This window comes from Bidens hawaiensis, unplaced genomic scaffold (genome assembly GCF_021521415.1).
Source record: "Bidens hawaiensis isolate Kalapana, Puna unplaced genomic scaffold, B.hawaiensis_p1.1 tig00004105_1, whole genome shotgun sequence".
NCBI lineage: Eukaryota > Viridiplantae > Streptophyta > Magnoliopsida > Asterales > Asteraceae > Bidens > Bidens hawaiensis.
The window spans coordinates 1497054-1567227 of record NW_027491242.1 but is presented as its reverse complement, the minus strand read 5'-3'; the positions used below and the strand labels follow the sequence as shown (position 1 = coordinate 1567227).

Here is a 70174-nt window from a genome sequence, read left to right as displayed (position 1 = left end):
CATTAACCGACCAAACCCGTCACATGATTGGCAAAAGTGTGATGTTGGCTTTAGGAAGAAATGGGATTATTGTGAACATTGCCCGTGGAGCGATCATTAATGAGAAAGATCTTGTCGAGTGTTTGTTAAACCGGGAAATTGCTGGTGCTGGTTTGGATGTTTTTGAACACGAGCCGGATGTTCCTGAAGAGCTGTTTGAGTTGGATAATGTTGTCATGACACCTCATCATGCAGTGATGACAGAGGAATCTACGAGGGATCTTTTTGAACTCGCGGTTGGGAATTTGGATGCTTTCTTCTCAAACAAACCATTGATGTTTGAGGTTTGAATGTATGTGATCTTTATGAACTTGTGTTTGCAACTTTATTTATTGAAGATATTGAACCAACTAGTTGTTAACCGGGCAGAAAAACCCCACATGCAAACTCGACACAAGTATTCGAACTTAAAAAGTTTTAATTCATAATAGCCCATACGGTCTAATTCTAATACAGCCGAAATGACAACGTTAAACTAGTAAACTACCCCATCATGGATCCGAAGATGATATACAAGTCTACAGAATTGCCTCATCCAGATAATCTCCAATCTGCATATTCGGCCTCCAGTTAGAAATACATTCATACGGCTTTATGCAATACATGTACTACAATACAAGACTGGTCTTTTCACGAGAGAAAATAAATGGTCAAACGCAAAATTTACCTCAAAGGTAAGGGCGCCAAGGGCCTTACTGCCATCGTCGGGTCGTCTTGCATTCGGGTAAGATAAGGTTTTCCCGATCTGCAACACACAGTATAACCAGCTGAATGTAATTAACATAATGCTCGTTTTTAAGTCTAGTTAAAAAACAAGTTATCGCCTTTTCAAAAAGTAACAACAAATAAATAATGCTCGTTTTTAAGCTAATTAAAATTCGAAAGAAAGGCGACTAGACTGTAGGTCTGTAGCAAAAAGCGCAGTATCATGGTTCAAAAGGTAAATAAAAATATTAAAAAGTGTCGCTGCCATTACCAAAATCTGTTTCAAGTATATTAATAATGTTTGGTCTCATTAATTTTAAGCATGCAACTTCTAATATTTTGCACGTATAAAATATGATTCAAAATATACAGAAAGAGATACGAAAGAAGTTTACCTCTTTGACGGTAAAATGACCATTTTTAGTCGGATATACAAAAGCAAACGACAGCATAGCATCTCTTCTTCTAGCTTCTGGTGCTACCTCCTTTACCTAAGAAGCAAATGAGAAAAACAGAACATCAAATTAACACATAACACACTTCTGAGTTCCGACCGCAGAACATAAATAAAAACAAATATCTTCACACCATATAACTCATATAGAAAGATGACAATCACCTAAGTGGCATAATCTGAACGGAAAAATTAAAAAATATCCAAAATATAAATAAAATATTGTCCAAATATTAATAGTTTGTCATACCAGATCAGTTAGCTCACGAAGCGTAGCATCCATCCATGTATATATTTGGACTTCGTCTTTAGGCTCCTTGCCTCTGACTGCAAAGTCAGCCGGGCCGTGATGACCACCAACTTGCTTCAAATATAAAGCAGTGGTAACCATTATACTTTCTTTTTCATTTTGCGCAAATGATTATCTTGAACGAGTGCGTCAAACAACATTCTTACCTTGGTAAAAACTCGAAGTAGCAATGGACAATTCTGCATGTAAAAAAAAAAGAACATCAATATTAACTAAAGTTATTGCAACAAAATGTCATAAATTCATAATATTAAGTTAATAAGTAATAACTAACAGTAAAGAATGCCAATTACAATATTTTCTTAACTAATAGTAAACTGCACACGAGCTCGACCCAAGCTTAGGCTCGTTAAGGTTTTCTCCAAATATATAAATATAATTAGATATCTATTTAAACTAAGTAATAAATAATAAACAAGCCGAGCTTTATATGGAGTATCCCAAGCTTCATATCCAATATATAAAGGTAATGAGCAAAATTAAAATTCTCTTTTAGTGGTTTGAGTCAGTTTTGGGCTAAAACCGAACCAAACACCGAACCTTCGGATTCTAAATTTTTGAAAACGGTTTAGTTTCGGTTTTGCCAATTAAGCTTGAAATTATTGTGAAGATAAACAAAATTTGGCCCAAAATAATAAATTTGGGACTACATAAATATGCTAGTTAACAAGTAACAACTAACTAATAATTAGGGCTGTTCACAAGCCGAGCCGAACCGAGCAAAGGCTTGCTCGTTGCATGGCTCCTTTACAACCGAACCAAACCGAACGGATGAAATTCGAACCGAACGAAGACCAAAACGAGCCAAAATCGAATTGAGCATTTTTCAATCGAACATCGAGCGATTTCGAGCATTATTTATTTCTTTTTCACTTTAAAATTTTCATTAAGAAACAAATTTAAGGGTTGTAAATAATATATTTAATAAATAAATTTATAGTTTTTAGACAAACATGTAATATATTGTAAATTTTATTAAAAATAAGTTTGAAGTGAGATATAATGATTATGTAAACAAACTTCTAGTATTCTAAAAACTTGAAGCGAGCAAATAAAACTATAAAATTGACATAATAGAAAAAATTTAAAAAGGTTAAAAAAATTGTAAGCTTATATTCATTGTTTTGTCTATATATTTATATATTTGTCCATATATAAAATAAATTAAAAATATTCGAGCCGAACTGAACCGAGCTGAGCGCCTCGTTTACAATCGAGCGAGCATTTTCCGAGTAATTTCCGGAGGAGTGGCGAGCAAGTTCGAGCAACGAGCAGTTTGGATGTCCCTACTAATAATTAATATACATTTGTGCTAAAAGATTTAAGTTACAATTTATTAAATTCTTATAAATTACTTCACATATAAAATAAAAGAATGAAAATGTAAAATATTCGGTTCGGTTCGGTTTTTTCGGTTAATAATATTACATGCAAAACCCTAGAAATCATAACAAAATGGAGAGACGGATAAAAAGGACAACCTTTTCGCGATCGACCGGTTGAAATCTGGGACCGGGTTTACTGTGAACCGGATGACCTCTTGCTGACGTAGGAAGAGGTCTTCTTTGACCTACTCGAGCTGCCATTGTTACACCTGCAAGCAACTCTACAGTCAACAATTGAGTTTTCTGGACTAAAGGTTCATTTGGGCTTTTTATATATAGGCCAAAAGCCCAATCTTGGGTTTTTTCTAGTTATTAAAAGGCCGAAGGCCCAACGCCAACTTAGTCGAGTCATTCGCGGGCTGCATGGATGTGGGTCGATAAAAAAACTTAAAACGAGTCGATGCTGAGTTTGAAAAAAAAACTTGCTTTGAAAATAGAGCTTAAAACTAGCTAAGCTTGAGCTCTGCTTGGATCTGCTCGTTTACGCCCTTCTTTATCTATGTAGAGCCGTAAATGAATAAAATGTTTGATGGGTATTCATTTATGTTTATTCGTTCAATAAATAGACAAATTAAAACACGAAGTTTTATTCAACAAACTCAATAAATGAACACGGGCAAAAAAAATTGTTTAATAAAGGAGAACTCCGGTCCAATTGAAGGAGTCCCACCCTTAACGATGTGTTTTGTGCATGCTTTGCCTTTTCTACTTTTTACTCTTTTTGTACTGTCTGATTTCCCGTTCTGGCATGATTAATTGGTTAATATAACTAGTTGGTTTAATTGAATTGGTTCATTAACACAATAAGATTAGAAACTTGTCTATTATACGAGTTGAATAATTGTAATATTATTATATACTTAATAATGAAAACTTAAAGAGTTATAAAACGATATTTTGAGTTAATATATGATTGAGCTTACGTATAAATACACTAATATTAATAGGGTGCAGTTATTGTACGCTAATGCCTTAACGTAAGGTAGGTACGCGAGACACTAAAAGGCAAAAACCTAAAACGCTCAGCAAATGCTTAAAAACGGTCTTCGTGAAAAAAGTGAAAAATTGATCGATTAACCATCAAAAACTGTTTTTCGGTGAAACAATGATTGATTGGATATGTATTGATGATTCCGAGATGTTTGGATGTGATTTCATGGATCGATTCGTGAAAAAATGGATTCGCGTACGTAATGTACGTTAAGGCATTATTGTATTGGATCTTTTCCCAATATTAATAAGCTAATATTAATTGACATGATTCTGTTGACACGTGAAACATCAATTGAAGCGGGATGAATTCACGTCTTTTTTTAGAGATGTAATTTTTTTTAGTACGATTACTTTTTTATATTTAGGACTCTCCAAATTTGGAGAGCACCGATGATCCACTCTGGCCATATTATGTTTATATATTATCTTAATCGGGCTCACGTTGGCTTCCGAGTTTGGCTTGGGTCCCTATGAAACCGTACCGCCGACTGACATTTAACAGTCGTGTCACCAGACCCACCACAAGAGCATAACTCTATGACGAAACACACGGTGGGACGAAGTCCTGGATGAGTTCAGAGTTCAAAACTGACAACCTTTGCACAAGGCATAACTCAAATCCTTCATCGGGATGAATTCACGTCTTTTTTAGAAATTTAATTACCACTCGAATTATTTTAGAAATTCACGCTCAAAATAGTGTTAGCACACGTATAACTTATGATGAAAGCAACCCATATACGATCGATATCTGATAGAAAAATAAATTAGTAAATGTATAACTTATGATACAAAAGATAATTTAAGTAAAATGACGTCATTTGGTTGGAAAATTACAAGCATTGTGACGAAAATACGGTCGGTATCTATAGGTTCGCCGCAACACTGGAACTAAACCCAAAAAATAGTGTCGAAAAATTGGCATATTTATAAAACAAACAAACATGGGCGTTGCGGCGAGTCGACATTGCATTAGGTTGGTAAAGATTAGGTTCGTTATCATACCGGAAGTAAACATAAAAAATAATTTCGTTATTGGCTAGGTTTGTTAAAGTATCAAAACTAAATAAACAATAACACGGGTGTTACGGCGATGAGACGTTGCATTTTTAGTTGACGTCACTTAAATTCGTCACAATACCGAAATTAAATCTAAAACTCAATTTCCTCAAATTAAAAACCTTTAAAAAAAATCTAAGTTAAAAGGCCTTTCAAAAATATAATGTCACAACCCTCCATATTTAAAACAATAAATAGTTACAAAAAACCATGTATACATACAACAACTAAGATTTGAACCTTAGCAACCTCAAACCAAAGAAAGTTAGCAACACACACCTTAGCCAACACACCATCACTAACTAACTTGTTTCAATGATAAAACTAAAATCATAAATACTAAAATATTTGATTTTTTAAAAAGAGTTGTGACACCAACATTTAATATTTATAATAATAATAATAATAATAATAATAATAATAATAATAATAATTATAATGTGACCAGAAACATTTATTTTAGGTTTCAATTGGTCATATGAGTATATGTACAATAATTAACAAACTTTTTAATAGCAAATTAAACAACTTATGGTTTTCGGTTTCAGCTAACGAAGTCTGATTTATTTCTAGACTTCCCGCATTGAAAATTTTGTTGCAAAGCAACAATTGTATGCGTTAAACACACATTTTAATATACGTTACACTAGCATAGTCTTAATAGATAGACATAAAATATATGTACGTATATGTGGATAAACCGTGCAGTTACTTTGGCATTTTTTTCTTCATCCTCGTCTCTGGTGGCCCGATGAATAGTTCGGTTTCCACATCAGAATTCTCTTCGTATTCAAGAACATGAACATCGGCTCTCGTCACTTCTGTTGCTTTGTGTTTTTGGACTTGGTACTGAAAAGAAAAAGACAATAGAAGGTATCTTTAACATTTCAATTAATTACATTTTGACTGTTTAATTGTTATAAAAATTTATGCTTGTAAAAATCAAGAAGAAACAAGTAAGAAACTAACCTTCTCAGTAAGTATTGCATTTTCATCTGCCATCAATTTCTCCTAAATATTTTCATGAAAATATAAAAAAACCATTTAATTAGTTTTTGAAGAAAAAAATCAGTGGAGTAATGCTGCCAAAACTAGGGCAATTAAATGGGTCATTTTCACGGGTTGATACCTACATGAACTCGAAGTATGGCACAAACCCGAAAATCGTATTACACATATAAATCCGAACATAACAAACTTATCCACAAGTGACACAAATTAAACCAGTGTTATTTATTTTCTTTACCGGTTAAATTTTAAAATTCTAAATTTAAATATTAGTTAATTTAATATAAAGCATTTATGTTTAAACTATTCCAATTTATTTTGAAACTTATTGATTCAGGTATAAATTAAATACCCAAAAATAGTAAAGTTATTACATAAAAAACATTTTACAGTTTTTAAAACAAGATATAAATGGCTTAACTAGGTCAAGTTGCGAACCCATAGGATTGACATGTACATGAGTTGTTTAGCTAGCATGTTTGTAGGTTCGATATGAAAACGGCCTAAACTCGTTTAGACTTCATGTTAGTTTTGTGTTGCCTCAGAAAATGCACACCCCTAGCTTTGACTACCCGAATATTTTTATGTGGGTCTATAAATGAACCAAACAAACATTAACAGGACATGTTCATGTTCTTTCATTTTTTACTTTAACTGAACGCAAACATATAATCAAACACGTTTTTTTGTCAATGTTCGCTCATTAAAAAAATGATCATGTTCGTGTACGTTCTTTTAAAATTTAAACGAACAGTTTACGAACATAATTGAACATGTTTCTTCACGAATACAACCTCTAGTGGATGACCACGATAATTTATTTTTTTCATTAGAAAGTAATTATATATAAAATATTTAAATGAACCCCCTTTATGTTTATATATTTAGCTATTTATTAAAATTTATATGAACATATATGAATGAACAAAACATGTGTTCATGTTTGTTTGATTAAATGAACAAATAAATTTTCTTTCATGTTCGTTCATTTATTAATTAAACGAACATAAATAAACTTCTCATCAAACAGTTTATAAACATTCGGTTAGTTTACAGACCATACCTATTTCCATGTAAATATAAGCATTTAGGTCAGTCTTGGTTTCTATATTCAGTACCTTTGCTTTTAGCTGCTCAATCTGCTCATTGTAAACTTGTATCTAAAACATACAATTTGTGGCAAAAACCATGTTAGAGATTCCAAAGTAAACCCTAAAATCCATTTCCAAAAGAATTATGTAAATTATTTCTTTGACAAGTAAAGATTATTTAAACCTTTCGTGCGCGAACAAGGTGCACACCCCTTTCCAGCTGCTGTTCCATCCGAACTAGTTCTTCGATGGTGGTTGCTCCTAATCCTTCTCCCAAAAGTTTTCTGCATAATATTACAAACAATCACAAGATCATCAGTCATAATTAATATTTTTTTTTCTTTTTAATCAATATTTGATATCATCAAAAGCATAAATATGTTATATTGTTATATATTAATGAATTAAGTTGCATCTAAATCTTTGATGTAGATATGTAATGATCCAAAAATAAATTAAAATTGTACCTTTTTGCAACTTCAAGAAGTTCAACCTTCTTTGCCATGATAGCTGTTTCTTGCTTCAAATGCTGTAAAATATTGAGTTGAATACAAAAGAAGGTATGCATGGAACGCGAGATCGATTAATTTAAGAGCGAAAAATTATTGATTTCTATATATTATTGAGAAGTTTATGAACCTGAACATCTTCTACACTAGAAGTATCTGTTTGAACATCTTTTACTTGACTTCTGTAACGTTCAATAGTCTCCTGCATGCTGATTAAATCCAAACCCTAAGTAAATATATAAGTCTTGCCCAAAGGGCCAAAACAAAAATGTATGGATATATACAAAATGTATACATAAAGGCATAATTAGTTGTTTTATTTTAGAATAACAACTCATACATTAGTATGAGTTGTATTAATCTACTCTTAATTATACTCTACCGTTCGTAGCGAACAAGGGAGACCGAGACAACACACCGACACACCAAGATATCATTGTGCTATTGTGCTAGGTGCATCTTTTAGTACATATATATGTATATATAACTTTAAACCTAATTTTTGGTCAAATTAATATAGACATGTGAAGTCTATGTACGTTGCACGTGTTTGAATGTTTGCAAACAAAGCATCTTTAATAAACTTAATTACTCAAGACTTTTTTCTTAAAACAAAAATCTAGTAATTATAAACTATACATACAAGTATACAACAGCTATATAGTACAAATATAATTAAATAATAAATGCTGTAAAATAAGATATAAAAAGTAATTATATGGATGCTTTTTATGGTAAACTCGTTGTGACATTCTTCGGTGTTATAATATTGTATGAAATAAACCATTTAAATGTTTACTGATCAAAACAGGCCAGACAACAAGACAACCAAATTTAAAAAATAAAGTGTTTTATATATTATTAATACCAATTTTATATTAGGTTATCTTTTCTTTTTTGTTATTATATTTGTGATTTAAACTACAAGAGTGAGCTGACTTCACTTTCTAGTTACATATCACATGCATATATATGTATGTTCTTGATCTTCAGTTTGTTTTAAAAAGGATAAATATTTTATTAGATAACAATTAATGGAGAGTGAGATCGAACACACAATCAAAAGATGATACCAAAACCAATAAAGATCGAACAAACCAAGAAAAAACATATATATCCTCAATTTGGTGTCCTCTTGTTAAAGTGTTTTTGTTCAAGAATCAAGATCCAAGAAGTATTAGTGATGAATTAAATCAAGAAAATAGTGAGTTAAAAAAATGGAACCTTGAGCTTGCAAACTCATAAAGTTTGCCTCTTGAAGAGAAGATGATCAAAGCAACTTCAGCATCACACAACACAGAAAGCTCAAAACCTTTTTTCAGCAAACCATTTCTTCTTTTGGAGAAGGTCACTTGTCTGCTTGTAGCATTCTCAATCCTCCTCATTTGAGTCTTCCCTCTCACCATCTTGATTACCTTCCAAAAGTTGAAATTGGTGGTAAGATTTTATAAAAAAGATTCAATCTTTTTATGATCAAGATCCATTAAACAAACATCAAACAAGTTTTTTAGGTATAACATAAAAGAAAGAGATTAAAAAGGTACAATTTTTAACTTATTTAGCTATATATATCAACTCTGAAGAAGCGTGGATCGACTTACTTGTGTACGATCAACGTCACTCGGGTACGAGTGTGCTATATCACCGATGGTTTTCCGAGATACGAGTTCTTCCACCTAGAAAACGAACAGCACCGTGAGCTTACCCCTCAGAAAGGGACAGAAGGGTCCTCTTTGGGGTAACCCTTCGGTGTGAGAATCAGATATTGTAGGATGGGATAATCAGGATGTGAAAATGAGTAAAGGACTTAGAGTATATTTTCCTGCCTCTCTCCAACTGTGGAGGTGGTGTGGTATTTATAGTATTAGGGTTTCCAATGACTGGGCTCAGACCCTATTAGGGCCTTTTTGGCCTCCTCCTATTGCTTCGTGCCACGTGTACTTAGGACACCTGGTGCTTTTTCATTGATTATTCTCTGACCAAGGTATTTCACCTGACCCATGTGCCATCACGTGGTGGCACATGGGCTTTGCTGAGTTGTCCACCCTTCATTGGCAGCTGTCAACATCAGCACATTCTTTATTCCTTAAAAGATACCTTCTGGAAGGTTGCCTGATGAGTACAATCATGGTTGTCCTTATCCTGATTTGGATTAGACTATTGTCTCATTTGTTGTGTCGCTTACGCGCGACCTTTATGCGCCTATCCCGGGGATGCGCAAGGTCTTCTCTTTATTCTCACAGATGTTTCATGCGTTTGCGCATATGTGATATGCGCCACGCGCAGATGTTTCATGCGCTTGCGCGTAGGTTTTGGCTTTGTGTCTTCATGACATCCTGATTTCAAGCCTCTTGTGTATATCTTGTGGGTTAACCCGCCCCGCTCGATGTTAAGGCGGGTGCATACCTCTTCAAACTCCTACAAGAAGATTATATTCAAGAAAGAAAAGTAGCCTTACAAAAGAGGAAAATTATCCAGAAAAAGGTTGTTCTTTCTTCTTGGATGAGAGAGAGTGAAGATGTATGAAGATACACAAAGATGGAGTTGTAACTTGTAAGGTTACCCCTTTTTAGTAACCTTAGTTTTTAAGTTTGAGTCATGCTTGTTTATTGACTTGTAAGTTATGCATTAGGGCTTGTGAGTTCTTGGTGGTGTATGGATTTTAGGTTTGGAAAATGGTATCCTCAAAACTAGCCCATTGGTAACCCTAGAGAGATAGGAGTAGGCCTAAATTTGCCATAAGTTGAGGTAAGGTTGAGATTGATTGATTGTTGCTTGTTATGAGTGTAGTGCCACAAAAAAGAAAAGAAGGTGGAAACTAAACTCACCCTTTTTAACCACATTCCCCTTTTATAGTAACAAAGATATTTTACTCAATAGTTCAAGTACTTGTTTTTAGTTAAATCATAAGGTTCATATGTGATATGTTCATATATCTTTTTTTTTATTTTGGTTTTTTAAAACCATCATAAATGTGGTTTCTGTTACTTGTCAAATTGTAAAAGAGTTATCATTTTCATTAATAAATATTGAAAAATATATATTTTATGTGAAATGACTAGTTTAGCCACGTAGTTAAAGCAACATTAAATACGTCAGCGCCTCCCTCATTGTGTTGTTCTTCTATGTTGATCCTTACTTTGTTGAACTCGTAGTCTATATGACCATGTGTGACTGACATGGACCACCAACGAGAGTTATGGACCACCATAGATTGTTACCTTAACCCGTCAACCTAGTTTTCATGAGCAAAAGTATCTTAAGAGACCTACATATACGAATTTGAAGAGAACTAAACATACACGCACACATAGATCCAATCAAGTCATGATCATAAGCGTGCCCGGTCGAGTGGTTAAATTGTAGAATCCAAGCAAGACCGGTAGTTTTATTCATGTCAAACACATTAACCCTAACATGCCTAGCATGCACACACTTAAAATCATGCACTCTAAACATGACATGTTTAACCTATTTAGCCAAATACGATAAAAGAGTTAAAGGGTTGTGGTAGAGATCAATTTGTAACCGTGTTAATCAGGTTGACGATTATAAAAAATGGATTATATGAGTTAGCGAGCTGACGTTTCTTATTAAATATGTTGGCCGGTCAACATGTTATTCATGTTTAGTTAATGAATTGATATATTTATTTGCAATTATTTTATTGAAAGTATTATATATATTTATAACTAAATTGTAGTATTTATTTAATTTAATTATTAAATTAAGAAACGATTGTGGAAAACTCATGTATCACTGACGTGAATGAGAGAGCGCTAAGAGAAAATTAAGGACGGGAATACCCTCCAAATAAGAAAGACATAGCATGAAGGGAAAAAGATATTGAATAGTGTAAACTTTTGGTAATTTATGACATTGTATAACAATTAATATTAGTGAAAAGCGACCATGACACGAGTTGCATATGCACATGATTTAGTAAAGTTAACAAAAGTATACAAGTTAATACGACTATGACAAAGGTTACATAATATTAAAATGAAGAATGAATAAGAGTAAGTATAACATTGGTTGAATGTAGGCAAATAATGTAAGATCTGCTAAGGTGACAATAAAGGAGAGTGAATAAATGATATGTATAACATATAGTCTAATAATTTTTGAAAAGAATTTGAGATAACTTTATATTAAAATATGTGTGAAATGATTAAAATATCATTTAAATCAAAGAGAATAAAAAGTTGTCATGAAGTGATGATCATGTTAAAAACTTCGGTTGCAATTAGGCTGAGGGGTGTGGGGCTTTAACGGGGGCGTGAGAGCCCCTCCGCTCGCACCCCCAGGCGCGAGCACCACACCACCGGGGCGCGAGAGGGGCGCGAGCACGAAAAACAAAGCAGGCGCAAGGTGGTTCGCGGGACCAGTATGGCGTAAAGGTGCATGGGATTGTGTGAAAGAGCCGTTGGAGCTTAAAAATGAGCCGTTGGGCTCTTATTTAATAAAAAAAAAAATTTTTTTCTTCCTATATGTAACCCATTTCACATAAAACAATTACCACAACTTTAAAAAAAAACCCAAAATCAACCCATCTTCCAAACTTTTTTTTAAAAACATGGCTGGAAATTGGTACCCAAACCTAGATTCAGATTATATTGACGACGATTTATGGTCGTCACCGGACCAACCGATGTTTTATTCGGAGCCGCAACAATCATCCGGCTTTCAACCATCCAACATACAACCGTCTCCTAACTTTGTTGTTCCGGAGACACAAGAATCACACGGTGAAGCTATGGGACAAAGAAGACGCGTCCACCGGAAAAAACAAGTTGCAACGGACGGGTCGGGACCGGCTTCGACTCCGAGGACGAAACGGAAAACCACTCCGTGGTCATCGGATGAGAATGAAGCCTTGTGTCGGGCTTGGATAGTCATTTCTGAGGATCGGCGTTGCGGTAATTGTTTTAACGTTTTTAAAAATGATTTTTAATAAAAAAGTTAAATGACTTACAAATTTATTTATTCATTTTGCAGCCGACTACCAAAAGAGCAAGATTTTTTGGACAAAGGTTAGGGAGACGTTCTATACGCTCGTTGGGAGTACAGAGCGGAACGCCGATATGATTTCGGGTCGGTGGTCCGAAATCAGAAAATTTGTCGGCTTGTTTACTAATCTTTTCAACAGGAACAGCGGTCGTATGAGACCAAGTGGCAGTGATGATTTGGCGGTTTACAATTTCACTGTCGAAGAGTGGAAGCATGAGTGTTTGCGGAGGTATGGGACGGTGAAGACGTGGGACGATGTAAAGTTGTGGGAGAGGTTGAAAAGGTGTTCCAAGTGGGTTGAGCTGGTGGCGCCGGACCTTGATGCGGAAGTAGGGCCGAAACGGACTAAAACTAGTTCGTCTGGAGCGTATAGCACTTCAGCCGGGTCGGATTGCCGCGTTGGATTCGACCTAAACATTGCGGGGGAGGAAACGTCTTCACCGCCGAGGAGGCGGCCATTGGGACGGGACGCCAAGGGGAAAAAACCGGCTGAGGAGGAAGCCGTAAACATCGCCAATCTTGTTGAATCCCTCAATAAATTCAACAAAACCATGGAGGTGGTCTCTAATGACAAAAAGGAAAAAAGTCGAATGAGAGATTTGGACTTCCTTACTAGAGACTTCAGTAACCTAAATCCGGTCGATCAAATGCTAATGGAAAAGCAAAAGGAACGTATCCGAAAGAGGTTGATCGAAGAAGACCAAGACGAAGAATAAGAATAATAATTTTTTTTAGTACTTTTATTTTTATTTTATTTTTAGATATTAATGTATATTTTTTTTAATGTGTGTTTTTTTTAATAATTTATGAGTTTTTTTAATAATACGTTTTTTGAATATATTTATAAAAAAATAAAAAAAAAATCCGCTGGAGCCCCTGCTGGAGCCCCTCCACACCAGGGCCAGGGGCTCCAACGGGGGCTCCAACACCCCCCTTATCCAGTTTCTCTCTCTGCCACACGTCACAATATTATTGGCTGGAGCCCCCACTCACGCCCCCATTAGAGCCCCCCACCCCCCTCAGCCTAAACAAAGACATGTTTCTTCATGTTTACCTACTAAATTTAGGAAACATGGACAATAATAGCATAAGGAGTTTACTATGTGAGGCAAGTATTGAATATAGAGAATAACTGTGGTCCGTACGAGTGGGAAGGAGCTAAACAGTGTGTTTGGTACGATGAAAGAAGTATGAACCAATTAGATGTCGAAAACGCATCTAAATCCGGACCCACACACCCAGGTTGAGTTTTGCTAGGTGGGTCCACGTGGATGTCTAGTCTCTTGATGTGGTGGGGTTGTCAGAGCATTCTCATCCTATTCTCTATAAATATGTGAGGGAAGTTTGTAAATTATAGGGTGGGGTGATGAGTGGTTGTGAGTGTAAATTATAGGGTGGAGAGAGAAATGTAGTGATTTTTTGTAAATTTGGGGAAACATTTAGGGAAACATTGTTTTCCATATTTATTTTTTAATATTTGTTGGATTGGTTGTGAGTAGAGGAGAGAGAAAACTGTAATGATAAATGTATAAAAAATACTATTTAATTAAGCATGAGAGAGAAATGTAGTGTTTTTTAGTGTAATTATAGGGATAGAGATGGGGAACGGATTGAGAATGCTCTCAGGAGTGTATATATAGGGCATAAATGTATATGTATATGTATAATATTATATTTATGTATACATGACTCTAGATTTTTGTGTGACTAGTATATTTTGGGACGTATCATCCTAGCATCCTACGGTTTTATATACGAGAATAGAGTTGATTAGGTGGATCAATGACCCATCAGTAATCCAACTAGCCTATAAAAAATGAACGTCAAATTGTTACTGATCGTTAACATAAAACCAATTTCTTTTAAAAAAAGAAAAAGGAAAACACTATTGAGAAACCGTATAATATGCATGTACGTATTGCCTGGAAGATATAAAAATGTTTTGATTAAGATGCATCATGGACGGCTCCATGTCATGAATATTAAAAAGCATTGATAAAGACTAATATAAAGAAAGATGTGCGTGAATTTGAAGCGGTTGTGGGTCCAACTTGAACAGTTGAACCGGTCCCATAAGACATGGGTAATGGTGTTGTCGGGCTAGTTGTTTTTATTACCAGACAGATCAAAGTGTTGTCCTTTCAAAATCGATATATTAGTTGAAAAAAAGTTATGTATATGACACCTGCTAACTATAATGCGTACTGGTATTTTGAACCACACATATAATAGAGAATTATCTGTCGATCATATATATCTATATTTATAACTACACTAAAAGATACTATCTTTTCTCTCTCATTTTCAATTAAATAATAATTTTTATACATTTATTATCACATTTTATTTTCTTATTCACTCACAACCACTTTCAAAAAGTATTAAAATTAAAAAACTATTTTGTGAACAATGTATCTTTAAATTTACTCATGAACAGTATTTTTTTTTTCTTCCACTCACAAGACTCACATATTTATGGATGAACTATTGTGAATGCTATATAATTTTCCTTATTCGATGTAGCTTTAATTTCTTAGTCAATTTGTTTTTGTAAACCCATGAATACTTATAATGTAAAATGAACTGGGTTTTTTAGCTTATCATTTTATAGAACTTTAAAATTTTAATAGTACGATTTTAGATAAAAACCCGACCCAAACCAAAATAATTTAGCTGGTCCAGCTTACCCGGCTAAACAATAAACTTTGTTTTAGTTCTTTAAACTGTGGTCACTAGTTCGACCCATAAATCCCGTCTAAATCGGCTTAACCTGACAGAAATCATCCCTGTCTGCATCAATTGCGCGGTTAAATTTAATTTAGCATATGCATATATTATTGATGTAAAAGTAGTATATTTAAAGAGTTTCAGCAATTAAATTATACAATCATACAAGTTCATCTCATCTCCCTATACTATTAAAACAAAACTATTATTTCACATGTCATTCAACTAGTGTAGTTAATTAGGATGTCAACTAATATTATTATCAGTTATAGAATTAATAATAAAGTTACAAATATAAGTTAAATTGTTGTATTAAATAAAGTTCTTAGATATTTTTTATAAAATTTAATTTATCATTATTTATTTCTTATGAATTCATAAAGTATGTTATTATGTATATTACTAAATTTATTTCTTTATTTTTTGTATTTTTTTAACTACCCATTTATTACACCGGCTACATCCTAGTAAATAAATAAAGAGATGCACTTTTGTTATCAACCTTGATAAATGAAAAATAAACAAAATGCTACAAAGTTTTAGTTAAATAAAATGGTATTGTTATTTTGATTTATATGGGAGTTTTTTAATAACAATAATAGGGTTGGGTTCAAATACATAGTAATCTAAAAACAAACTTGTAGAAAGGGTACTAAACGAACTCTAATAAAACGCAAACTAATTGCATTTAAACCGTCTTGTCGAACTCTATGATATTGGATTTTAGGTTTTCTCTTTTCAATTTCTAGCTTGCAGATTTTAGAATTTTTGGTCGGATAATTGTATATTTATATTTATCATTATGTTTTTTTTAATTATTTTGTCATTGTGTTTTTTTTAATATTATGCTATATTACTCAGCATTGTGTTATATTTTGTTTATCATTGTTTTATATTTTTGATTCCTTGTGTCTTTATACTCTTCCTAGATTTAGGAGTTTGTGTAAGATAACTTAACCCAACGATATTTTTATGTAATAATGATAATCACATAGTGTCTGCAGCCTTAAGTATGGATGATAATGGGTCGGGTTCAGGCCGGGATACCCAAACCCGTTTATAAAATTTAGTTCCATACATGGCCCATTACCCATCAGGTATCAAGCATATCTGCGGGTATTGGGTATACCCTTAGTTTGTTGAAAAATTCATGTTTGGATTTTCAAGCATATATATATTTTTTTACCATTATAATTATCACATATATATTTTATTTATATATGAACTATTACAAATTAAAATTGACACATTACATGTATATAAACACTAACATATAAAAAATTATCACTATAAATTTTATGTTACTTTATGTAAACTTGATTGACATATAAAATATCAATAATGTTTTTTTAAATACATATTTTAAATAAAAAAATATTTTTTTCTCGTATAATGAACCTACAAAAAAGTGGAGTGTTATTAGACAAAGGTTAAGGAAAAATAAAAACTAATAGTTAAAATTTTCCGGGTTTATAATTCGGAATGGGCATGTGGTTTCGAGTAATCGGGCCATGTATCACCAAAATCCCATACATAGCCCGTACCTGCGAAATTTTTTTAAAATAATCTCATACCCTCCCAATACCCGTTGGGCTTCGGGTATACCCGCCCCGGATGATTTAGGTTTTGGGTATACCCGTCAGGCACATGTTATTTCGCCATGCCTACTCATCCTTCCCACATCAAACCATATTATTTTCACATCATCATTACTTTTTAAACTTTATTTAACAAATGTGTTATTTTACTTAGGAAATTATTTAATTAATTAGTTAATTACTATTTTTATAACGCCTTTTTTGAAATAAAACTAAAAATGTATTAAATTCGAGGGCATTTTTTTCACCCATGTGTATGTATTCATCACATTTGTCACTTGAAGCATCATAAACTAACGAATGGCACATATGCATTTCTTTTTTATCTTAGTGATAGACCCGTTCTACCTACAAAATCGTATCTTTGTGAAAAATATTTAAAATGTTCAAATTGACCTTGTTCGTATATATCCATAAGAATGCGATTAAAAAGGCGTAGCTCATCCTGAACTATCGTCTAAATAAACTCTCATCATACACATGCTTGAAGCAAAGTAATCCATCCCACAAGCTTATCCTGAACCCGACCCGATACCCGTAGAGAAGAAATTGTTTGTTCTTGGTCAAGCATAAACTACATAACCGGATCTTCCACATATCAAAAACAAAAACGAAAAAAATTAAAAAATCTTTATAATCAAAAACTTACGTTAAACATGTGTATAATCAAATAAATTCAAACAAAATCAAAAGTCAAAATTTCAAGAGTCAAACAAAATCCATCTACATAAAATTTACAGCAAGAATAATAATAATCCCTTTTCTGACTTGCACCCTATGCATAGAAAGTTGTACATATTTTTTGTTCTTTTAGCACTGGAGAATGGCAAACTTGTATCAAACTATTTCCTCTAAACCTATTGCTGCATCTAAATCTTTATGCTTTAGAAGATGACTGAAATGTGCTATCAGCAATGGATTTCTTCGTAAGCAAGTAACGAAATCGTCCTCGCTGATCCTACCGTCACCATCGACGTCAAACATTTCGAACAGCGCTTGTATCTGTTCAAAAATATATTAACTAGACTATAAATATTGATAAAAGAATATTTTTATGGCTGCAATTTCGACGTGACAATTTGACAAAAATAATTATATTTTGGTTTTTGTCATATCTAACATATTTAATAAACGGGGCGTGTTCGGTAGGGGTGTAAACAAGCCAAATCAAGCTGAGCTTAAACGAGCTCGAGCCTAACAATAAGTGTGTTTAATAGACAAGCCCAAGCTTCAATTATTGAGCTTGAGTAGGCTCGCGAGCCTAAATAGCCTATTAGTTATACAATTCTTATTTAATATTATTAAATATATATTTACATAATAATTACTATTAGTACATATAAAGTTATTATAAAAATAGCTAAATGATATGTAATGTTATATATAAAAGTTACAATTTTACACATATATTAAAATATATAAATAAAATAATTAATGCATAATAAACGAGCCAAGCCTGAACCAACTTGAGCTTGAAAATATACTAAAGAGCCGAGTTTGAGCTCGACTCAATACATTTACATCTCTAGTGTTCGGATTAACTTGTTTAACCCGTGTGATTAAACAGATCGACCTACCAACCAGTTTAAAACATTTACAACAAAATCACAACTCATTCGACATGCCAACACGACGCAATTGACACCGACACGCCTAAGAAACACTTACCTCGCTCATGGTCAGGGAGGGTATAGCCGGGCTCGTGGAACCTCCAAACTGTATACGAACACGAATTAGATAATATTTTAGTGGTTTAAATATCAAGAAACTAAACAAAAATTATTTAGTATTACTTCCAACAATGAAATGTAATGATCTTTGTCTTCATCGCTTTCATTAAAAGCCGCTTCGCATGCTTGCTGGAATAATGGCAGCTTCAGAATGTGAGCCGATCCTACCAAGAACTGCATCATTTAAACTTTACGGTAAATATTTACGGACATGGGACCCACAGAGAAGTATTTTTAACATAAGCAAAGACGGAACCATATGATTAAAATATTTAGTGGATCTCGGTTTTTTTTAATTTAATACGAAACAATAACGAGACCCGTAAAATGAAGGGCACTTATGCATATATAGACATAGTTACCTCTTTGAAGGTAATAACACCGTTCTTGTTGACATCAATAAACCGAAAAATCTGTCACAAAGAAGAAAGCTTGAAGTTGTCAATGACCAGAACAGAACAACAGTAATTTAATAAAAAAAAAATACTCCTAAAGTTTTCTGTTATTCATCCTGCTTTGACTTTATCAAAGACTACTTTCAGGTTTATTTTATAGTATAACTTTATAATAAAACTAAACTGTAACAAATTGTAATCTAAATTCTATAAATATAATTTTATCAAGCACAAACTGCATTATTAAAAGGTATTGAATATTTTTGCAAATTTTTATTTGAGGCACTTGCATTCTTTTGTTCATTGAAGGTATATGGCTAAAAATGCTGATGTGGCAGTACATGTGGCATGCCGTGTGTACATGACATGCTGACTAAATTTTTGTGGCGTCGAAACCTAAAAAAATCCATTTTTTATGCATAAAAGAAAGGTATAATAATTTTTATTGACAAAAAAAGTTAAATACTACAAATGGAAAATTGCATAAAGTTTAGTACTTTTTAGTGCAGTTTGCGGTTTTATTATATACAACTGATAATCATGAGTTGAAGAACAACATCTAATACGAAAATGAAAAAAAAAAGTAAATTATAAAGAAAGCGGAAGTGGTTTGCTTACTGACATTTTCCGAAAGGGGAGAATGTTTCAATCTTAAAACCCTAATAAAATCTTGATATTTAACACATCCACTGAAACAAAACGCAAGTAGTTGAATTTTAACACATCTGCTGTAAATCTTCTGCTGAAAAATATAAATAAAATGATAACAACGATTTCTCAAAGGAATATACCTGCTGTCTGGATTCATGGCAAGAAATTGTTCCAAAAAGTCGACAGCTTCCGAAGAGTTCAAATGATATAACTAGAAACACCAGGAAAACAAATTCATATCAGTTAAGTAAATTTTGCAGAACTAAATAATAAACAAATTTCAATTCATATGAAAATTACAAAACGATAACTTTGCTAACGAGTAAAAACTTACTTTTTGGATTTTCGCCATTTCAACCATAAAAAGTGAAAAATCCTCCTGCAAAAAGAACGAACTACGGTGAGATTTGTTTATAAAGAAGAAATTTTAATTAGATCTTATATTTAAACTTATTGAAAAATTGTAGACACCTGTCCAGCCTCAAGTGCCTTTGAAAGAAGAGCATAATCTGCAAAAGAATGTTGTGTTTGTACAACATTTAGAGCAGAAGCCATTGCTCTCCCGGTCTGCAAAATCACCAAGGTTAATTAAATATTAAATAAATATACACTCGTTTAAGTCGTTTCTTTATAACAAAAATATAAAGGAACCATGAAAAATTTAACAGTAAAGAAAAATGCTTTGAATAATTATTATTAATCTAAATGAATTAATAAAAAAAGCTAATTCTTTAATATACTAAATGCACGTCATGTTGAAAGACCAATATGAATTACTGTTGGATTTACAAATGTTTCTATAGTTCCATATTTTCATGATACATCTGGATTAATATTGGTTTATCATGTCTCCACTAACTCATATTCAGTGTACTTTACTAAATATTTGTTATACGATTTTTAGCTGCACTTTTTATTGACGATAAACATTCGTTAGTATGAAAGGTTTCTAATAATCCTTTATGCTACAAAGTGCAATATTGGTTGGTATTTTTAATTTTATTTGTATTAATAAAACACATTAACATGATAAAGAAAAAGAAATAATATTTTAATTTAAGATATAAAGTTATAAACTAACCCTTTCAGCAAAGCGCGCAGCACTCTCCTTTTGATGTTGTGAGGGTGAAATAACAGGAAGATATTCAACCTGATTTATTTAATACAAAACAAAACAATATTATTATAGAAGCTTTAGAATTTAAATATCATCAAGTTAAGCATACCGGTATACTACCTCCATAAAATTGTGAAACTGCATGAACATCCTAAACATGAGGGTGGCCAACGCAATATGACCCCTATAGCAACGAAAGACGCCAATTAAAAACCATAATAATGTTAAATAAGAAGTAAAATTTAATAAACCTAAGAGCTGAGTTTACCATGATTGATCAAAATGTACGTGAGGATAACGAACGACCACCGGTTGAATTGGATAACCAGGAATAAATGCACCGAGTTGGAAAGAAATAAGCTGCCTTCCATTGGTTGTGGTTCCCTCGGGAAACAAAAGTACTCGTGGATATCTATTGCTTGCCGCCCGTTTCTGTATACAAATCCTTGAAACAATACATCTGTATCAACTTTGTATATGTGCTCATAGAATACAAAAGCTAATATTTTTAAAGTAATATCAACTATCAAGTTATCAACTTTCAAAATTGGTAAGCAAAATTTTAAAGAACGAAGGCGTGCTACCTTTATTTCATTCACAGCTTGCTTCCGTGATTGATATGAGAATCGATTCACATATATCACCTGAAAATAAAATATTTAATAAAACAACATATATATATATATATATATATATAGTAAAACTAGTAATAGTTTGAATTTACCTGCATTGCTCTGATTATGACTCCAACAAAGGGCATGGAATTGTGTGACTCGGCTGCGACGATTGTTGGAAATAATTCATAGAAAAAGAATATTGGATCAATGTATGATACATGATTAGAAACAAGAATTGGTGCGGTTTCCCTTGGAGCTGGTTTCCCTTTTCTTTTAATCCAATGGTAGCTGCATCATATGAAACAAAAAAGTAAGATTTTTAACAACTTTATTAACTTCATAATACGCAATTTTACTCTCCATGAAACCAAAAAAAAACAAACCAAAACAAAAACCGACGGTTAGATTTTATGTTTTTGTAATAACCGAACTTACTGTTTTGTTGTGTTTTGGTTTTGCATGTATAAAATCCGGAAAATTCGAATGAAACCGAATTTATAGATTTTCAATTTTTGTTTTTTTATGTGATTTGTAAGAACTTAATATACACGTAACTCAAATACTTTACCCCAAATGTTTAATAATTAATTAGTTATTAATTAACAGGACAATTTACGCCCAAAATTCATTACTTTGGACCAAAAAAAAATTTCGGCTCAAAATTTCAAGAATAAAATGACAAAATCGAACCGAAACTGTAAAACCAAAACCAAAAGGTTTTCAAAAATTCAAAATCCGAAGTTTCGGTTTTAGCCCAAAACCAACCCAGACTGAACCATTCACACCAAAGTATTACAAAAAATAACATTAAAAATTGATTTGAAAAGTAATTGCAGGACTAAAAATCAAGTTTAATTATCAACAAGTCAAACATATATTTGTCACATAACTAAATAAAAATTTGTAATTGATATAACACAAATGAAAACAAGATCCCTCTAGGACAGAGTTTAATAATCAATTGCTTATTAATTAACAAAATGATTTATGCCCATAATTCATTATCTTGAGCCAAAATTTCTTTTTTATTTCGCCCCAAAAATTTCAAGCTCAAGTGGCAAAACTGCAAAAACCGAAATCTAACCGAACCCAAATAGAAAACTGTAGAACGTACAGTTTTAGCCAAAACCGACCCAAACCGAACCTTCCACACCAAAGTATTACAAAAATAACTGCAGGGCTAAAAAAATCAAGCTCATTTATCAACAAATCAAGCTTACGTTTTTGCAAACTTAGATAAAAATCTGAATTTGATCTTACCCAAATGAAAACTAAATCCCTCTGGAACAGAGTCTAGTAACATACATATAAAAGCAATGTTTTGTTTTTCATTTTATGTAATTTATAAGAATTTATTAAATCATCATCATCATCATCGTATTCAGTATATCCCACCAATAGCAAAGCTATGGTAGGGTCTGAGGAGGGTAAGATGTAGGCAGCCTTACCTCTACCCCATAGGGATAGAGAGGCTGCTTCCGGTGAGACCCCCGGCTCGATAGTAGTTTTGCATCAAGCCTTGGACATAAGGCACATAGCACTCAATCATCGGGACACCAGCTGATCGGTGCATGTACCCTTATCTTTCAGCTATCAACGCCACTACATGATGCCTGATTAACCGTCCGTCACTTTTAACGTTATTTTCACGAGATTAGTAAAATAACGTCAAAATTAGTGCAATTTCACTTTTGCCCACCCGAGGGTTCACACATATATACATCATATTTAATAAGAATTTATTAAATACGTAACTCAAATATTTTAGCCCAAATGTTTAATAATCAATTAATAATTAACAAATTGAGTATGCCCAAAATTCATTACTTTGGATCATTTTTTATTGGTCCAAAATTTTTGAACTCAAATGAGAAACCGAAAAAAACCAAAATCTAACCAAACCCAAACCATAAAACCAAAACCAAACGGTTTTCAAAAATTCAAAACCAAAGTTTCGGTTTTTAGTTCGGATTTAGCCCAAAACCAATCCAACCAAGTTCATTTATAAACAAATCAAACACATATATTTTTCCAATCAAATAAAAATCCAAACTTGAACTTAATTCTTAACCAAATGAAAACAAGATCCCTCTAGTACATAACCTAGTAACATACCATAACCCTACACCTCCATTTCGGCATCGGATTCAGTTTATCTTTCCACCCATATAAAGCAATTTTTTTTCATTTTATGTAATTTATAAGAATTTAATAAATATGCAACTCAAATATTTTCGCCCCAATGTTTAATAATCAATTAATATTAATTAACAAAACGATGTATGCCCAAAATTCATTATTTTGGATCATTTTTTTTTCTCGGTCCAAAATTTTAAAACTCAAGTGACAAAACTGAAAAACCCGAAATCGTCCGAACCCAAACCTAAACCGTAAAACAAACGGTTTTCAAAAATTCAAAAACCAAATTTTCGGTTTTAGCCCAAAACCAACCCAACCAAGTTCAATTATTAACAAATCAAGCTTATATTTTTTGCATAATTAAATAAAAATCTGAACTTGATCTTACCCAAATGAAAACAAGATCACTCTGTAGTAACATACATAACCCTACATCTCCCATCTTCAGTTTTACTTTCCACTCATATAAAGCAATTTTTTGTTTCTTATTTTATGTAACATAATAATTTAACAAATACGTAACTCAAATATTTTAGCCCAAATATAATCAACTAGTTATTAATTAACAAAATGATTAAGCCCAAAGTTCATTATTTTTTACCTTTTTTTTTCGGTCCAAAATTTTCAAACTCAAATGACAAAACTGAAAAACCAGAAATCAAACCAAACCCAATTTCCAAAAACCGAAGTTTTGGTTTTTAGTCTGGTTTTAGCCCAAACCGAAGTTTCTTAGATCAATTTTATCTCGATCCAAAATTTTCAAACTCAAATGACAAAACCAAAAAAACCCGAAATTAAACCTAAACCGTACGGTTTTCAAAAATTCAAAAACCGAAGTTTCGGTTTTAGCCCAAAACCAACCCAACCAAGTTCAATTATCAACAAATCAAGCTTATGATTTTGCTAAACTAAATAAAAATCCAAACTTGATCTTAATTCTTACCCAAATGAAAACAAGATCCCTCTAGTACAAAGCCTAGTAACATACATAACCCTACACCTCCATTTCGGCATCGGATTCTGCGTATCTTTCCACCCATGTAAAGCAGTCTTAGTAGCCACATACCCAATCAACATACACACCCCAAACAACACAACTCTAACCACAACAATTGGCACACAAATCAGCATCTTGATCCACTCATACACTCCCACAATCTTGGGCGTCTGGTTTCTAAACGGGTCAACGGTGGTTGACCCGGGTGGGTCAAACCCATCAGACCCGATAACCCGATATGGGTTTTGCTCAGTTTGGTCAGTTGGTGTTGGATCAGTGTAAAGTTTGAGTCTTGATGGTGAATCTTGATTTGTGGGTGTTTGTGGTTGAATCTTGATTTGTGGGTCGGTGATGGTGATGGTGTGATTTGGGTTGGTGGTGGTGGTGGGTGTGTGGTGGTTGCCGGCGGTGGACGGTAGTAGGTGGCGGCGGAGGTCGTCGGCCGGCGACATTATTATTATTTGCAGTCAAAAAGAAAGAGGGAAAGGTGGTCTGGTTTTGGACGCTATTTTTGTCATTTTAAATTGTCATTATGTTGGTGGTGAATTACAAATTTACCCTTTGGGTTTTGGATTTGTGGCTGAAAACATCCCTGGATTGTTGTAAGTTTCCAACCAATGGGGCAATAAAAGTGTTGGTGTTTGTATATTAGTATAATACATGAGGTAAGCATTCTCGTAATTAGGGAAGAGCAAATTCAGTATCGATTTGGTACCATCGGTATCGAATTGGTATCAAAGTTTTGAGTTTCGTGATCGGTACTGTACGGTACCAGAATTTCTTGAATTTTTACCTTCAATATTGTTATTGTCTCGGTACCGGTACCGAACCGAATATTTCGGTACCGGTACCAAGATTTGTGATTTTTCGGGATCGTGATTTTCGGTACCGGTCTCGTCCCTACTCAGAACGCGTCATATGATTATGTGATTCGGTTTTGTAAATGATATGGTCTAGTTATGAATGGTTGTGAGAATAGGATATAGAAAATGTTACATTTGGGGTTTTATTGTACGCACCGTAAAAAAATTTAATATTTTCTGGTAGTGGTTGTGAGTGAAGAAGAAAAAACAAGATAACGATGAATATATGCAATCGTACCCTTTGAGTTTTGGTTTTGTGGCTGAAAACATCCTTGAATTGTTACAAGTTTCCAATCATTGGGTCAGGAAAAGGTGTTGGTGTTTGTATGTTAGTATAATAGATTAATAGATGAGGTGAAACCATGTGGGATTTTGTTGATTTTGACTTGGTGAATGGTGATGACTGATTATGCATTTTTATTTTTTTAAAGGAAGAAATTTTGTAAAACTAAAAAGAGGAATCTTCTAACCGGCGGCCATGAGTCGAAGAACATTACTGATGCGTTTTTTGAAGCGATCAACAGCACAATGGACTAATTATTAATCAAAGGCGAAAAATAGAACTTAAGATTCCAAAAACAATGTTTTTACTTTGTGGTTTTACCCTAGCAAAACCACAAAGTAAAACAAAGATTACACAAAAAGAACTCACTTTATTATCTCTAATCACTTGTGTGATTGACCTATGTTTATTATTGAAATCTTGTTTCATCATTCTTCAAATTGTCTAAATCGTTAGCAATAATCACTTGTATCCCATAACTCTTCTCTTTTGTTAGCTATTGTGTATTTGGGAACTCCAAAAATTGTTGTACTAATAGCTTGACCCGTTAGAAAATTACTGACCAAATCATCCTCGCAAAACAACAATTTATCAAATAGAGAATGGGACACAATTTTTGGATTGTTGGTGATGAGTTCCTTAATGTAATTATGGTTATTAGTATTGTTTGGTGATATAAAGATTCTAGACAAATAATATGACGGGCACGAGCTTTTCAACTAATAATTAATAAAATGAACAAATTACAATAGAGAGACAAGTAAGCGGGCAACAAATTGCGATGCAACCCTCTTTTGAATGACAAATACTGTCATACTGAAAACAAAGTTACAGTTTTTTGCGCGCCGATATGTTATTGTGGTTGGATGTATATTGTAGATCAAAACTTTTAGGGTGTTAGTTGTAAATGTGTTGAAGTTCAAGTAGACTTTTCAATTTTAGTAAACGTCATATTCTTTTACATGCCTCTAATTAGTAAGTATTATTAATATCGTCCACTTTTCAATTTTATTACCATAAATTCAAAAAGTTTTAAAAAGTTGAAAATGATGTTGCTTCTCGCAAATAGAATTACACAACTTATTTTAATTTAAATTTTTATTCCTTTCAAACTACCAAAAAGATGTTAACAAATAACAAATAACGATTTATTCACATATATTATGAAATACTATAGTATTTTGTCACAAAACAAAAATACCAATTCTTGTTACTTCAAAAAGAATTTTACAAATCCAAATACAAATAAACAAGAGCAAATCCAATCAACGAAAATACAAAATTGAAGGAGACTAACGTTTAGATGATATCGACTTCTCTTTTTAACCAGTTATAAGTATCTCCTTATCTTTTTCAATATTGCATAACAATCCTTCTATTTTAACTTCCTGGCATTCTAGTAACATAGTCACAAACTCTTAACTGAAACTCTGAAAGAGACTGTTAACACGTTCAACCAGCTATTAAAACATCAAATTATAAGATTATCCCAAATGAAGTGAACATAAAGTCATACTTTTAACATATTTGTTACTATATTTATTTACTTATTTTGATTTTACCACCATGAATGTTGAGTTGCTATTTTGTCCTAGTCATGTTAAAAAGAATATTTTATCTGGAACGTGTAGTTACGCTATATCTTCACAACAATGAAGATATATACCAATGGAACGCGAAATCACCGTAACATGACGAGATGCTCAAAAGTAATCAAGATGAAAATCGATACTCCAAAAATAAAAAACTGCTTATAACATTAACAATAGTTTCGTCTCGAAAAATATCAAGACACTTTAAAATATAAAAACGATGGTTATGTATATGTATAGTACTTAAAAGGATAAGTTGATTAATATGTCAACCTTATTGATCTTTTTAGCTAAATTCACACTATTGCTAATTAGCTAACTTTTTTTTTACTATAGTTATAGTTAATACTATTCATTTTGTTCACCTCAGTTGAATGTCAATTTAACTATATTGCCTTTTGTTGTTTTATATCAATCCGAATACAACTCATTGTTAACTACAAGCAACTAAGTATTACATTAACATTTAACTCTATCTCCGTTTAACGATTATAAGTTATTGGAAACGTTTATCATCCCATAATTTCATGTTCGTTCATAAATGTCATGATGCTGAATGAGAGGCTACAAGAATGTATATGTTAGGGCTGACTGAACATGTCTTATCGTTTTAAACAGGCTAGCAATAATGTGATTAACACAATTATCAAACATCAATACAAATCGTGTCTTAAACATGTACATGTTTTTGCCATACCTAATAGATGTATGTAAGTGTCTCATCACACAAAGAAAGTCTCGTGACTGAACTATGACGTATAGATTGTATATATACCGGTTTTGGTGACGTGGCATGGGTTCTCCATCCGATCAGAGTAATATCGCTTAATTATTCATAATTAGTTAGTTTGTTATTTTTGGCCCCCAATTAATTTGTCATAACGACATCTAGTTTAATACGATTATCCTAATCCAAATCATCACAATTCCTTCCGTATCCATCCTACACCTTTCGTACACTGACGAAATGATCTTAACGTATTACCACCGTATTATCCGTAACTTTAACACACATCATAACTTTTTTTAAACACTACACATGTCCTTTACTAAAATTGTCACCCTTATAATTTCATTTTTTTCTGAACATCAGAGAATCTCATGTGTAAACATAAATTTTCGGGGCTATGTCCAAAGTTGACTCCTGTACCTTCTGATGCGCGGGACCCAGATGAAATCTTTAAACCCTTGCCCCTCTGTCAGGTTCAAACCCGGGATTAAAACCCTGATTCATCCATTCACCCAGATGTTCTTCGAACCAGACCAAGTAGGAATCGAACCTGCGTCTAAACTTTAGGAGGGCAAGCCTCTTACCACTAGACCAACCAACCTAAACAAAAAATATAATAACAGTTTAAATCTATAAAAATTTAATAATTTACACAAGAGAGTTCTGCTCTTGTGGCGGCACAATGACTGTTAAGTGACAGTTGTCGGTATGGTTTCCCAGTGGAACGCTCAAGCCAAACTCTGAAACTATCGTGAGCCCGGTTAAAACATCATAGTTTTGACAAGAGTGATGCTAACGAGACTCTCCAAATTAAAGATTGCGGTGACTTAAAACAAAAAAAAGAAAGAAATATTAATAATAAACAAATGGCTTCCCACAAATTTTCAAAAATCTGGTAAAGATTTTCCGTTATAATTGCAACTAATTTTACCTATATCCTTCTCTTTTCCCACCATTTTCGTTGACCTGTAATGTTCTAATTTCAATCTGTAAATCATCCCCATCAACCTCTTCCATAATCAAAGGTACATACATACATTCATACATACATCTCTATATTATTAATTTTAACACTCTTATCATATACATATATATACACATACATATATATTTAGGTTAGGTTTTATCATATCAAATTGTTGTGATCTATATTGTGATTACAATTATTATTATTATACATGATATGATTAATTCACATGACCCATAATTGCATGCATGTCTCTTTGTGTGCATATATGAATGCATGGCTAACAATAACCCTAATTCCAATCAACCACCTTATCCTTACCCGTACCCATACCCGTACCAGTATCCATACCAATATCCCTATCCTTTTCCATACCAATCACCGCCGGGCGCACCACCACAACACCCTCCTCAACCCTTCGTATGTCAGTATCCCGGATACATATATCCGCTTTCTTCTCAACCAAATATTCATGATCAAAGTGTTGATAGTGTGACCACTATGAACACTCGTAGCGTTGATGATACGTCGAGTATATTGACTAGTTCCGTAAATAAAAAAGAGTCTCACAATCATCTTCATCATCATCATCATAGTGCTTCTTATCCAAGTGCTTTCACAGGCTGTTCTTCTCATATGGGCTCACTTGATTCAACTCAACTTGTTGCTATACAACATCACGCGTCGTTAGATCTAGCCAACCATCAAAACTACCAAATCGTGCCGTTTGGGACACAGAAAAAGGCTTTAAAAGTCCTATTGTTACATGGGAATCTTGATATTTGGGTGCACGAGGCCAAGAACCTTCCGAATATGGATGTGTTTCATAAAACAATGGGGGATGTCTTGAACAAGTTTTCAGGGAAACAAACGAGTGACCCTTATGTGGCGGTTGCTATAACGAGTGCCGTGATTGGAAGGACTTATGTGCTTACAAATAGTGAAAATCCCATTTGGAATCAACATTTTAGTGTCCCGGTTGCTCATCATACGGCTGAAATTCATTTTCTAGTTAAAGATAGTGATGTTGTCGGGTCACAACTTATAGGAGCGGTTGCAATCCCGATTGAACATATATACACAGGGTCGAAAATCGAAGGTCTTTTTCCATTAATAAATGCAAATGGAAGACCATGTAAAAATGGAGCAAGTTTAGCACTTACAATGCAATATATACCAATGGCAAGGTTGAGCTTATATAAAAATGGCGTTGGGGCGGGCCCACAATATGACGGTGTGCCCGGGACTTACTTCCCGTTAAGAAAAGGCGGGAGGGTTACTTTGTACCAAGATGCACATGTGCCGCATAAAAGTCTTCCGGACGTTGAGTTAAGTGATGGCACACATTATGTTAATGGGACATGTTGGGTTGATATATTTAACGCGATTACTGATGCAAAGCGTCTTGTTTACATCACCGGATGGTCCGTGTGGCATAAAGTGAAGTTGGTTCGTGACGAGGAGAATGAGCCGGTGTGTGCGTTGGGAGATCTTTTGAAGATGAAATCACAAGAAGGTGTTAGGGTGTTGCTTCTTGTTTGGGATGATCCTACTTCAAGAAATATAATGGGGTACAAAACAGTAAGTTTCTTTGCTTCTAATGTTATTTTAGGCTTGATAATAACTTATACTACATGTGGCAAAATGAATGATTTGGATAACAAATCAACGGGGTTCGGGTCAACGCAGGTAATTGTTTGGCATCTATTTAAACTCATCAGGCTGCGTTGACCCGAATCACCTTTTGTTAATATTTTTTTTAATAAAATTAATGCGTTAAATATGACTACAAAGTTTTATTATTTCTGAAATCTTACCTTATGAAGAAGCAATTAGGAGGTTTTAAGCGTTAAAACTAAAGTTTAACTCGTTTATTTTAAGCTATACTTTTTACCTGTGTGATCTACAATGATAAATTAGTTCCTAAGTAATATTTTTTTGAACGGAGTAAACTGTGGTTTTCGTCCATGTGGTTTGTTCAAATATGCGGTTTTAGTCATATAGTTTCAAATTTGCGATTTTCGTCCATGTGGTTTCATTTCACTGGCAATTAAACCCGAATTCACTAACCCCGTTAAGTTTGATCGTTAAACTCATCAGCGTGCCCCTCACGTGAGGGGCAGTTTTGTCCCTTTTCTCCCCAAATAAACCCCAGTCCTAATTCACAAGCCCCCTCACGTGAAGGGTTGGGGTGTATTTGGGAAAAAAAGGACAAAGCTATCCCTCAAATGAAGGGCACGCTGATGGGTTTAACGACCAGACTTAACAGGATTAGTAAATTCGGGTTTAGTTGCAATTGTAATGAAACCACAGGGACGAAAATCGCAAATTTGAAACTGTTGGACTAAAAACCGCACATTTGGACAAACCAGGGACGAAAACCACAACTCACTCTTTTGAACGGCTGCCATGTCTAGTATGGTATATAACAAATAAGGATATGATTATGTACAACACAAGATGATATAGTTAACTGGTGTAAATGAGTTCAAATCTTCAGGATGGACTAATGGCTACTCATGATGAAGAAACTCGGCGTTTCTTTAAACACTCACCCGTGCAAGTACTGCTTTGCCCTCGTATGGCCGGAAAGAAACATAGTTGGGTCAAGAAAAAGGTACCTTAAATATTAATCTAACTAGTTATATATATTTTTTCCACCTTTATAACTTTTTTTTGTATATACATTTTTGTTTCATAGGAAGTTGGAACGATCTACACGCACCACCAGAAAACCGTGATTGTAGATGCTGACGCTGGAAACGGTAGAAGAAAGATCATATCTTTCATAGGTGGACTTGACCTCTGCAACGGGCGATATGATAATCCACAACATCCGATTTTTAGATCTTTAGAGACCCTACACGCACAAGATTATCATAATCCAACATTCACGGTAAACGAAAGTTAAAAATGAAATATACTAATATAGACAAATTATATGAAGAAATATGGAAATTATTAAAGTTTTGGTATTTTTCGTAACAGGGGAGTGTTAGCGGTTGTCCAAGAGAACCATGGCATGATTTGCATAGCAAGATTGATGGGCCCGCAGCGTATGATATTATGACCAACTTCGAGGAACGATGGGTAAAGGCGTCAAAGCCACGAGGCATAAAGAAACTGAAAACTTCGACCAATGCTTTGCTAAAACTAGAAATGTTTCAGGAAATTTTGGGTCAAAATGATCAAACTTGCTCTAGTGATGATCCTGAGGAGTGGCATGTACAGGTATATAAATCGCGACCCGTTTACTTTCAATGAATAAAGAGGACACAGTTTTTTTTTTTTAATATGTGTGATATAATTATGTTTTGTGCAATGCAGATATTCCGTTCGATTGATTCGAACTCTGTAAAAGGATTTCCAAAGGACCCTCAGGAAGCTACTGCCAAGGTGATGATATAAATCATTTTATTTTGGATTTCAAGGGTCTAGTTAAATCTGCAAAAAAAAATAAAAAAATAAAAAAAAATGTTGACATAAGATTTATGAGAATATGTGATAAATAAACTTGTTGGAACAGAATTTGGTTTGCGGGAAGAACGTGTTAATCGATATGAGCATACATTCTGCATATGTAAAAGCGATCCGTTCTGCACAACATTTCATCTACATTGAAAACCAGTACTTTATCGGGTCGTCGTACAACTGGAAATCTTACAAAGACTTGGGTAAGAAACATTCTTGTAATGTTATATTATTGTTCAGTTATTATATAACTTAACGGATTATTGTTAAAACATATAGGTGCCAACAACTTGATTCCAATGGAGATTGCTCTTAAGGTTGCTAGTAAAATCAGGGCCCACGAACGGTTTGCTGTGTATATTGTCATACCAATGTGGCCCGAGGGCGTCCCCACAGGTTCTGCAACTCAGAGGATTTTATTTTGGCAGGTATATTATTATTCGGATGTTATATTCAGACACCAGCATGTCAGGGCCTATATGACTCGTATAGGCCTATACGAGGTGCATATGTACCTACTACGCCTATACGAGGCGTATAGGCCCTAATGTTTCGTATAGAGACTGAGGCCTATATGTCTATATAGGCATATATGAATCGTATATACGCATAGTATTGAGTATTGTCCGAGATTATTGCCTCGTTATACTCTGGAGTACGTAGCCAGCTTATCGTATAAAAAATAACAAAAATAGGGTGTGTTTTTAGAATTTGTTATAAAATCCTGTTCAAAGTTATAATTTTTCTTTCTTTTCTAAAGCATAAAATTAATAAACATATGACGTCTTTTAAGACGCTTTGCCACCATCTATACGACCTGTATAGGCCTATACGAGTCGTATAGATGGGACCTAGTGTCTGGTTATAAGGCCATGTGTAATAGGCGATAAATAGGGGTGAAAAGGGGCGACATATATGGAACACCGCCTCCCAGGCAATTTGTTTGGGGGGGGACTACTTTTTGTCGCCTGTTCTTATTATTGATAATAATATTATTATAATAGGATGTGTGTGTAATATATATATATATATATATATATATATATATATATATATATATATATATACGGGGCTACAACACAATTTCACCCCTAAAACAAAAACCCACTTTTTTTTTACTTTTTTGTCACATGGCGCAAATTGCCCCATTTTGTAGTCCCTCTACTACACATAGCCTAAGGATCTGGTGTATGTATAGCGCATGCCTTATAATTACATTCTTTGACTTCTATTTTGGAAAGTATTAACTAATAATAATTTGCAGAACAAAACAATGCAAATGATGTATCAAACTATCTACAAGGCTTTGGTGGAGGTTGGTCTTGAAGAAGCATTTTCGCCGCAAGATTATTTAAATTTCTTTTGTTTAGGGAACCGTGAGGCGTACGACCATATTTCACCCGGCCTTAGTCCTGATGCTACTCCTCAGGTTAACCACCTTCTAGTGAAACATTATATTGCATTTAACACGGTGAACTAATCGTTGCTTTTGATTATTTGTAGGGGTTGGCGCGTAAATACAGACGTTTCATGATCTATGTTCATTCAAAAGGCATGATAGTGGATGATGAGTTTGTACTTATAGGCTCTGCAAACATAAACCAACGGTCGATGGAGGGAACTCGAGATACAGAAATCGCAATGGGGGCCTACCAACCTCGTCATACTTGGGCCAAAAATCTCACCGATCCAAGAGGACAGGTAACCAGTCGTATTTTTCACAAGTTTTATTTTCACATGTGAAATGACATGAAAAATGTTATGATGGTTTTGTAAGATACATGGATATAGAATGTCTCTTTGGGCCGAGCATCTCGGCACGGTGCACGACAGCTTTTTGAAGCCCGAATCGATAGAGTGCGTGAGACAGGTTAGATCCATGGGTGAAGCGAACTGGAACCAATTTGCATCTGAAGAAATAAGTGAAATGAAAGGTCATCTGCTGAAATATCCTGTCGAAGTTGTTAGAAGTGGTAAGGTGAAATCTCTTCCGGGATATGAAAGCTTCTTGGATGTAGGCGGTCAAATCATCGGGTCGTTTCTTGGAATTCAAGAGAATTTGACTATTTGATAAAAATGAGTTTTTGATTTTTGTAAAGAACCAACTTTTAGTTTATAGATTCTTTGTTGTTGCAAATAATTGACTTCAATATGTATATGATCATAACAAGGAAGATTTACACTACAAAAGTTATAAGTTTGAGAAAAGATTTGGCTTACGGTTGATGTCTCTTGTGCGTTGAGGTGTATATGCTAGGGCCGAGAAAACTAACACGAACTACGTGTTGCAATTATAGGTGATCAAAATGTCCACAAATACCACGAGGGTTACTATGTCGTTCGACATCCCCTTGCGAGAAAAATATATATATAGGTTGATAACATAATGTTATAATGGTAGAAGGCTTAGGCTAGTTGTCAAAAACAACAATGTGTTGCAAGATGTGGTAAATAAAAAATATTCAAATTATTATTTTTCTTAAATTATAACAAATAATTAAACTGCGAGTTTCCATCAACTCAACATGAATATATGACATCTGGTGTTTATTCCCATCAAATCAGTATAGGCTTGAATCCCATAAAGTGTGCAATAGATATATTTTAGAGGATATATGTTTAAATCTTTTTTTGATTAAAATCATCTATAAAAACAAACCTTTTTGCTTTTGTCTATCATCGGCACAAGTAGAACATGATCTAATTGGTTAGCAGAGTACTAGAGGGGTCCATTAGTTTTTTTGGCAACGGCTCTCCCAGTCGCCAATATAAAATACGATAGCAAAAGTGTGATCCTATACCAAATTGCATGACTAAAGTATAAAACTTATTCATGTGACATTCATTCCAGTCAAAACACAATCTGTGACTAAGCAATTACTGCATCTTTAGCTGTGATTTATTCTAAAAAAATTTTACATTGTTTCGAAAATAAAATGCACAAATGAATTGTATTAATAATCCTCATTTCGATTCGCCAAAAATGATACTTACAGGTGTGTCTAAACTCTAAACCTTAAAAGATCTTGTCAATGCTGGAAGAAAAGAACCGACTGCTATGACATCATCATTCATCTGCAATACAGTTAACATGTTATTTTTAGAATCTTTTTCCACAATTTTATACACAATATGCAAAAAAAATAAAAAAAAATACCTGTATACATTAACCGCTCTAGCTTCCAGGATAGATCATGTGCTTTCAAGTTTCAACGACCTTCGGTCCAACGGACCCCTTGCTTTAAAGGCCCGTATTTCTTGATATTGTCCCGTCAAACGGGACCCACAACCACATACCGGAAGTGTATGCATCATTATATCAAATTCAAGATTTCTTGCTTCAAACATAATCAAACACTCATGTTTTCAACCAACGTTACAGACGTATGTGGATTGACATGGTAACCTTTTTCCTCCATGACATCAGCGAGCTCAGAGCATTCGTTAACCAACCCGTGTTTTAACAACCCGTCAAGAAAAATCTTCCACGCGACTTCATCCGCGTTGTATTTGTACCCGTCAAGCAAACTACAAAAAACTTCTTTACCCTTTTCATGCTTTCCTTCATCGTATAATCCACAAATCAACAACTTATACGACTCTAAATGTGGTAAAAACCTATTGTCAACCATACTGTTTAATAAAGTCAACGCTTGGTCAAACATTCGCAAGTAACATGAACAGTTTACTAAAGAGGTGTATATATGCTCATTTGGAACGAGCCCGCTCGTTAACATATGACGAACCAATCTACACGCTTCTTCAAGTCGATTTTCTTTGCATAGTCCAACGGTCAACGCTTCAAAAGTTTTGACGTTCGGTTCACAGCCCCGTTTGACCATTTCTGAAAACAACTCGAACGCGGTCTCTAAATCCATTAACTTCCACACGTTACCAATATTTAGATCAAAATTTTCAAACTTTATGTTTTCCCTTTGTTGCAAGACTAAAAGATGCTTCACTATTATGGCATACGTATGATGCGACGGTTCACATTTAGCATCCATCATACGTTTTAACACACCAAAAGCAGAATCTATATTTCCCGCACGAAAATACGTACCGATGAAAACCGTATACGTAGCTGTATCGGGTTCTACGCCTTTAACGATCATGTCATTCATTATATCTTCTGCTTCTTTGACCATCCCTTGACTGCAATACGCAAGAATAAACGAAGTGTATGTACAAACGTCTGCTTTCAGTCCAGACGAACCGATTTCAATAAAAAGCTTATGAGCATCGACAAAATCGTATCTTTTTAAAAACCCTTCAATCAAAATTGTAAATGTAGTGAGTTCTGGTTTGAACCCGATTTTTATCATCTTTCCTATAAAGACTAAAGCTTCTTGAATCATATCTTCTTTACACAAACCGTAAATCACCACGTTGTAAGTCCAAGAATTCGGTAAGCAATCATTAATAACCATTTTGTTAAATAAAGTCAACCCGTGGTCAACCTTCCCAGTTTCGAAATATCCATCTATAAGAGTCGTGTAGATAACTTCATTCACTTTTAACCCCTTCACCTCTAAAGAATTTAACAATTCATGAGCTTCGTCTACACTCCCTCGATTACATAAAGCCTGTATAACAGCACTATATGCCCACTCGTCAGGATCGACACCGTTTTCCTTCATTAAACCGATCAACCTATAAGCATTATCGACATCATTATGCTTACAATATCCGTTTATTAGCAAATTGTAAGTCACAACAGTCGGTGATAGTTTCATCGTCATCATCTTATCAAGTAAAGCCATAGCCTTGTGAATATTATCAACTTTACAATATCCAACAATCAACTCGTTGTAAGTACGAACGTTCGGTTTTACTTCTTTCTTTTCCATAATTTCAAACATCTTGATCGCATCTTCAACGTCTCCTTCCTTACAATATCCATCAATCAAAGCATTATATGTCACCACGGTCCCGACCACTCGTTTCTCTTCCATCACGTCTAACAACTTTCTTGCTTCGTCTACCTTTCGTTCTTTACACAATCCATCAATAAGAACCGTGTACGTGTGAGCATTCGGCTGACACCCTCTTCCATTCATTTCATTAAACAGTTTCCACGCTTCTGTCATTCTGCCAACCCTACTTAATGCAGATATTAAAACCGTAAACGTATGAACTGTCGGAAAGCAATTATCATCTCCCATTTGACGAAACAACCGTAAAGCTTCGTTAATCCGCGTTGCTTCACAAAACCCGTGTATTAGATTCGAATAAGAAACATCGTTTCTTCGACACCCTTTCTTCGGCATCGCATCAAACACCTTAACCGCACTATCAACATCTTTATTCCTACAATGCCCTAAAATCAACGACGTGTACGTATGCGTATCTGGACTAAGTCCAGCCTGCACAATCTTATTAAAATACACCCGGGCCACATTAACTTTCCCCAACTTACAATACCCATTCACCATCGTATTATACGTATAAATATTCGGCATAATTTCATCATCCAACATCTCTAAAAACACACATTTCATCTCATCAACCATCAAAAACCGACACAAACACATTAACAATGTATTATAACACCTAACACTAATCTTAAACCCACAACCATTCAATTCCCTGAAAACCCCTAAAACAAACCTGGCATCATGTTCGGTCACACACGCCTTGACCATCGAAAGCCGGGTCTTTTCGGCGGCATTCCACGCGCGATTCCTGACCAAGATTCTCAGCAATGATGCAAAGGACTCAACAGAAGGGTTAAATCCGGATCTTTGGGTGAAAAGATTGAAAAAGGTGAGAGCTTTATGGGGTTCAAGATTAGGGTTTGTGTTGAAAAGATGGGTGATTTGTGATGGGGTTATTGATGGGATTAAAGATTTGAGATGTGGGTTTTGGTGGGTATTTGGTGAAGATAAAAGGGTGAGTAAATGAGATGTAAAGTCTTGGTCTTGGTTATGAATATTATTATGAATGGGTGATGGTGAAACAGAGGAGTGTGTGAAATTGAAGGTGAAATGAATTGGGTTTTTGGGTTTGAGTTTGAGGATGAATGTTGATCGTAACATCATCCATGTAATAATAATAATAATAATTTGGGTTTGAGTTATGGATTCATTTTGAAGGTGTGTCTGCAAAAGGTTTGCAGCGGCAGGTGAAGAAGAAGAAAGGGGGAATCTTGGAAGAGTTTTTGGGCTTTGTGAGTTTTTATGGGTTGGGCTTATATTTTTATCTCATGGGCCCAAAATGCATTTCAACTTTTTAATTATCTGAATATGGTAAACTGCGGTTTTTGTTCCCGTGGTTTGTCCAAATCTGCAGATTTAATCAATATTTTTAAATCTATGATTTTCGTTCATGTGGTTTCATTTCACTTGCAATTAAACCTGACCCCACTAAACCCGTTAAGTCTGTTCGTTAAACCAATCAGCGTGCCCATCACATAGTTTTGTTCGTTAAGGACAAAATTGCCCCTCACGCGAAGGGGCTTGCGAATTATGATTGAGTTTATTTAGGGAGAAAAAGGGAAAAACTACCCGTCACATGAGGGGCACGCCGATGAGTTTAACGAACAGACTTAACGGGGTTAGTAGAATCGGGTTTAATTGCAAGTGAAATGACACTACATGGACGAAAATCGCAGATTTAAAACTATTGGACTAAAACCGCAGATTTGGATAAACCATAGGGACGAAAACCACAGTTTACTCAAATGAATAGAGGTGTGCAAATCATTTTATGGGTTTAAACTGGTTCGGGTTTGAAACGAATTTGTTTGGTCAATTTTGGTTCTAACCGCTGGAAAACGATTAGGGTTTGGAGTTGGTTTTAGGAGGGAGATACTCGAACCTATTGAAACCGAGTAGGGTCGAGTTGGAACCAACTTTTAACACGGGCGGGGTCCAAAGAGGTTTAAAGGCACGAGAATATGAACTGATTTCCTAATCGTTGGTAAGGGTCGGTTGGTAACCGGTTTGGGTCAAATTGATTTTTGTAATGTGGGCTTTGTTCTTTGCATTGGGTTAAATAAGGTCCAGTCCAGCTCTAAGCTTTGGGAGGTCCACTTGTCCAACTTTGTTTGTCGCATGTGTAGTGCACGTTTGCATGCACACGATTTACTTTTTCTTTGGCTTGTTCCGTACTTTATGGTTTGTTTCTAATTGATAGGAGTTAGTTGTTTACGTGGGTTCATGTGAGTTTACTGGTTTCCTTTGTAAGCTATTTATAGCACTTTAGTTCATCAATAACATTACCAGAAATTTGAGTGATTCAATTGTGTTCTCTAGTATACCATTACAATTTTCGTATGATATCTGGTCGGGTAAAAAGAAACCAATTTCATCGGCCTGAACCGAATTTTTTGCTCGTCTTTTAATTATAAGACACTAATAGCTTTTTTTAATGACACGCTTTTATAGATTTGTTCACCTTAAGTAAAAGAATATATGCGTGTTACTCTTTCCCTAAAATTAAATGGTTTGTATAATCTTATAAAGTGATGGTGATTTTGTTGAACTTTTTGCGTCTACTTTGTCTTATGGAATTTAACCAAAAAAAAACCCTGCTAATTTAACCTAAAATCCTTCAAAAGAACAAGATCATAAATAAACCAATTGAACACAACGTATTTAAAAGAACAAGATCATTCATAAACCAAGATCATGATTAAAACACGACGAAAAAGGTAGTACACTACCTGATAAAACAATATTCAACCGGTGGTGTTTACAAGCTTTGCACGTCGAGTCTGCTGGTCAACATCCACCCGCAGCCCGAGTGTGGCCAACTCAGGCAAGTTGACCGAACCTTGAACTTCCAGTTCACTAACCACCCGTTGATTTTCCAAATTTCCTTCCAACAAATTCCTCACACCCCATATACCCCACTCACGCAAGAACGGATTTTCATCATCAGTGACACTGCTGCAACATTAAAAGAATCCCATTTTTCTCTCTTATCTCGTTTTGAACATGCTTCCTTTTAAAGGCACAGTTCCCGATAACCGCAACAATATCCCTACGGTATCCTATATAAGGGCATAGTTTACCTAAATAAGTTGTAGAATCTTGATTCTCGTCACGTTTTAATGTCTTCCTAATTACTGTAGGTGGCTCAAGATCACGAAGTGTAAAAGCATTTGAACCAACCCTTGTGATAATAATGAATCAATAATATCCACATGACCATCCACTGCACAAATATCTCTTAGTATGCAAAGAGAATATCCAAGAGCGTTAATGTCGGGAGAATCGGTTGGAAGACTAGACTTTGGCCGTGAAACACATTTAAGAACGCCAAAACTTGTTTTTAGAATCTTGAAAACATCTAAAGCGAAAACCTTTGAAGGTTTGATATGTTCGATTTGCTCGTTTACCATCTCTGATAAGATATTTAATAAAAAAGACTGATCTTGATGTAAAAGCCTCGAGAAAAGAAGTGTGGAGTAAGGTTCTTCAATGCATGTTCTTGAAAGAATCAGCTTTACCCAATCTTCACCAAAACCGACTGATACAAATATGCAAAAAGAATTTGTTAAAATAACGACTTGAGTATCAAATTTTGGTTCTGAAACAAAAATATATACCTGTTGAAGCAGTACAAACAAGTTCCACTAGAAGAGGCAAAACATGGTCCGAGCACAACTGGTTAAGCCGTTCTTGGTTCTCTTCAATACAAGCATAAATGATCATACATAAAGGGTCACAAATCTCTTTCTTTCTAAGCTTTGCAATCTCAATAAACCGTAGAGAATAGATATGATTCCATACGTGAAGAGGTAGGTCCCAGCAGAGCCCAGTTGGACCCGCAAGACTCACCTTAAACAGGGACGTCTGCGCAGAGACCAACTGGATCCGCAGGACCAACCATGCTCAGAGACGTGACGTCCTTACGCGCAGTACGCAAGCTGGTCCCGCAGGAAATGCCTCCCAATGGTGAAGGACTCCGCCTGTCCCCGCAGCCTCGGATACAAGCCATTAGGGAAGGCCACCCGCGCAGCATGGCTACACGCACAAGGCACTTAGCTCTCGATCATTCAGTGTCACCTGAAGGAATGAGCCAAGCCGGGAGCAATCCCGCACAGAGGCGGGAGGGGGAATACTCCCGCCCAAATAAGCCAGTCCGTATACTGAAGGATCTTTTACTGTACCTGACGAGGTATGGGCGAAAGATCTGATCAGAGATACGACAGCTTACTGATACAGTATGGCGAGCAGCATGCTCCTGTACTGTATCACTATTAGCCGCTGCCTACTCACCAACTACTGCCATACCACGTGCGTAGCCGTCAGTTGGTGGAACAGGAATAGTATACAGCAGGCCTGGTCACTATCAGCCGCTACCTACCCACCAACTACCAGCAGGGCACGTGTGTAGGCTACTGTTGATGAACAGGAACACTGTAGCAGCCGGCCATACCTCCTTGGAAACCTACCTTCGGCTATAAATACCACAAATGGTATGACCATCTCATCTTATCATATCTTACTACATTATCATATTATACCTGATATCTGCTCTAGCAATCTCTTAATATACTTTTATATTTAAAGAGCAATCTAGTCTGATTCTCACGCCGGAGGGTGGTCACAAGGAGGAACCCCCCCCTTCTCAGTGACGAGCTCACGGTGTCTGTTTTGCAGGTTATCAGAAGAACCATCTTCCAAGGGTCTAACCCCTCGTGGGAAACATCTCTCCAACCCCCAGGTTACCAGTAATCTGTCCGGGGTCCGGTTAGTGTTTCTTCAATACGACACTTTGATGTTCTCTTCCAGCTAATGAAGCATTAGCCAAAACCTGTAATCCAATTCGAATCATCGCATAATTTGAATCATTAACAACTTCTTTAGAGCTGATTATATTCAAAACTATATCAACTCCATCATGTTCAATAAACAAGTTCTGATTTCGCAACTCTCCGGCACATAAGTTTCTCATGAGTTTCAGAGCTAATAAAATAGTGCCACCACAAGAAGGATAAGATAGCGATTTGCAGAGCTGGAGTGTCGTGTTAATCATATTCTTGGAAGCCAGATCAGAGCGACCGTCACTCGTTCTAGCCAATTCTATTAAACTCTCCAAAGATTCATCTAAAGTAGATGAATTTGCCACGACCAAGAAAGACTGAACGATGTCTGCAGGTACAGCAGCCAGTAATTCACTTATTTAGCCTGCAAAAAAGAATTGCAATACGTAGGCCTGTAAACGAACCGAACGAACACAATTACACAAACATATAATTAAACAAATTTCCGTGTTCATGCTCGCTCATTAAGAAAACGGGCATGTTCGTGTTCGTTCATGCTCGTTCGTTTAAAACCTAAAAAAACAGTTCACGAACATATACGAACAAAAACGAACAAAGTAGAACATTCATAAACGAATGCAAATGAACATAACTAATCAAACATAACCAAGTACTCTCTCTCTCACACACACATATACATATACATATAATATAAACAAACCTTTTTATGTTTATATTTATATTAAGTTATTAAAACAACTACTTACGTGTTTATTAAAATTTAAAGAATGTAAATAAACGAACATAAATGAACGAACAAAACGTGTGTTCGTGTTCGTTTGTTATTAAATAAACGAGCATAAACGACGCCGAACAGTTCATGTTCGCTTGTAATAACTCTATGAAGCATTTCATCGAACACCTTGTGCGCACCAGTTTCAAGAGTTCTTAAAGAGCAATCACATAACAACAGAAAGATAGATGGTATAATATAAATACTAAAATCATAAAAATTAGGTTAAAACATGAACAAATTAAAAAGCTACAAGCTTTTTTTAACAATTTAACTCAAATTAAGGGTTTATATATTACAAGATTAAAAGCTAATTTAGCTATTTAGGTTACCGTAATAATCAAGACGGAGCTTAATCTTCAGTAGTCGAAGAACGAATGCAAATCGAGGTATAATAAGGCAAATAGAGGTGTAAACGAGCCGAGCTGACCTTAGCTCGACTTTTAACTTATGAGATCTCGAGCTGAGACCGTTACAGACCCTTTTTTTAAAGCTCGAACTTGACAGTGAGTTGTTTTCTCGAGCTTGGGTTCGGTCCAGTTATATATATATATATATGTGTGTGTGTGTTTTATATATTTAATTGAGTCTAAGCTTGGTTCGAGCTCGTGTAGTATCTTAAACGAGTCAAAGTTCGGATCAACTTCGGTTTTGCAATGTGAAACTAATATATAAAAGTAAAAAAGATGTAAAACTTAAATATACACAAGGCTCTTGCTCATGCTCGATAACTAAATGTGCTTTATTTTAGGCTTGAACTCGAAAAAGCCCGGCTCGTTTCGAGCTATTTTTCGATGTGAGCTTGAGTAGCTTGGCTCGTATGTACCCGTAGTATAGTTCAACTTTCAACCTGTTTTCTCCCACTGAGCTTTTTATTAACGGAGACTAACTCTGTTAGTTTTTTATGACGTGACAATCACTTCCTTGGTTGTTTCCCACCTTTTTCAATTACGTTATCAACTAAATTCCTGCATGGATTCCAATAAAAAAAATAATCAAAGACAACGGAATCCAGTGTTTCCTTCTCGCTATCTTTTGATTTGAACAAAACCATTTGAATTCGTGAACGACAATGGATTCGTGATGAAGGTGATGATTGTTTGTTCGATAGGTATTTTGCTTTTTTTGCTTCTAATTAAGTTTTTTTTAGGAACGATTATATATTATAAACAAGGCCCAATGTTTGGCTTATATAGAAGCCACAACAAATGAAACCACAACAAAACAACGAAAATAAATAGACAGAGATTACAACAAAATCAGACTAATCGGTCTAGCACCTAGCGATAAGGTAGCTTCCTCGATCCTTAGTCCTATCCAAAATTGTAACTTCCCGAATTCGCATATATTAAAGATCACATCATTTATGCACTTCCAAAGAGTCCATATGGTAATTAGGAACACCGTTTGGTTAAGTTGCCACCCCTTTTAATCGTTACTTATTGATCGACGTTTATGATTAATCTACTATTAACCTAATGATTTTTATCGTTACCTTTAAACCCAAACTTTACTAACCAAATATCAACTTAGTACCAACAATACACTAATTGATGGGATTAATACCAACAAGTGTCACATCTTATTTTTCATATAGAGTATGCATTTATAGTTATTAATGTAGAAAGATATGTTTAATGATACTTTGTGCAAGTATTAACATACAATGACATAATTCTTAACCATCACATATGTAAATCTTTTATTTCTTGAAATCAAGTCACACCGACGACAAAAAACACAGTCGATTACATTTAGATCACACAACTTTAACCATGCATACGGATTAAAGCTTAGAACAACACAACACAGCTCGATTCCTATCGAACTAATCATCAATCATTTTCATATTATTAGGGGACTGTTGAAAGCTTGAAAGTCACAATACTTGCAACTTGTTGGCATGAGAGAGCCATTAGCCAAATGTTGAAAGTTATTATGATCAGTGTTTGCTGGCTTCGTATACTTTCGTGAGATCACGATAGAATTTATGACATCGTCGTCAGGATGGAAAACTGAGAGAACATCAAACCCTTGAAGAACTTGAGGGTCCACGACCGGGTAGAGAAAAGCACGAGCACCATGGGCGCTCCTTAGCATGAGAACGGCACCAGGGGCCATATACTCGGCTAAATGTTGGATAACCTTAGTTTTCTCGTCGATATCCATTCCCACCAACGCAGCCAAGAAAACCACGTCATATTCTTTCAACTCATCGGTTACATCCATAATGTCAGCAGTGTGGAAGACCATTCTTTTGGACAAGTCATCATCAGATGCAACGAGACGAGAAGCCATTGAATTTGCTAGCGAGTCATTGTCATAGTTGTGAAAGGTTGTGTTTTTGAGATGGTAAGAGGCCAAGACGATTGAGGTGAGGGGTAAGGGGCCTGATCCCACAAATGCGACACGTTTAGGGGCTTGTGACGTGGCAGAGTAGTGTTGGTTGAGGATGTTGTACTCATGACTTGAGGTAGTTTGAGTAGTAAGGAAATACGTCGAGATGTTGAAGAGGATTTTTGAACGAGCCTAAAATAGTCGAGAAGTGAGCTTCAAGATGGCCCTCGGCCACACCACATAGTTTAATAAGCTTAGATGTAATTTGTTGAATATTTCCCGGGAGAGTGGCTATGTTGATGGAAGAGTGAGGGATGCATGCGTGGACAAGCTCGGAGAAAAGGATGTTAACATTGTTACAAGGTTTGAGCGTTTCGAGCTTTGAAAGTTTTTCATAAATCTCGCAAACTTTCTTTACTAAGGTGATATTATTATGGAAGGATTCCATGTCTAAGAAACACAAGCTTTACAATTACAAATTGATTTGGTTTCAATATGTTGGTGTAGAATTGCTAAGAGTTACTTCATATATATATATATATATATATATAGGCACATGTAGGTCCCACACATCAAGGGATGAACCTTGCCATTGTTGTTTGATGCTAAAAACTATTATGCTTTCACATGTTCTTGTTCACACTATATTCATATATATTACTAATATATACACATACACCTCTACCAACATATTATATTAGTGTCAACTCCTAGGTGAGAACGAAGTAACAATACTCGACGCAGACCTTAAACACGTCATCCTGATGAACGGTTCAGCACCATTGTCCATCGTTGCGCCCAAACAAAAGTCGTATTTAGAGGTTAATAAAAAACATGTTAATATATGTAGGTCAATGATAATAACATTAAACAAGTAAGTTGTATAATGTTATCTCTGTCTCATTCACAACTTAATTATAATTTTTCATCACAAGCTTTTATTTTTGAATGATAAAAGATGGAATGAGAAGGAAGAATTGTATAAACTAGTTTTATACACGTTCGGTGACACGTACTTTAATATTATAATGACAAAACTATCTTTCTTTCATTCTAAAACATAATAGATGATAAAATGATTTAGGAAATAATAATATGGTCCACAAATATTATAAGGACACTACTAGAACTAGAATAAGAATGTTGTTTAAACATACATATTAAACTTTTAATGATTAGAAAAAAAAATAGCGAGCTTGGCTCGAGCTTTTTAATGAGCCGAGCTCGAGTTTGGTTTTTCAGCTCGATAAAGTTAACGAGCCAAGATCGAGCCAGCTCGTTTAAATTTGAGCTCGAGCTAATTGAATTAAAGAATTTGGATTATTGTAATCTAAATCTAATAAACTGGAGAAAACAAATTTAACAGACTCGAAAAAAGGTGTTGGTTTACTTCTTGGTTTTCCTCGCCTTTTCTAGTTCTGCTACCACTTCTCTAAGCTCTGTTTGTAGATTCGAAACTCGAAGTTCCAGCTCTTCTACGGTTCCTCGAGCAATCGAGTGTTCGTACGGTTTTCGAAAATGCTGCGAAAATGCTTTTAAAGCTTCCACTCCACAAACCTGTGCATTAAATCATGTTATTTAAAAAATAAATAAATAAACAAATAGTATACAAGCCTGCAAATTATAATGTGATTGATGAGGGGTCAAGTGTGGTTTATTTTCAAGGGTAGATTAGTCATTTTGCCTAAAAATTATAAAAAAACATCAAGAGAATGAAATTTAGAGAACATTTGTGCTGCATGACTGCAATGAAGGGTCAACAAGGAAATCTTACTAAGGGTAGATTAGTCATTGAGGTAAAACATGTAGTGTGTGTTATAGTGAAGTTAAAGAATGATTGTATACAAGGGTAGATTGGTCATTTTGCTAAAAGAAAGTTTCCTGCTTGCTAGACTAGTCACTCAAGATTGCAACAAATATCACATATTATGGCTTCATACCCTTGAGGGATCAATGATGATTATTACAAGGGTAGATTAGTCATTTTCTGACAGTAAAGCTTTCAACTTGGAAAACCATACCTCTTCCGGCAGCAACGGCAACTTTGTAATATTGAAGTCGTCATATAACATGTAGAACTGATCTAAATATTTCTGTTGCATTTTCATTCTAGCTTTCAGCAACTTGGATTCAACACCTAAAACCGGTACACTTTTATACACTCAAAAAAAATAAAAATAAAATATATTCATATGTACCTTCTTCATCAAATAGCACTTGATTAATGATAATATTATGTGAATCTATCTCAAATTTAGTGAGTTCTTGCACCAATCTCTCTGTCTACAGGAATTCTGGGATGCATACGCATACAAAAGTTGTCAAGTCCTATTAAAGAATTAAAAAAAAGTCAAAACCTTTTTATATTAAACATTACAGAAAAAGAACTCAAAACCGTTACCGGATCTTTGAACTGCTTGTTGACTTGTTCAATCACGTCTTTCATGCCCTCAAGCTTTCCAAGTATCGCATCCTCACCAAACTCTTCTCCAACGCCAAACAAACGACCCATCTGCCATTAAAATGAGAAAAAACAAGTCAACTCATACAATATGTTGTTACAAGTTAAAACGTATATTTATAGGAGCAAAAAGAAAGTACCTGGCCCAACAAGCCACCAAATTTACTCTTTAAGCTCATCATTTTGGTAAGACCTTTTTCTAACGTTGACGGGTATTGTAACAACCGAAGCGTGTGTCCAGTGGGAGCAGTATCAAATACTATCACCGAGTAATCCATCGTTTGTACCAACCTTATGTCAGATTATATTAAAAAAATAAATGTTATATCGTGGAACAACCTTGATCTAAATTTCACTTGAGATGTCTTCCTTTGACAATTTAATGTCAAAATTATAAAAATGGAATCTTACTTTAGCATCTCCGCAAAACTCATAGCCTCATCGATTCCAGGAATTGAATTTGCTAAATCTGACAAGAAACCGTCCATTCCTTCTTGCCCGTTTTGTCCTTCCTCCACATTCGGATCCACCTCCTAGAAAAGATAGAACTATCCATTATATCACAATATTAAGAAACAAACTCGCCACAAGTTATATAGTTAACGAAGATCGTTCCACTTCATCATATCATGCAAATTATTGAAAAATTAAAACTAAAGCGGAAACCCCTTGGCCAACTAACAGAATTAACACAAGTCAATTACATCAATCACCAATGTGGTTAAAGGCGGAAAACAGTGAAAACTGGATTCATTTATTACTCGAATGCCAGAAAAACCCATGCAGAAGTCATTCATAAATTAACACAACATACACTGTTAAATTTTGAGTTCTAACAACTTGATATGTTCATATAACTCATAATTATTCTAAACTTTCAAACTATTAATAAAATCATATTAATTCATAATTTTTCAAATCATCCCTTCAAATTTCACTTTCATCCCTTCAAATTTCACTTTCTTTCAAAACCGACTCGTAAACTTTGAGTTCTAACAAAATGCTTGTTTTCCAAAATTAATCAATAATTTTTTTTATAAAAATCCAATATTTTAAATAAAAGGACCCAATTACAATAGAGAGGTGGATAAGTGGGCAACAAGTTGCGCCGCCACCCCTTTTGAATGGTGAAGAGGTAGGTCCCAGCAGAGCCCGGTTGGACCCGCAAGACTCACCTTGAAAAGGGACGTCTGCGCAGTTGAACCCGCAAGACTCCTTAACGGACGTCTGCGCGGTTGAACCCGCAAGACTTAACTTAAGGGACGTCTGCGCAGAGACCAACTGGATCCACAGGACCCACCATGCTCAGAGACGTGACGTCCTTACGCGCAGTACGCAAGCTGGTCCCGCAGGAAAAGCCTCCCAATGGTGAAGTACTCCGCCTGTTCCCGCAGCTGCGGATACAAGCCATCAGGGAAGGCTACCCGCGCAGCAAGGCTACACGCACAAGGCACTTATAATAATTCAGTAATGTCACCTGAAGAAGGAATGAGCAAAGCCGGGAATACTCCCGCCCAAATGAGCCAGTCCATACGATACTGGAGGATCTTTTGTACTGTACCTGACGAGGTATGGACAAAAGATCTGACCAAAGATACGACAGCTCACTGACAACAGTATGACGAGCAGCACGCTCTTGTACTGTATGTCACTATTAGCCGCTGCCTACTCACCAACCTGTCGGAGGACGTGCATAGCCTGCAGTTGGTGGAACAGGAATAGTACACAGCCGGTCTGGTCACTATCAGCCGCTGCCTACCCACCAACCACCAGCATGGCATGTGCGTAGCCCACAGTTGGCAGAACAGGAACACTATTCAGCCGGCTGTACCTTCTTGGAAACCTACCTTCGGCTATAAATACTCCAACACCTTGGAATGGTATGATCATCTCATCTTATCTCATATCTTATATCTTGATATATTACCTGATATCTGCTCTAGTCATTCTCTTAATATACACTTATATTCAAGAGCAATCTAGTCGGATTCTCACGCCGGAGGGTGGTCACAAGGAGGTACCCCCCCTTTCTCAGTGACGAGCTCACGGTGTCTGTTTTGCAGGTTATCAGAAGAACCATCTTTGCCGGATCTAACCCCTTGTGGGAAACATCTATTTAACCCCCAGATTATCCGTAATCTGCCCGGGGTCGATTAGTGTTTCTTCATTGGCGCCATCCGTGCATAAAAGCTAGAACTTAATCCTTTTCAGTTTTCTCAAAACTTCTGGAAAGATGGTTAAAGTTACTCCGGTCCCAAAACCAACGAGTGACCAAGAAACCCCGGTAACCACAACCCCAGCTACTGGTAGAGGTGCACAAATCGGTTTTTTTGAAAAAACCGGTTCGGTTATTAACCGGACCGGTTTTTTTTATCCAGAAAAAAACCGGTTCGGTTATTAACCGGTTTTTGTCAATGAAAACTCAAACCGGCCAAACCGGTTTGGACCGGTTTAGAAACCGGTTAGAACCGGTTATTAAACCGGTTTTTTTACAACCGGTTTTTAATAACCGGTCTAACCGGTTAACCGGTTTTTTTTTTTTTTTTTTTTTTTTTTTTTTTTTTTTTTTTTTGCTTTAGGGTTTAGGGTTTCGTTGTTAGCATTCTTTGCTTGGAAGATTAAAAACACATAACTTTCATTTATAGCTTTTACATTAAAAATACAAACATTAAATCGTTATCGCATATTCGTAACTCAAAAATACAAACATTAAAGAATGCTTAGACACGATTACATTAACAAGTTGATGTTTGTTACTCATTTTCTTCGCTACCCGATCCCGAGCTATTCCTTAGGTAATCGTCGTACGCGGCTTCTTCATCGGTCATTGGTTGAGTGTGTCCTTGATTGACCTCGTCTTCATACAAGGCCGCCTCATACTCCATTTCCCCCTCGAGTGAGCGTTGATGTTGTGCCCTATCTAAAGAGTCCAAGTAATCCTTGTAGCAAATCGACATCTCTACAGCTGGTGGAGTGAGTCGAGTCCTCCTAATCGATATAACCCTGCCAGAAACAGAAAAAGCAGACTCCGAAGCTACCGTGGAAGCTTGGACCGTTAGTAAATCTTTGGCCATGGCGGCGAGGATCGGAAACTCATCCTCCTTACCTCTCCACCAAGCCAGCATATCAAGACTTCTAAATTCATCCGGAGTCATGTGTTTCACAAAGTTGGTACCACCATACCTTCCAAGTTCACTGCTTGGGGTGTTTACCCTTTGACGTTTACCGGCGTCTTCCCAAATCATGTAGTACATCCCCATTTCAAGGTCGGTTTGGGATTGGGATTGGGCAACAGCTCTTAACGAGTCATGAATTTGGGAAGACGACCCGTGTTTTGTAAGGTAAACATCATACATGTTTGCCAAGGTGGTGTTGAAAGCATTCTTTAAAGTTTGGTTATAATGGGGGTTTTGATCGTCGTTTAACTCTAGCTCATCACAAATTTTTTCTATTAAAGCTTCAACACCACCAACATTGATGCAAGGGTTTAACGCAGCCGCACAGGTCAAAACAGCGGGTAGTTGTTGAAAATATTTTCTAAATTTTTCTTTCATTTTTGCACCCATATCAAAATAAGGTGCACCCCTACAATGAATTTCAGTCAACTTTGTGCACATGACAGCAATTTTTGGTAAAGCAATGGGGCTTGTTGGATAGTAAACCCCGGATAAACTAGTTGTGCAAGATTTAAAAATTTGAAGAACCTCCGTAACGATCTCAATCAATAACCAGTTTCTAGGATCGTACGGTGCACATTTACCCCTATTTGACAAAATTTGATGAAACGCAATTAACGATTGTTTTTGTTGGATGGCTTTCTCAAACATTTCACAAGTCGAGTTCCATCTTGTTGGACAATCCCAATTAGGCCCCAACCATTGACAGTTAGCTTCTTCACAAAATTTTTTGTATCTTGAAAATGTTGAATTGTTGCTAAAAACATCTCGTAACATTCTTTTAAAATTGTTTCTTTGCGTTTCGATCACGTTTAACCCATCTTGCACGGCCAAGTTGATAATATGTGCAATGCATCGGCTATGAAAAAACGCTCCATCACAGATAGGTTTATACTTTAATTTTAAATGGCCAACCGCGGCCGTATTGTTGGACGCGTTATCAAACGATATTGAAAAGATTTTATCTTCAATCTTGTATTGTCGAATGACTTTATCCAAGAGTTTAAAAATATTTCTACCCGTGTGCGGGTAATCAAACAATTGAAACGCAACGGTTCGTTTCATCATTTGCCACGACCGGGGGTCAACCCAATGAGCCGTCACACAAATGTATGAGTCGGGCGAACCATTAGGTACCGACCACACATCCGTTGTTAAGTTCACACCAGTTTGTAAGTTTGAAAAGTATGAAATTAGTTCGGATTTAGCGTTTTTCCATGCTTTAAGACAATCTCTTCTAAGGGTCGAACGACTTACGTGTTGGTAGCGTGGTTGAACATACTTTTGCATCATCTCCGTGAATTGAGGGTTGTCGAAGTGGTTGAAAGGAAGTGATTGTTGAATCACAAAGTTGCCAAACTGTTGACGTACCGCTTCAAGGTCGTACGTAAACACCGTTCCTTGATTCGTCATCTCCGGCTGCGAACTACTTCCGGATTCGTCCTTCAAGACCTTGCAAGAGGGCTTTTCTACATGAGCTCTTAAACTGGAGTTTGCTTCTTTGTTATAAAACTTCAAACAATGTTTGCATCTAGCTTTTTGGGTTCCGTTAGACATTTCGCATAGGTCGAAATGTTGCCAAATATCTTGGTTTCGTTTCGTGGGGATGACCCGAACGACGGTTTCTCCCGTGTTCGAGGCACCCATGTTGACCGATGAAGCAGCACTTTGGGAGGCCATGATAATCGACTACGAATTAAGAGTGGTATACTCGAGTATGAAATAAACGACTACGAAAGAAGAGCGTTTGGAGTTGTATAATCGCGTATGAAATAAACGTTTAGAGCGTTTGGAGTTGTATAATCAAGTGTGATCTAACCAATACCCAACCTAAACTATATATAGATGTTTGTGGGGGTAAAATGGTAAAAAAACAAAAAAAAAACGGCTAAAAAACGGTCAAAAAAAAAAAAAAACGGCTATAAAGCCGTTTGGTAACGTTCGAAAACCGGTTTAACCGGTTAACCGGTTATTAAAAAACCGGTTAACCGGTTTTTTTTATAACGGTAATAAACCGGTTATTTTAAAAACCGGTTAACCGGTTTTTTAATAACCGGTTATTAAAAAAAACCGGTTATAAAAAAAACCGGTTATAAAACCGGTTTTGGCTCCAAAACGTATAACCGATACGTAAACCGGTTACGTAAACCGGTCAAACCGGTTTTTAAAAAAACCGGTTTTTAAAAAACCGGTTTCCGGTTGAACCGGCCAAACCGGTTCCGTAACCGGTTTTTTTGAACACCTCTAGCTACTGGGGGGAATACCGGCGACTACACAGTTTTTACGAACACTACCCCGGTTACCCAAGCCGGGGCAAGTGCAGTAAATTTTACGAACACTACCCCAGTTACCCGAGCTGGGGCAAGTGCAGTAAATAATCTTTCACTGGGATTCAACGATACCCAGTTAGAGACAACGAACGAGGCTCCCCCGCCAAACACTCGATGAAGTTAAAGCGTGGGCGGAAGCACGTCAAAAAGAATTCCAAGCTGAGTTGGATGAACGCTTACGTTCACTCCAACAGGCTGATGAATTCAGAGAGTACTTGGACGATGATTCGGAGGAATCCGATAGTGACGCAAACCCTCGTCATAGGGCGAAAGGGAAGCGTAAGGAAACGGACTCCCAACCGAGAAGGCATTTTGGAGAAACCTTCAAACCAAAAAACGCGGGTGGAACCCCACGGGACTTCAAAACATTTAGAGCAACTGCTGCAAAGGCGGGAACGTCCAAATTTGCAAGGGACATTGCGGAAGCAATCGCCCCGAAAAGTGCCAAACAGATGTCCAACATCGGCACTTACGATGGTATATCTGATCCAGACGATCATTTGAACAGATTCATAGCGGGGCAACCGTCAGTAATTGGACGGAACCTACGTGGTGTTACATGTTCCAAATGACGCTTGTTGGGCCAGCTAGAGCGTGGCTATATCGTCTACCGGTCAACCACATCTACGATTGGGCAGACTTCCAACAGAAGTTTAGCCAACACTTCAGCCAACAAAGAAAGTATACCGAAGAGCAATGGACAATCCTCAATTGCATTCGAGAGAAAGATGAATCTTTGCCAGACTTCATCACTCGCTTCAACTCAAAGAAGCTAAGTCTGGGTAATATTAGCGAAGATCTTGTTCGCGCTGCTTTCATCCAGGGCGCGAAAGACCCAGAGCTCATCCGCACCTTAACGGGTAAAGATGGCATGCCATCCACATGGGATGCCATCATGACAGCAGCTAAACGCTTTGCGGAAACGGAGAAGCAACTGGGTAGAGATCTCCCCCAGAGCACAAACCTCTACACCCAGAAAACAAGAGAAGACAACGTCCTTACCGCCCGACTAAACAAAAAGCGGAAGCTAGGCATTTGGCAGTCAAGAGTAAACTTTGACACCTCATCCGGCTTGCAACATCGGTTAGGCGGAAGGATAACGTACAGTCGAACCAGAACTCCAGATGGACGCCACTCACCAAAAGCGTCACCGAGATATTCGCCACTGAGAAGCTCCCATGGCCAAAGGCTCCAATAATCCGACATCGTCACAATGCTGATCGGAGCAAATACTGTGACTTTCACAGGACAAAAGGCCACAACACTGAAGAATGCACAGACGTGAAGGACATCGTCGAAGCATTTGTCAGAGATGGAACGCTCGCGCACCTCGTGGCGTAACGAATGCTGAGCAAGCTGATGCGTGTAGAACCCCAGTTGGGGAAAACACGAATAAAACTGCAGCTTCAATGCTGGAGACTACATACTGCGTAAACAACGAGATTCTGAACCAAGTGCATATCGGCTCGAAAGGCTCGATGACACTCCCAAGAACATGGAAGGGAGCTCAATTACACAGTCTGCATGTAGATCAATTCCAAACTTGTAAAAGAAAAGGCCCAGAGCCACTTCTAATGGAAATGATTCTCCTTATCACATTGACGCTGATGGTCTTACATTTATACTTACGAACTTTCCACACTGATATGCCGGTCTTCACCGCATACATAAGTGGGGAAAGAAGTCGTTGCGTGTGGAAGGCGGCAAAACCCGCATAAACACAAAAAAAACGGCAAACCTTCACGCAGGTCAGTCACAGGTAAAGTTTGGTCATCCCACTAAATGAAAGTGCCGGTCCTAACCGCACAAATCATGATAGAGGAAACCGAACTAACCCATTGACAACCATGCGTCGAACGGTTAATTTATTCAAAACACTGATATGGCGGTTTTCACCGCATAAATAAGTGTAAAGAAATCGTTGCGTGTGGAAGGCGGCAAAACCCGCATAAACACAAAAAACGGCAAACCTTCACGCAGGTCAGTCATAGGTAAAGTTTGGTCATCCCACTAAATGAAAGTGCCGGTCCTAACCGCACAAATCATGATAGAAGAAACCGAACTAACCTATTGACAATCGCGCGTCGAACGGTTAACTTATTCTAAACACTTAGAAAATTTCTAAGGAAAAGATGAGGAAAACCTCCACGCAGGTCAGATATAGGTAAAGTTTAGCCATCCTAAGTGCAAGTGACGGTCTTACCCGCACAATCACGAAGGAGGAAGCAAAACTTCAACCTATTATCTACCACGTTCAAAGGTTAACTTATTCAGAACACTTGGAAGGTTGCTAATTTAAACTAAAGTATGCATGAGCAAGTCATATAACGTTTATAAAGCAAGTCATCCAGTGAAAGTAGCGGTCCTACCCGCACAAAGATTTATATTTCATAATAATTCAAGTATTACAAGAATGGCCGGGTAACTACCCGCCTACATGAATATAAATCTATACAATGTAAACCTATCCTAACAGTGGGAAGGGATCTTAAGGTTCAAGCTTCAGGACCACTCCCTCCAAACCCACTTGTACCCGCACCATCAGTTGGCTGTGGCGGTTCAAGGAAGGTCTTTAGAATGGCTAGCCCATCATCAGCAGCAGCAACTTCGTTCACCTTCTCCACCACCGGATGCAGGAAGGCGGCATACTGGTTCACTGCTTGGTCATATACAGCTTCAGTATCCACATCATATAAAGGGAAGTTGGAAGGCGGGATGCCTTTCTCAACGAACCCTAGACCAAGCAGGAAGCCGGCCTTTTCCCCATCCTCATGAGAAGCGTTGAGGGTTGCGCTCATGGCATCGTCGTATGATGTGTCTGTGAAGACTCGATGCACAACCTACAAGAAAAAATACAAGTATCAAAACCTTTTCTATGTACAAAGAAAAGCGTAAAGATATTATGAAATTACGCATACCTGAGACAACGCTTCTCGAAGAAGCCATTCCTTGGCAACCAGAGCCTCCTGGAGGGCAGCTTGAGCTTGGTTACGGGCGCGTTCGGCTTCACTTTTGTTAAGGTTGGCGAGCAACACTTCCTTAGCAGCAGCCTCTTCAACGCCCTTTAGCTTCCGCTCAGTGTGGTCAAGCACGCCCCTCTGGTCCAAGATCTCCTGGAGCTTCTTGGCGTCTTCCATAGCTAAGGCATCATGAGCCTGCTGGAGCCCCTCTAGCTTGGCTTTAAGCTCCTCATTCTCAATGCGTAGAGGCTCAGCAACAGCTTCAGCCTTGGTGGCCCTCTCAGTTGCGTTCCGTGCAGTTTCCTTAGCCAGCCGAAGCTGTTCGTTAACAGCTTGGGCAGCCTTGGAACGGGCCTCGAGACGGGCCTGAACTTCAACTTCAAGGGCCTGGAAGGCCTTCTCCTTTTCCGCAGCCACTGCGGCAAGCCTCCTGTTCTCCTCCCGGATGGCCCGCGCCTGAGCCACTTCCAGGCTACGCGCCGTCTTTAACTTGTCGTTTTCACGACAAAGTAACTCGACGCGCGGCTGCATCCAGGCAAGGAGAATCCGCAGTTCATTCGACAGCCTACCCTCCTGGTAGCTGGACATGGCTTCCCCCAGCGCACCAGCGGGGGCGGCGTGGCGCGCCCATTCGACGCATTCTACAGGCGTCCGAAGGGTTGTTCCTCGGCGGATGTTCCATCGTGGAACATACACTTCATTGGAATCCGACACTGCAAAAGCAAAAAGCAGTTAGGAAAAGATGATAAAAAAAATATATATATAAAATAAAGGCCAAAATAACCCTACGCACCTGTAGGGTCGACGACAGGCCTGTAGCCGCCAAACCCATCACCCGAACCTAACGGATATCCATCCAAGAGGTCAGGCAGATGGGAAGGAGGCAGAGATTGGCTTGACGCACCAACCCCGGACATACCTGAAGGACCGGCCGTAGTCGCCGGCGCCGGATGAGGCATAGCGGAGGCCGCCGTGGTAGAAACCAGCGGAGGTGAACTCACCGGAGGGGAACTCACAACCGCGGCCGCGGCTGTGGAAGAATCCACAGAAATACTCACCGCCGGCTCAGTGAAAGAATCAGTGAATATGGCACTGACAGCCGGCGGGGACGTCGTCACAGTTGGAACAGTTGGCTCAACCGGGTGAGCAACTGAACCAACTGAAGCAGGCGCAGTCGCCTGGGTCATAGCCTCAGGAAGGTTGACCAAACCTACCTTCATGGGTCCAGAACTGCTACCTCCCGCTCCACCCTGGAATGCGGTAGCATCCACGCCTGCACAAAGAAGATATAAGTATAATGGTGGAAAGCTATGCAGTAAAAGTAAAGGATGATTATACTTACGGGTTTTCTTGAGCCTAAAAGTGCGAACAGGCGGGGACGAACCCGATGGAGCCGGCCTCTTCATACCAGTCACCGTCGTCGTCCTGGGCTGCTCGGAGGTGACAGTAGTCTCAGCCTCCGGAGCAGTGGTCTCAACACCACCTGGGTTCCCCGCCGCCTCCTCGCTCTCGGTCTCCGAGTTTGACCGGTTCCCCGGATCGGCAGTGGAGGCAACCTTCGCCTTCCCCTTCCCGCCGGCAGCCTTCTTCTTCCTCGCCAATAAAGGACCATCTGCGGATTCCTCATCAGAAGATGACAAAATTAGAGGAATTCCCGCAGAGGTTTGAGCATTGAGAGGGCGAGGGTCAAAAAGTTCTTTACCTGGCCGCCTGGCGCTCAGGATCTCATGGCCTGGCGGGTAGACCTCCACGAACCGATCCGCCGTTTACTCAAGGATGGGCAACTCGTGCTCATCTAGAGCACGAGTACCCATCCGAGCGGGACCATCACTCTCCCGCGGCTGCAGGAGAGACTGCAAGTCGTTTCCCTCTGAAATAAAAAAAAGAAACAGTTAGAAGAAAAACCTATATCAACAAAGAAGACAGAGCATACCGTAAGGGACAGAGTTCAAACCGTATTCGAGGACGATGGGAATCTGTGACGCCTCTTTCCACACCCGGCTCATCCCGAGCATCACCATCCCGGACTCCGCAAAGCGGTACACCGGAGTCTGGATCCGGGAGATCTTGGCGAACCATTCCACCTCCTGGTAGTTAAGGGCGTGAAGGGCGGGGAGTGCTCTCCCATTCTTAAACGTCATCGCAAGGGGGACGACGCGAGCGGAGATATAGAAAAACTCCCGCTTCCACGACCGAAGACTGCGCTCGGTAGCGCAGATCTTCAAACCCTTGATCCGATTGACCAAGGTGTACCACCCCTGGATGCACCTCCAGGAGTAGAAGGTCATCAACCGATCAACGTGGGGCTCCACGCCCAGAATGAGGCACACCCACTCAAAGTGGCGGATCTTGGCGATCGTCATCGGGTGTACCTCCGTCAGATGCACACCGTGCCTCTCCAAGACACGGTATACAAACTTCATCAATGGGAACCTGAGATTCCCATAGACGAAGAATGCAGCGTACACCCCTATCTTGCCCTTGGGGGCATCGTACACCGTCTGGTGTGGCTCCGGAAACTCAGGCTCGAACGGCTCGAGCATGAACTTCCGGACGACGTACTGATAGAGGTCGGCCGGAAGAGCACACTGGCACTCGCCAGCAGTACTCTTATCGTCCTTATCGGAAGTGGACGACGGATTCTCGACGAACACGTCAGACTCCTCGGCAGTAGCCTCAACATCATGGGAAGAAGACATTCTGGAAGGATGAAAGGCAACGATTTCAGAAAGAATATTCGACGGAAATCGCTTAGAAGGAGAAGATAGAAGTGAAAGTGTGGATTACAAAGGACCCTCTCCCCCTTTATATACTCATCGCAATAAATGCGATGAATTTAACGCGGAAGAGAGAGAAATCACAGGTGCAATGAAACTATGACACGTGGCGAAAACCAAGCTGGCAACAGCTGTCGAAAGGACGCATGCCATAAATTTCGCGGCCACGCGCCCGAAAACTCGCGCCCACGCGCCTGAAAAAGCGTCTGGAATGACCATGTACTGTCACGTCGCCATAACTTCCTGCACGTCCTGACACTGTCAGAAGAAACTGTCGGACGACGTTTCAACAGTTTGGACTGTTCTTATCCTTTCACCAACTCTTCGAATTTCAAAAAGATTCAAAAAGATTCAAAAGTAAGCGGGAATATACCCCTTACCTTGGCAACCAAGTAACTATAAGACAGGTGCGAGTACAGTGTTGAGACAAAACCCTTCACATACTTAGCACCTGCAGGGAATTGAAGCCAGGAATACCTTGGAAGTAAAGTAACTATAAGACGAGTGCGGGTACAGTGTCAAGGCGAAACCCTTCACATACCTAGCACTCCGCAAGGAATTGAAACCAAGAAGGATCTTCTGGGCAGTGCTTGCGGAAACGGGAATAACATCCCCGCATAGCGGGAACGTCGAGAACTAGATTGTTTGAACCTCCAAGATGGAATTGGTTGTTTAAACATAATTGATCACTATGTTCAAAACTACCAAAACCTCATGGAGAATCTACACAAGTGGAACTCAACGCTCCTGACTTGCGAGGAGGTTACAGACCTACCCGCATCACACCCAAAGATTAAGCAGAAAAGTCGGGAATTTCTGCACGTGACATTAGGACTTCCGCGGGAAGAATCCCCATGGAAAACCTTAAAACTAAACCCTTTTCAAAACCCCTTGTTTAAGTCCAAAAGTTCACCTCACTTATTAACAATTCATGAGAAGAACATTGGACTGGGGGGACTTGAAGAGGTAGGTCCCAGCAGAGCCCAGTTGGACCCGCAAGACTCACCTTGAAAAGGGACGTCTGCGCAGTTGAACCCGCAAGACTCCTTAACGGACGTCTGCGCGGTTGAACCCGCAAGACTTAACTTAAGGGACGTCTGCGCAGAGACCAACTGGATCCGCAGGACCCACCATGCTCAGAGACGTGACGTCCTTACGCGCAGTACGCAAGCTGGTCCCGCAGGAAAAGCCTCCCAATGGTGAAGTACTCCGCCTGTTCCCGCAGCTGCGGGTACATGCCATCAGGGAAGGCTACCCGCGCAGCAAGGCTACACGCACAAGGCACTTATAATAATTCAGTAATGTCACCTGAAGAAAGAATGAGCAAAGCCGGGAATACTCCCGCCCAAATGAGCCAGTCCGTACGATACTGGAGGATCTTTTGTACTGTACCTGACGAGGTATGGACAAAAGATCTGACCAAAGATACGACAGCTCACTGACAACAGTATGACGAGCAGCACGCTCTTGTACTGTATGTCACTATTAGCCGCTGCCTACTCACCAACCTGTCGGAGGACGTGCATAGCCTGCAGTTGGTGGAACAGGAATAGTACACAGCCGGCCTGGTCACTATCAGCCGCTGCCTACCCACCAACCACCAGCATGGCATGTGCGTAGCCCACAGTTGGCAGAATAGGAACACTATTCAGCCGACTGTACCTTCTTGGAAACCTACCTTCGGCTATAAATACTCCAACACCTTGGAATGGTATCATCATCTTATATCTTCATATATTATCTGATATATGCTCTAGTCATTCTCTTAATATACACTTATATTCAAGAGCAATCTAGTCTGATTCTCACGCCGGAGGGTGGTCACAAGGAGGTACCCCCCCACTTCTCAGTGACGAGCTCACGGTGTCTGTTTTGCAGGTTATCAGAAAAACCATCTTTGCCGGATATAACCCCTCGTGGGAAACATCTATTTAACCCCCAGATTATCCGTAATTTGCCCGGGGTCGATTAGTGTTTCTTCAAATGGCAAACCCGATCCTACTAAAAACAAAGTTATCGTTCTTTGGCGTCGAAAAGAGCCAAGACTATTAAACTTAAACTAAACAAATAATTATTCTAAACTTCCGAACTATTAACAAAATCCTATTTAATTCATAATCTTTCAAAATACCCCCTTCAACTTTCACAACTAACCCTTAAACTTTTAGTTCTAACAAAATGCTCTGTTTTTGCAAATAATTCCAAAATAACAGCCAATACCAACCAAAGCATACAAATTAGTGAACCCAAATACTCATGTTTCATGATTAACTTCCAATAAAATTTAAATTCTAACAAAATGCTCTGTTTTTGCAGTTAACCATCCCGATTCACACTAACTCCTAAATTAACCGACAAAAAGAGCCAATACCAACCATAGCATACAAATTAGTGAATAATCAGGAATGAAATCATGATCATATTTAGTGGCGGCCCTTAGGCCTAAACAAGCTAAATAATTTAAACTAAATTTGTTAAGCAAAGATTAAATTCATAACAATTAGCAAAATCACGGTATTAGAATGAGTTTATCACCACACTGAGCTTATAGGTGTTCGAGTCTCTAAAAATATATATATAATATCAGGAGTTTTTTTAAAAGCCGGGCTGAGCGCGGCAACGCCCCTCACCAATGCCTCCCCTGATTATAATCAGTTGCTCTGTTTTTGAATTAACTCCAAAATTAACCAATAATAACAGCCAATACTAACCATATCATACAAATTAGTGAACCCAAATACTCTGTTTCATGATTAACTTCCAATCAATTTTGAATTCTAACAAAATGCTCTGTTTTTTCAATTAACCATCCCAATTCACATTAACTCCAAAATTAACCAATAATAACCATATCATACAATGATACAAATTAGTGAACCCAAATGCTCTGTTTCATAATTAACTTCCAACAAACTTCGATTTCTAAGTTCTAACAAAATGCTCTGTTTTTGCAATTATTTCCAAAATTAACCAACAATGATAACAGCCAATACTAACCATATCATAGTGAGCCCAAATACCCTGTTTTATTATTAACTTCCAATAAAAAAAATTAAATTTTAACAAAATGCTCTGTTTTTGCAATTAACCATCCCAAATCAAATTAACCAACAATAACAGCCAATACTAACCATATCATACAAATTAGTAAACCCAAATGCTCTGTTTCATAATTAACTTCCAACAAACTTTAATTTCCAAGTTCTAACAAAACGCTCTGTTTTTGTAATCAATTCAAAAACCAACCAACATTAATAATAACAGCCAATACTAACCATAGCATACAAATTAGTGAACCCATTAACCAAAGTAGGAGACTTAGTAAACCTCTGCTGAAACGCATCGCTGAGATTATGAGCAGGGTCAGTGGAAATAATAAGAACAGAGGATCTTGCAGAGGCCATCAAGATTGAAAGAATTGAGCTGCAGGTAGTCTTGCCAACACCACCTTTGCCACCAACAAATACCCATTTCAGAGACTGCTGTTCCAGTACGTTTCGCACCGTTCCTTCAGGCATACCACCCATTTTAATCCTATCTTGATTTGGGTTTCTCAAACCCTAGAATTTGGGGGGTTTTGAGGAAATTGATTTGGGAAACGATCTGGGTATTGCGTGTTTTGGAATGGTGTGTGTGGATTTGGAGGGATTTGGGTTCAAAGATTGGATTTTTATTATTATTATTATTATGAACATGAAATTTGTTAAGAAACAGAGGAATTTGGTTTAATTTGATCTAACAGGGTAAAAATCATATCTTAATATTTGTTTTATTAGTTTTTTTTTAAATGGCTGATGAATCTATCAAACGAGCCAAACTGCTCGTGAGCTACTCGAGATCGGCTCGTGAAAAAGCTCGCTCGAGTCAAGCTTAAACGAGCCCGAGCCCGAGCTCAAGCCGAAAAAAAAGCTATTTAATAAATGAGCCCGAGCCCGAGCTTCACTTATCGAGTTCGAGCCGGCTCGCGAGTCTAAACGAGCTTATCAATTATATATTTTTTATAAATATATATACATATATATTTAATAATTATTAATTGATATATATATATATAATTTTATGAAAACAGATAACTAAATAACATATATTATTATATATATAAAGTTATAATGAAAAAAAATCCACAAAATAATAATAAACATTTAAAAAGTTAATTAATAAATATTAAACGGCCCGAGCTCGAGTTTGAAAAACTACGAAAAACGAGCCGAGCTCGAGCTTTAAAAATAAAGATCGAAACGTGCTGAGCTCGGGCTCGGCTCGGCTCATTTGCACCCCTAATACTGGCTAATTTGTTATATCGGGATATACTTGTCTTTCGGTTTGGAAAAAACTCTCATCTAAGGCCAACACGTGTAAATTTTAAACTATTAAGAATTGTATATTTTGTCATTGTTTTTAGAAATTATTGGATTTAGAACTCATTATGTATCATCGGCATTGTTTTTGTAACTAGAGCGGTATGGCTGGATCATGAATCGTCTACGTTTCCAATCTTGTTAAGTACTTTTGAACTGTCTTCATTTGTGCTATCCAGATATGGGTGAGATCGGTAAACCAAATCGAAGTTGGACCGCATTTTCAATTTATTCCTTCAAAAATCTCATTTATCGATTTATTACAGGTTTTATAGTTAACATTGTAAATACCTTGATTTATATAGTCAAATACACATCTTACTTTTAAATTATCTAGAGTTAATTACTCGGATGCTTCATGTGGTTTAGATATACTGCACATTTGCTCCTTACCTTTATAAAATTACAAGTATGCTCATTGCTCCGCAATACTTTGTAGTGGGTAACACAAGTGTTCCTTGCATGGATGATCGTTAGTTTTTTCAGTTAAATTTATGTAAAATGACTAAAATACCCTCATACAAAAAAACAAAATAATGGTGGGACCCGTATCAGTTATTTATAAAGTTGCCAGTTTTTAAGCTGACCCGACTAGTCTTGTTAAAGGAAAATAGAACTCGATACAAAAGTAAAAGCTTTATGAGATGACTAATGCCATACCGAAAAGGGAAACTCTTCTTTCATATTCGTTCGTTACATAATTCAAACGCTATCCATTACAAGTTTACAACCCGCGTTATGGTTATTACCTACCTTAAATCCGACATGTCATGAATGGCCTCCTCGAGTGAGGATGAAACCAAACCGGTCGAGATTCCCCCTTAGTTATCATTAACTATTTACAAAACTCGTACCGAACTAATAAAGAGAGTTGTAAGTGAAGAAAGTTGCTACAATGGTACCAATGCAAATCACCAATGAAGGAAACAATGTGATATTCAAGAGCTCACTCATACCCCAATATCCCGCAATCGTAATCGTTCCGTCTGCAACCACTCGAGCTAGCGTCCCAGCTTCAGTTGACAACAACCCGCCATTGTAGGTCCCACGTGATAACCGAGATGACATCACTCGTGATAGTAGTGACAAGTTCACACCTATAAATTAATAGTCAAAAAAATAAAAAAAGTTATATATTATTGATCAACTGTATATAGGAATACAATGAGAATTATTAATATTATTAATAAAGTAATAAACCTTCAAGAACTTCAGCAGACACGAACGTTACCAAAGCCGAGAAGATATATTGTGGAGCCGAATATGGGATGACCATATGAAAGCTTAACACGATACCTAAGCATACCATTATCTCCGACGCCAACAAAACTTGCCTGCAGTAACAAAAACTTGTTCATAAACTTCAAATGTATGTTACTTATGGGATTTTCGTAATTTTTACCTTTCTTCGAACACGTTGCTAATGTAACTCCCGACAAAAATGCTGACCGGAAGAACTGTCAAGCCAAGAAAAGCAAGAAACATGGCGACGTTGCTTGTTGACCACACAAAGTAGTATGACGTGACGACACTCGACTCAGCAAGTAAAATCTCCATAGCATATTTAAGCATGAAGTATATTATGAGTTGAACCTGTTAAAACTTATAAATGAGCATTTTTTGTTTCATGATCTAAAGTTTTTATAAATAATATAAATTTTTTTTTGTTAGGATGAATATATGGTTTTTGAAATGAACCTTGACCGATGGAGTAAGCAGCCGATATGCAGACATAATAGACGTTACAGGCTTCCGGTTATCCTCAGATAACTCGTCGCTAGGATCATCGTCTTCTTGTTGCTCGTCTTCATCTTCGTCTTCTTGGTTTTTCCCCAAATCCAAAAGTAACGGCTCGGAAAAACCAATTTCGACAGTGGTAGTACCTGCTTCAACAACGTGACCCGTTTACTTTTAGCTATTTTTTTATTTGACCCGTTTGAGATAAAATTATAAAAACTCGAAAATAAGTGAGCGTAGTCACGTACGGGGTGTTTCGTGTTGCACGATAATATCTTCTTTCTCGAGTGGCGGTTCTTTGAAAGAGATCCATAGCCATAGTAAATAAACGAACCATGCAAACGCCATGAACCACCCAGGCAAGGTATCTTGGTTAAAAGTGAACCCGAAGATCTTAAACTGTGTTTGAAATAAACAAGCGAGAGCGGGCCCACAAGCCATTCCGAGAGCACTTGCGCTCACGAACCCGGCGGATGCTTTCATTCTTAGCTTTAGAGGCACGCAGTCGCTAATATAACGTCTGTTAACCGCCCGAGCTGATCCCAGTCTAACAAAAAATCAGGTCAAACTCTTCTTAAGTTTGACTTTTACGGTCAAACATAAAAAGTCAAAGTGGTATAGAATATAGATAGCGTGCTTACCCACAAAACAAACGTCCAACGAGAAGAACATATATCGAGTTAAGATCATAAGCGAGAGCGTACATCGTGTTGCCCATAAGAAGAACAATGCTGCTGAATATAAGTGGTTTGAAGTACGATTTATTTGACCATGCGCTAAAATAAACCGAAGAGAAAACTTGTGCAACCGCCATTGATCCAATGACTACACCGCAAACAGTGGCTGCAGCTCCAAGGCTCAACGAGTAGTCGTCTGCTGTCGGTACAATGATGTATGTATTCACCATATATAAAAAAGTGTTCACTAAGTTCAAAAGAAGTGACATGAAATGATATCTTTCGTTCCCGATATTATCTTCAGATGAAGGCGATGGCAACTCGTCTTGCATTATAAACGCGTGTTTTCCCAAATAGTGAAGGAAATCGGTTGAGTTCAGTAGTCGTTTTTCAGCTGCTTTTATGGATTCAACAACCGGATCCTGTAATTTGTAGCAGCAAATAAATAGTTAAGAGTTATGCATAAAGAAAAAACCGAACATAAATTACTGAATTCAAACAAAAACCGACAGTTTGGTTTTATATTTTTGTAAAAACAGAATTTTCGGTTCGGCTTCAATTTTGAATGTGGTTTTAAGCCAAATATGTTAGACCTAAATGTATTATAATAAAATAACCATTCATTAATTAATACAAAAAAATTAGCCCAAAGTTTTATACTTAAAATTTATTGAGCAAAATATTTTTTTTCGGCCCAAATGGCAAAACTAAAAAAATTCAAAACCGAGTGGTTTTCAAAAACTAAAAAACCGAATTTTTAGTTTTTGGTTCGGTTGGAGCCCAAACCGACCCATGCACCCTCCAACTGATATTTTAGGACGTTAAGTGTTTTCCAAATTTCAAACTGATATTTTAGGACTTTTGATCGGAATGAGGATATGAGTCGATTGATGTAAAACTACCTCCAAACGCTGGTCCAAACGACTACAAGATGCTTCAATTCCGGTGTTTAAACTTTTAATTATCAAAAATCAAGTTGTTTGAAGCGCTGTTTTAAGTTAAGTTTTACATCAATCGATTCGTATTCTCATTCCGATCAAAATCCCTAAAAATTCAATTTGAAATTTGGGAAAAACTTAACGTCGTTAAATTTTTTTTAACAAAGGTCCAATGAAAACAAATAGTGTGAAAGTTGGGACCAGTGACAACTATTTTCAAAGTTGAGATTATTATTGGCCAACTGTATTAAGTTAGGATTATTAAAATCCAATTTTCCATAATAAAATAACCATTCATTAATTAATACAAAAAATTTATCCCAAAGTTTTATACATAAATTTATTGAGCCAAATATTTTTTTCACCCCAATTGTTAAAACTAAAAAAATTCAAAACCGAGTGGTTTTCAAAACTAAAAAAATTCAAAACCGAATTTTCAGTTTTTGGTTCGGTTGGAGCCCAAATCGACCCATGCACACTCCAACGAAAATGAAGAAATTATAAAAAAATACATATATACCGAGATGTCAAGATTCGGTTGGTCATAAATTGAAACATAACGTCTATCGTCGTCTTGCAGATCAGCAAGATTCCTAGTAATGGATCCAACAACCGCAGATATACCCTGCAGTAATGTACATAGTTGTCAAACAACAAAAGACATCTATGTTTCCAAATGCAATAGTGTCGTTATCATCGTACCACATGCTTAAACACTTGCCGCAGCTGCGAATAAGGATGGTTTGCTCGAGTTTTGACATAGTAATTAGTGAACTTATACCTGAACCGCTTATCAAACTTTTTAAGAATCTTTCTTAGACCAATAGCATTCATTTCAACAAAGAACAATAGCCTCAAAAGATCTCTTCCCACTTCTCTATATCCTTCTCTTCGTTCGATTATCGAGTCGCTATGTTGTCCATGTGAATCATACTCGTCATAATGGTCAGCAAGACTCGATAGCCTCGTCGCGAGTTGACCTTGTTGTTTTAGTAAAAACAACACTATCTTCTCAATCTGCAACCAAACAGCATACATCATAGGCTTCATGATTTTTTTTTTATTATTTTTTTTTAAAAAGCAACACGAATTAACCTGTTCATCGAGCATTTTGGAGAAATCGCGTAGAACATAATCGCGATTATCTTCGACAACCTCGTTTTGTTGTGCATAATGTTTCACTTTCTTTTTTAGCAACTTGTAGTCGATATAATAACTGAAAACATTAAAACAACAACATAATAAGAACATTTCTCCTCTATAAAATGGAACCTAAACGAAAACCGACTGTTTGGTTTTATGTTTTTGTAAAAACTGAACTTACGGTTCGGTTTTGGTTTTTTCATGTAATAAAACCTGAAAAACCAAACGAGACCAAATTTATAGATTTTCTTAGGCCTGTAAATGAACTGAACGTTTGGCGGGAAGTTTGTTTATGTACGTTTCTTTGATAAACGAACGAACATGAACAAAAAAATTGTGTTCGTTTCATTAAACGAATGAACATGATCACATGTTTCGTTCGTTTATGTTCATATATGTTCGTTTATCTTTGTTCAGTTATGTTCGTTTATTTTCGTGAACAATTCATTTAGATTTTAAAAAACGAACATAAACAAACACGAACACAAAATATGTGTTCAATTAAGTGTCCATGTTCGTGTTCGTTTAAAGTTAAATGAACGAACACGAACATGCCCTTGTTCTTGTTCGTTCAGTTCGTTTACATACCTAGATTTTCATTTTTTCATTTTTTTATTTTAAGTAATTAATAAGAATTTAATAAATATGTAACTCATATACTTAGTCTAAATGTATAATAATTAACTAGTTATTAACTAACAAATAATTTATACCCAAATTCATTATTTCGGGCCACTTTTTTTTCGCTCAGAATTTTCAAGCTCAAATGCCAAAACCAAAAAATTACCAAAACCAAAACCAAAACGGTTCTCAAAAATTCAAAATCCGAAACTTCAACTTTTAGTTCAGTTTTAGCCCAAACCGAACCGTGCACATCCCTACGTTTTAGTACCTGATAATGAACACAATTCAAAAAACATTACCCTTTCCATTCTTGAATCTGCAACTCCTTCAACTTCTTACCGAATGCGACCATAGTTAACCACCACGCTAATCACAACTCTGCAACATATAAATATATGTTTCAAATATATAAACAGTAATCAACAGAGTGACTGTGAGCATGAGTAACATGCAAACTTGTTACATCAAATTTGATGTTGTTACCATGGAGATTATAAGTAACAAAAGATGAGACAACACAACACAAGATTTTGTTTGTATGTTACCATTGGAATTTGATCATAGGAATATAAATAAATACGTGTCACCAGTGGAATCAGTTCATGCATGAAAACAAACAAAAACTATAACGTACACGTTGTTTTGTTGGTATGTATAATATATAATAATTTTGTTTGTGCAGAATATGCTTTACACAAATTTAGTCTTTTTTTTTAATTTCTTTAGGACTGAATGGTATTTAATAATTTTAGGTTATGTCACTATGTGGCACCCTACTTTTATTTTCCATTGCATATGTTCATTCAAATAATGAAATAATTACGCAAAACATTTTATGCCTTAAGTAGTCACTATAAGTTTTATATAGAGAGGGGGAGGTTTATAATTTATTGAGGAACCGTAAAAAATCAGGACCGGAGATTCATGAATTCATTTTTTGTATAATTTTTGCTGAAGTTTTTGCATATAAACACATGTAAAATGCATTCTAAAAAACTCATTTTTGTAAATAATTTTTTTGTTTACTTTTTTAACTGTTTCAAAAAGAAAATATTTTTTTTTACTTTTAAAACGTTTTTTTTTGTTGGTTTCTACACGTGTTTATATGTAAAAGTGAGTTTTATTACATGTAAACACTAATTTTTTTATGAATTTTTTAGATGTAAACACATGGTTCTCTTGTTCATCAATGAACTCAACTCACTATATATCGGGGGTGTCATAATTAGTTGGATCAAATAAACTATTTCATAATATGAATATATTTTGTATATTTGCTGATTTAAAGGATTATTTAATTAAAGATTTACCTTTATTGAAGCTTTTATATTGGTTGGGAAAAATCAAATTGTAGATGTGGTTCATATCAAAGTTGGCCCATTGGCCCATATGAATATGCATGATTTTGACCCTCCATGATAATAACATCATATTTATGTGGTGGTTAGTTATCATTTATCTTCATCAACTTTTTATGTCTAGAAAATTTTAGAAGAATAAAGTATTCACTAGTATTTTGGATATCTCAAAATAAATATTTGTAAAATATTACTAGAGCAAACTAGTAGAATTGTTTTTAGTGTATAGATATAAACAAATTACGGTATTCCCTCACATTTGATCCATAGAGTGCATGTTCTTTTGTTCTTTTATCTGCATGAAAAAGAATATAGGAGAGGGAGTGTTGAAACAGGGTCGTACCCGAGAG

General features: G+C 36.7%; 8 protein-coding genes and 2 pseudogenes across 10 annotated transcripts in view; 2 read left to right on the top strand and 8 right to left on the bottom strand.

The window, feature by feature from the left end:
• The window catches only part of LOC143625514 (glyoxylate/hydroxypyruvate reductase HPR3-like), a 2442-nt gene extending 2082 nt beyond the window's left edge, over nucleotides 1-360 (top strand). Inside the window, exon 3 of the mRNA XM_077095831.1 lies at nucleotides 1-360. This exon is cut by the window's left edge and continues 187 nt beyond it. Within this exon, the coding sequence (XP_076951946.1) occupies nucleotides 1-329 (329 nt within the window). The 3' untranslated portion in view covers nucleotides 330-360.
• Nucleotides 361-3094, bottom strand: LOC143625515 (histone deacetylase complex subunit SAP18-like). Its single transcript, XM_077095832.1, has 6 exons — nucleotides 2990-3094; nucleotides 1655-1687; nucleotides 1449-1562; nucleotides 1140-1235; nucleotides 707-784; nucleotides 361-590 (listed from the first exon to the last, which is right to left on the bottom strand). Exons 1-6 carry the CDS (start codon nucleotides 3092-3094, stop codon nucleotides 558-560), a joined length of 459 nt encoding a protein of 152 aa, XP_076951947.1. The 3' UTR covers nucleotides 361-557.
• A 2434-nt stretch (nucleotides 3095-5528) lies between these two features.
• On the bottom strand, nucleotides 5529-9080 carry LOC143625443 (MADS-box protein SOC1-like). The gene is made up of 7 exons (XM_077095767.1): nucleotides 8778-9080; nucleotides 7684-7762; nucleotides 7512-7573; nucleotides 7229-7328; nucleotides 7072-7113; nucleotides 5915-5956; nucleotides 5529-5794 (listed from the first exon to the last, which is right to left on the bottom strand). Exons 1-7 carry the CDS (start codon nucleotides 8957-8959, stop codon nucleotides 5654-5656), a joined length of 648 nt encoding a protein of 215 aa, XP_076951882.1. The 5' UTR covers nucleotides 8960-9080; the 3' UTR covers nucleotides 5529-5653.
• Nucleotides 9081-17615: 8535 nt separating this feature from the next.
• LOC143625513 (lysophospholipid acyltransferase LPEAT2-like) lies at nucleotides 17616-25012 on the bottom strand. The gene is made up of 14 exons (XM_077095830.1): nucleotides 24481-25012; nucleotides 21506-21686; nucleotides 21366-21425; nucleotides 21050-21213; nucleotides 20902-20965; nucleotides 20746-20814; nucleotides 20136-20231; nucleotides 19999-20043; nucleotides 19805-19875; nucleotides 19636-19702; nucleotides 18981-19031; nucleotides 18682-18792; nucleotides 18557-18604; nucleotides 17616-17890 (listed from the first exon to the last, which is right to left on the bottom strand). Exons 1-14 carry the CDS (start codon nucleotides 24984-24986, stop codon nucleotides 17726-17728), a joined length of 1698 nt encoding a protein of 565 aa, XP_076951945.1. The 5' UTR covers nucleotides 24987-25012; the 3' UTR covers nucleotides 17616-17725.
• Nucleotides 25013-29116: 4104 nt separating this feature from the next.
• Nucleotides 29117-34569, top strand: LOC143625442 (phospholipase D gamma 1-like). Its single transcript, XM_077095766.1, has 10 exons — nucleotides 29117-30550; nucleotides 31470-31586; nucleotides 31671-31865; nucleotides 31958-32200; nucleotides 32297-32365; nucleotides 32496-32643; nucleotides 32720-32868; nucleotides 33705-33869; nucleotides 33944-34141; nucleotides 34218-34569. Exons 1-10 carry the CDS (start codon nucleotides 29246-29248, stop codon nucleotides 34509-34511), a joined length of 2883 nt encoding a protein of 960 aa, XP_076951881.1. The 5' UTR covers nucleotides 29117-29245; the 3' UTR covers nucleotides 34512-34569.
• Nucleotides 34570-35695: 1126 nt separating this feature from the next.
• On the bottom strand, nucleotides 35696-38634 carry LOC143625511 (uncharacterized). Its single transcript, XM_077095829.1, has one exon. The coding sequence runs from the start codon at nucleotides 38479-38481 to the stop codon at nucleotides 35791-35793; it is 2691 nt and encodes an 896-aa protein (XP_076951944.1). The 5' UTR covers nucleotides 38482-38634; the 3' UTR covers nucleotides 35696-35790.
• Nucleotides 38635-40067: 1433 nt separating this feature from the next.
• On the bottom strand, nucleotides 40068-42695 carry LOC143625370 (uncharacterized; annotated as a pseudogene). The gene is made up of 4 exons (XR_013152265.1): nucleotides 42637-42695; nucleotides 42162-42569; nucleotides 40995-41179; nucleotides 40068-40915 (listed from the first exon to the last, which is right to left on the bottom strand). The product of XR_013152265.1 is annotated as an uncharacterized LOC143625370 (transcript).
• Nucleotides 42696-44776: 2081 nt separating this feature from the next.
• On the bottom strand, nucleotides 44777-45818 carry LOC143625441 (nicotianamine synthase-like; annotated as a pseudogene).
• A 774-nt stretch (nucleotides 45819-46592) lies between these two features.
• Nucleotides 46593-62758, bottom strand: LOC143625510 (ATPase GET3A-like). The gene is made up of 7 exons (XM_077095828.1): nucleotides 62265-62758; nucleotides 48158-48279; nucleotides 47887-48037; nucleotides 47687-47797; nucleotides 47484-47613; nucleotides 47307-47422; nucleotides 46593-46842 (listed from the first exon to the last, which is right to left on the bottom strand). Exons 1-5 carry the CDS (start codon nucleotides 62514-62516, stop codon nucleotides 47569-47571), a joined length of 681 nt encoding a protein of 226 aa, XP_076951943.1. The 5' UTR covers nucleotides 62517-62758; the 3' UTR covers nucleotides 46593-46842; nucleotides 47307-47422; nucleotides 47484-47568.
• A 1180-nt stretch (nucleotides 62759-63938) lies between these two features.
• On the bottom strand, nucleotides 63939-68822 carry LOC143625509 (SPX domain-containing membrane protein At4g22990-like). Of its 2 annotated transcripts, XM_077095827.1 has the most exons (10): nucleotides 68766-68822; nucleotides 67795-67915; nucleotides 67402-67716; nucleotides 67220-67324; nucleotides 65726-66183; nucleotides 65333-65631; nucleotides 65046-65230; nucleotides 64750-64940; nucleotides 64548-64681; nucleotides 63939-64444 (listed from the first exon to the last, which is right to left on the bottom strand). In XM_077095827.1, the coding sequence occupies exons 1-10, from the start codon at nucleotides 68816-68818 to the stop codon at nucleotides 64206-64208; spliced, it is 2100 nt and encodes a 699-aa protein (XP_076951942.1). In that variant the 5' UTR covers nucleotides 68819-68822; the 3' UTR covers nucleotides 63939-64205. The 2 variants fall into 2 exon arrangements, with proteins under 2 accessions (XP_076951942.1, XP_076951941.1); XM_077095826.1 differs by having other exon boundaries at nucleotides 67402-67915.
• Between the last annotated feature and the right edge of the window lie 1352 nt (nucleotides 68823-70174).

What these genes read in the sequence shown, in the direction of transcription:
- LOC143625511 (XM_077095829.1), bottom strand. Translation starts at nt 38,481, where the DNA reads ATGATGTTACGATCAACATTCATCCTCAAACTCAAACCCAAAAACCCA.
- LOC143625443 (XM_077095767.1), bottom strand. Translation starts at nt 8,959, where the DNA reads ATGGTGAGAGGGAAGACTCAAATGAGGAGGATTGAGAATGCTACAAGC. An exon ending in TATGAGTTTGCAAGCTCAAG is followed by an intron (nt 7,763 to 8,777) that starts GTTCCATTTTTT and finishes GGATTTAATCAG; the next exon opens with CATGCAGGAGACTATTGAAC. An exon ending in CTAGTGTAGAAGATGTTCAG is followed by an intron (nt 7,574 to 7,683) that starts GTTCATAAACTT and finishes AATATTTTACAG; the next exon opens with CATTTGAAGCAAGAAACAGC.
- LOC143625515 (XM_077095832.1), bottom strand. Translation starts at nt 3,094, where the DNA reads ATGGCAGCTCGAGTAGGTCAAAGAAGACCTCTTCCTACGTCAGCAAGA. An exon ending in AACCGGTCGATCGCGAAAAG is followed by an intron (nt 1,688 to 2,989) that starts GTTGTCCTTTTT and finishes TTTTACATGCAG; the next exon opens with AATTGTCCATTGCTACTTCG. An exon ending in TTGGCGCCCTTACCTTTGAG is followed by an intron (nt 591 to 706) that starts GTAAATTTTGCG and finishes CCGAATATGCAG; the next exon opens with ATTGGAGATTATCTGGATGA.
- LOC143625510 (XM_077095828.1), bottom strand. Translation starts at nt 62,516, where the DNA reads ATGGGTGGTATGCCTGAAGGAACGGTGCGAAACGTACTGGAACAGCAG. An exon ending in AGTTTTGCGGAGATGCTAAA is followed by an intron (nt 48,038 to 48,157) that starts GTAAGATTCCAT and finishes ATCTGACATAAG; the next exon opens with GTTGGTACAAACGATGGATT. An exon ending in ACAAGCAGTTCAAAGATCCG is followed by an intron (nt 47,614 to 47,686) that starts GTAACGGTTTTG and finishes ATTCTTTAATAG; the next exon opens with GACTTGACAACTTTTGTATG.
- LOC143625513 (XM_077095830.1), bottom strand. Translation starts at nt 24,986, where the DNA reads ATGTCGCCGGCCGACGACCTCCGCCGCCACCTACTACCGTCCACCGCC. An exon ending in GGGATCTTGTTTTCATTTGG is followed by an intron (nt 21,687 to 24,480) that starts GTAAGAATTAAG and finishes CATATGATGCAG; the next exon opens with CTACCATTGGATTAAAAGAA. An exon ending in CTGCGCGCTTTGCTGAAAGG is followed by an intron (nt 20,232 to 20,745) that starts GTTAGTTTATAA and finishes GTGATTTTGCAG; the next exon opens with ACCGGGAGAGCAATGGCTTC.
- LOC143625442 (XM_077095766.1), top strand. Translation starts at nt 29,246, where the DNA reads ATGGCTAACAATAACCCTAATTCCAATCAACCACCTTATCCTTACCCG. An exon ending in CTGAGGAGTGGCATGTACAG is followed by an intron (nt 32,201 to 32,296) that starts GTATATAAATCG and finishes TGTGCAATGCAG; the next exon opens with ATATTCCGTTCGATTGATTC. An exon ending in GAAATCTTACAAAGACTTGG is followed by an intron (nt 32,644 to 32,719) that starts GTAAGAAACATT and finishes TAAAACATATAG; the next exon opens with GTGCCAACAACTTGATTCCA.
- LOC143625509 (XM_077095826.1), bottom strand. Translation starts at nt 68,818, where the DNA reads ATGGTCGCATTCGGTAAGAAGTTGAAGGAGTTGCAGATTCAAGAATGG. An exon ending in AACCGAATCTTGACATCTCG is followed by an intron (nt 66,184 to 67,219) that starts GTATATATGTAT and finishes TACAAATTACAG; the next exon opens with GATCCGGTTGTTGAATCCAT. An exon ending in GTCTGCTGAAGTTCTTGAAG is followed by an intron (nt 64,445 to 64,547) that starts GTTTATTACTTT and finishes ATTAATTTATAG; the next exon opens with GTGTGAACTTGTCACTACTA.